This window comes from Bidens hawaiensis, unplaced genomic scaffold, assembly GCF_021521415.1.
Source record: "Bidens hawaiensis isolate Kalapana, Puna unplaced genomic scaffold, B.hawaiensis_p1.1 tig00013987_1, whole genome shotgun sequence".
In the NCBI taxonomy this organism is placed as follows: Eukaryota; Viridiplantae; Streptophyta; class Magnoliopsida; order Asterales; family Asteraceae; genus Bidens; species Bidens hawaiensis.
The window spans coordinates 193,890-265,978 of record NW_027492199.1 but is presented as its reverse complement, the minus strand read 5'-3'; the positions used below and the strand labels follow the sequence as shown (position 1 = coordinate 265,978).

The following is a 72,089-nucleotide window of genomic DNA, read 5'->3' as shown; positions in this document are numbered from 1 at the left end:
ACCAAATGTTCTGGAGCAATGGGACCTTCACATAGGCTGTCATAGAACGGGACAACAACAGGTGGAACAGAAGTTGTGTTGGTGTTATCAGAAGTCTCATTCGGACTTGGTTCAACCTGCACATTTAACGCATCTACCTCCATTGCAGGACCTTGATTGTCTTCTTCTGAGGGAGGTGTGGGAACAGATTCCACCACACTTGGTTCTGTAGGAGGAGGTTCTGCTTGATCGACTTGATCATTTTGATTGTTGTCAGCTGACACATACGAATCAGAATCTGAATCAGTCGTGTCTTCAACAACTGGCATTTTAGTGGTGTCGGCAGAGGGCTGCTCATCACTAACCGGGGCTTGTTGATTAGCCATTGGTTGTACATTAAGTATGGGTGCAGCAGCAGCTATGTCAACATGTCCAAGATCTTTCAAAACAACATGCATCAGGATAGACTGATCATCAGCAGGTTGAACACTTGGAGAAACAACAAGGGAAACCATTGGTGCAGCTGGTGTCATGTACATTCCACAAAACTGCTTGAACAATCCTTCATAATCAAACATCCAGTTCGGACCATTGTGTGCATCACTAGGGTTTAACTCCTGCCAATCAATGTTGAAGGACTCCAAGATCACTCTTGATTTCTTGTTATACACACGATAAGCACTTTTATCAACAGAATAACCAACAAAGTAGCACTCATCTGCTTTTTTAGCAAACTTGGAGGTTGTTCCAGCATTTGTTTGGAGTATGGTACAGGAACATCCAAACGTTCTGAAGAAATTTACCTTTGGCTTCGTTCCATAGAAGACTTCCTACGGAGTCTTGTTCAGTCTTTTGTTCAGAAGCACACGATTCTAGGTAAAGCAAGCAGCGTTGATAGCTTCACCCCAAAAAATCAATGGTAGTTTTGAATATGAAAGCATTGTTCTAGAGGCTTCCACCAAAGTACAGTTTCTTCTCTCAGCCACCCATTTTGTTTGGGAGTGTAAGGTACACTAAGTTGATGAATGATTCCCTTGTTGTGACAGAATTCATTCATCACCTTGTTACAAAACTCTGTGCCGTTGTCGCTTCTGATACACTTCACCTTCTTGTCAGTTTGATTCTCAACCAACACAATAAACCTTAGCAAAACCTGCGACGTCTCGTCCTTGTGCCCAAACAGAAATATCCAAATGAAATGCGAAAAGTCATCAGTAATAACCAGACAATAGGCTTTTCGACCTATTGCCATTGGTTGAATTGGACCGAAGAGATCCATGTGCAACAACTGAAGAGTGGAATTTACTGAATTTACAGTTTTGGGTCTATGTGGGAGTTTGTGCTGTTTGCATTTAGAGCAAGATAAACATTTTTCAGCACGGTGAAAAGATTTTACTGGTAAACCCCTCACATGTTCACCTTTAACCAACTTATTTAAGTTCTTAAAGTTGACATGACCCAAACGTCGATGCCATAAAGATGAATCGTTCTCCGAGGCCTTGGACATCAGACAAGAAGCAGATCGCACGGAATAATTGTTTCGCATGTCCAGAATGTAGGCATCATTGTGCCTCGGAGTACGCATCATAATCCACTCCTCAGGGACTTTAAAACTTGGTTTCAAAATGAGACATTCATTTTCAGTAAATAGTGTTGATAATTTCTTATCACAGATCTGAGAGACGCTGAGCAGGTTGTGATTGAGCTGTTCCACCAGATTGACTTCACCGAATGTCAAAGTACCATTCGAAACCTTCCCTTGTTTGGTTATGTCTTCTCCAATGTCACTGGCAAAAGAAACGTGACCACCGTTGAATGGTTTGATGTCGAACAACAGCGACTCATCTCCTGTCATGTGTCGGGTGCAGCAACTGTCTAAGTACCAAATACTGTTGACAGGCCGTCCAGGCTGACCCTACACACACAAAGAACCAGTTAGTAGAGGGTTTCCCGAGACACTCTTGTCTTGGGAAAGTTAAACACAAAATCACCAAGTTTAATTTTATGATTTCAGAAAAAATAATCCTTTGGTGAATCAGAATAGGAAGAGCAATCCCTCGAGGAACTTGAATTATGATTTCCTCAGTTTTGGAAAGGTTTTCTAGATTACCTTCGCTTAGGTTTGGACTTAACAACAAAGACCTTGGTGTATTTCTTGTTGAAAACATTTGAAGGGCTCTTTGGCTTTTCAGCTTCCAAACCATTTACCAACCTTTTTCTTTCTCGTCGGGTTAGCCAAAATGGTTTTTTTGGTTTCTCACTTCTTTTGGACTTGAAATTCGGCTTACTGGTAGTGGAGTGAGTTTGGTTAGACATTTTCTTAGGTTAACTCTTAGGAAATGTCTGACCAAACCCACCGTTTAGATCCTTTTGTTGTTTGTGCCAGTTCTTGCAATGTCTCGCAAGAAGAGATGGATTTCCACAAACGAAGCAACGTTTTCTTTGGTTGCATTTATAGACCTCTTGCTCACTGAGATATGTGGGATAAGGTGAAGTAGTTGGGTTAACATGTTGGTGACCTCTATCTGATTGATAATTGTAAGCATTTGAATGATGGGTTGCAAAATGATTTGATTGCCTAGGTTTTTGTCGAGAGTAGTAATAGGCACTATCAAATTGATCATAACATTGAGAACTATTGTTATAATTTGTATTTTGAGAAAATGAAGTTTTCTTGGGTGGCGCATATTTACAGGAAGTGCTTGGTTTTTCATTCACAAAACTAATTTTCTCTTTTAATATGTTCTCAGCATTATGGACAATTGACAAGCATCTCTGACTAGTATGTTCATTAACCTTGACTTCAATGGTTTCATCAAAAACGGTTTCACATTCTGAATCAGAAGAGGAACAATCACTTTCATTGCAAACATTTATACAACTGTCATCACTTGATGATTCACAAAATACATCCTTTGATCTAGATATTAAACTTCCTAACATTGATTCACACACTTTATTACATAAAGGATTGGTAATCGTTTTTGTTAGACCCACACAGGATTCAAAACGGGGTTCTAACTCTCCCTTTGGTTTACAACCCTGGTTAACCTTCCCACAATCAACACTTGCATCACCTGCTACACAAGACACGTTGACGTCAGACTTATCAGATGATGAAATTTGAGCTGTTGATGAAGAGGCAGCTGAAACAAATTTCACTGGTTTTGGTAGTTTACCAATACCATAGGCCATCTCTTCATCAGGAAAAGTATTATAGCTAAAATGGGGTAGGCAAGTGTAATTATCATTCATTGGTGGAGGCACCGCTGAATAATCATAACCTAGCCTCGTTTTGACTTTAGTACTTCTCTGAACTCCAATAAGATCATCTAATTGTTCAGATGATGCTTCAAATCTTTCAACTTGTTTTTCTTTTTCTCTTTTATCAGAAAGATCAAGTTTCAACTTTTCAATCTCATCTTTTAATTTATTTATTATGTCCTTGTAATAGATGACATTGTGGTCTCCTTGAAAAATTTAAGTTTAAGATTGGCAACATCATCGTGATGTGTTTTAATCTTTTCAACATATATCTTGTTAGCCTTTACATACTAAGCATTTAGTTGACGAAGTTTTGCATTTTCTTTCAAAACTTCGTCCTGAAGATATCTATAATATGTAACCTTATTTACGCAAGTTTGAGTGCACAGATTTCTTTTTACCTCATCAGATGGTGATGCATCAGAACTTGCAGTTGCAGACGAAGAAGCTTCATTGTTTGTGAAAGCCATGCCAGCCATGTTGAGAGGATTCTGCAGCTCTTGAAATTGATCATCCCAATCCACACCAATTTGGACCTCCGATTGGGAGACAAGAGCCTTTGAGTTTGAGCTTGAGTTGTCCTTGTGTGAATGACCTCCAATTCTTTGAGATGAGCTGCTTGGCTTCTGCACCTCATGCCTTTTTCCTGCAGCCTTGCTGTTCTCTTCCTCTGTCACCTCGGTCACACGAATATCATTGGCAGGTTTTGATGGGTTCGTGCATTCTTGAGAAAAGTGACCCATTTCACCACAGTTGTAACATCGCAGCTTCGACTTGTCAAATCCAATCCTTTTTCTGTCAGAATCATTGAAGCTATCCTTCCCGTACGTCTTCATGAAGTTTGTATCTCTTTGCACCGTCATTGCCATTTGGTACTTGATATCCATCTTTTCAAGATCCTTTTAATTGATATCTCTTAAATCTCCAGCTTCAAACTATGGTGGCAATAGATTTCCTTGCATCAACTCGTCATGGCTTGACAGAAAAGCATGAACTATTGCGATGTTTGAGTCATTTAACATGGGTAGTGCTTCACAAAAACTTGAAGGTTTGCTTGGTTGAGGTTTTAAAGATGAGGAAATCCCTTGAGCTTTTAATGCTTGGGCAACCGCACTGTCGACTACCTTTTGAAACGAACTTGTACTGGAAGAATCTGATTGATTACTGGTTGAGATGAATGTTGTTGGTTGTGAAGGTACACTTGGGGAGTACTTAGGAGTGGTCATAAGATACACATTCTGTTGAGTCTTGCTTATGAAAGCAGTTGGCATTGAGGAAGCAGAACTCACTCCAGCTTGATTTATGGAACTTAGATGATTATTCATTCTCATCTGTTCATCCATCTCAAATGACTTGATTGTGGAGATCAAATCACTGTTTGTCATGTCATTCAGATTTGTAGTTCTTTTGATTGTAATTGTATTGGTGCTCCAGCTGTATGGTAGTGAATTCATCATCTTGTGATTGACCTCAGCATTTGCAATGTTGACACTTGCAGCCCTAATTCTTACCATCAACTTCTCAAATCTCTTGACCAAATCCAAAACAGCTTCACCTTGACGATGATTAAACATATTGAATTTTTCCTTTAATAGGGTCTTCTTGTTTTCCCTAATTTCGGCATTGCCCTCAAATTTCTCAACAAGTGCTTCCACAGACCCTTGGAACTTTTGTGTTCACGAAGAGTTTCAGTGATCTCATTTGAAAGGCAAACAGTCAAAATGAGATAGACTTTCTTGTCTTGTGCTAACAAGTCCCTGTCTTCTTGATCATAGTTTTCTGGAGCCTTAAGTTGTTCCCCAGCATCAGTGCGAGTCACGGGAACATGAGGACCTTGTTCAAAACATCTCATCAAATCAGTCTCAGTCAATGAGATATAGTTCATGAATCTCCATTTGAAGTCTGCAAAGTTATCATCCAAGGTCATATACTTTGGTGGCTTTGTAGGTGTTTCCACTTGGTTTTCCAACAACAAATACCACTTCAACAGTTCAGAATCCGTGTTTGTCATGATTTCAGAAGTCTCAAACACTTAGCAAACTTTAAACAGCTTAAAAATTCAACACAGGTAAGTTTTTCGCTCGAAACCCTTTTTCAGGCGAAGCAAAAAAGTGAAGCCAAGCGAAGCGAAAAAAATTCAGCTAATCGAAGCGAAAAAGTTGCTCCAGGAGAAGCGAAAAACTTCTGATGAACAGTAATGCGAAGCGAAAAAATTTCTATGCAAAGCGAAACATTTTCAAGCGAAGCGAATGGTTTTCAAGCGAAGCGAAAAATTCTTTGATGCGAAAAAGTTCAGTTTTCTATAAGCAATCTTTCTTGGGATCTGCTCCACCTAACATGTCAGTACTAGGTCAAAGGTTGGTACACTGATTTTCATGCCATGAGAAGCGAAAATTTTCACTTGTCAATTTCAACACTTTTCAAACCCGTAAACACTAACTTTAACGCTTTTATAACAAAAACTTTTGGATCTAGAACTTGAACACGAGCTATCTTTACCAAGAACACCTTTTAAGACATTTTTATGAAGATTTTGCCGATTCTTTTTGTATTTTTCTTGTTTTGTGGTGTTTGTGAACTTTTCTTGCAAGAACACTTGTTTTCTTCTTCTCAAAATCAAAACCCAAGGGTGTGATCCAAAAACCCTCAACTAGTGAGCCGAAGCTCTGATACCAATTGTAGGTCCCAACGTGGGTGGATCTAACAATAGTCTTGGATCAACCGAGCTTAGTGCTAGCAGAAATCACACTAAGCCACCTAAGCGGTCTCGGATCTTGAGATGTTATTTTCGATGGTTTGAGAGAAAAGAGAGAGAGCCGAGAGAAAGAGAGAGAGTTATAACAAAAGGTTTTTTTTTTTTTTTTTAAATATCAACAACAACTACTTTACTTCTCATGTCATGCTTCCTATTTATAGGGAAGCATGCATGAGAAGTAAGTCACATCAAATGCCCAATGGGCTTTACAACATTATTTCTCTTGGGCCTAAAATTCGCAAAGTAAACAAAATGGCCCATTACAAAATCATCAATACAAAAGACTAATATAATCAAAAAGGGACCTAACAATGCTCCCCTGATATTTGCTGCAATATAAACAATTTCAGAAATTCCGAAACTGCCCTAACACACTTAAACTGCAATATGTGATCCGCAATCAGACTTGAACTCGTTAACCGACCGAAACCCAACAACTAACAGATGCAAAGTCTTGTAACCCGCTTGAAATGAGGTTGACTTCAACGCGTTATTCTTTTTGACCAAAGAGTCCCTGCAGATTTCAAAAACCTTTAGCAATCTACTGTTTTGTTAGTTAAAACTAGCAGCCCCTGCTCAAGATTAACTCGAAAACTTTTCTGGCCCGTTTGAGTTTTAAGACCAAATTGCCCTAGATATAAAAACAGAAACTTTATTCTAGATTTGCTCCTAACCTATTTTAACGAAAACTGACCCATACGTGACAGCAAAGATCTACCCGACACAAGACTCTCGTTGTCCTTCTAGTACAAACCGAAAGAATAGATTTGACCCACATAAACAACGTTAATTCCTAAAATGCCCCTGAACACAATTGATTTGTTTGCAAACTTTGATGAATTCCTTGCTATGAACTGTTACTACTCGTTCAACCCAACTTTGCTTTCTTTAACCGATGACTTTGGTAAATCACAACAATTTCTGCAACGTGTGATATGATAACTAAACAGCAGCATCAAACTCGTTCGATTCAATCAATCGAATACAGTTTCGAAAGTATTCAAACTGCAGTCGAGGAAAGCTCTTAGTGAAGATATCCGTCACTAGAAGTTTAGTAGAGACAAACTTGGTGTGTAGTCTCCCTGACGAGACAAGCTCGCGAATAAAGTGATAGTCTAGATTAATATGTTTAGCCCGTTTGTGTGAGATGGGATTTTGAGTTGGAAATAAAGCACTGCTGTTGTGGTGATACGGTGGTAAAACATGAAATTCAAGTAAAAGGTGAGTTATCCAAATGATTTCAGCTGTTGTGTTGGCTATAGCTTGATAATATTCACAACTCGACCAAAACTCCGTAGGTTGTTTCTTTAACTATATGAAACAAGATTGCCACTTAGAAATATAGAGTAACCATACGTGGAGCGACGAATCTCAATACAGTCGACATTGGAGTAACCAAGTGAAGTATGTTTAGGTTTACCGAACGTGAGGCCAAATGCCAAGGTGCCTTAATACATCGAACGACATGGAGTTACATATATGTTTCGATGCTAATTATACTATATAGATAAATAGCAAAAGATCGGTGCCACAGCCACATTTAAGGAATAGTATTTAAGAAATAAATTTGATAACACAAATCCCATCACTTGCCGGTTTTCTTTTGAGTTCTTATTTTTTTTTCCATTTTTTTTAATTTGTTTTGTTTCTCTTGAATGGGTTCAGTTTTTGGCCGTTCACAAGAAATTTTTTTGAATACTGCAATGAATTTTGTTCTCTTTTTTTGCTTCTAATATGTAACTTTTTTTTTAGATATGGTACTGTAATGTAACTAAAACCGATTAAATTCGTGATGCCCAGGTTTTACCGGCCGAATAAACTTCGTCTGAAATGTGTGGTAACCGAGACTGACCGAATTCATGTCGAGTCCCCACCGCAACGTCTGGGTTTTACCGACCGTATAAACGTCATTGTAAACATGTTATTTTTGTATTGTAAGCTATATGAGTTTTTTAGTTTCGGTGCCATATATAATAAACATAACCGAAACCGACTGAATTCGTGATGGGTACATAACCAGATCCTAGTTACCCGGCGCAACGCGCCGGGCGAAAAAACTAGTTTTGTTTAACTTGCAATTCCATGACCAAACTTAAATAAAATTCCTTTAATTATTTTCATAAATTTTTACGGTGTTACATATGCGTTTCGATGCTAATTTTCTTTCAAAATTGAGCTTTAGTGATAACGTACAAGTACTTAAAGCGAGGAAGTGCAAGCTATGAAAGCTACATCAAGATTTTGTTTGGTTTTATTGTTTTTTTTATGTAGTTTTTGTTATTTGACAACCTTTAAAATATGATGTTTTCCAAAATCCTGGATTTGATATTTCTAACATGCTTATTTAAATGGAAATAATTTTCTAGGGGTGAATACTAATGTAATGGTCTTCGAAACCGAGTCTTACAAATTTTAACACCCCAGTCGTAGCGCACAGGTTTTGCTCACTAGTTTATAAAGTGAAAACATAATACCAAAGAATAATATTTAAATAATTATATACAACATTTTTTAGATACTACAAAGCAACAAAACAAATAGCGATAGAAACGCATCTTCAAACTTTTAACATGCATTCTTTATAAACCTAATTTAGTTGTATAAAATACCTCATCATCTACCATCTATTGGAAATTAATTAACCGAGTCGGGCCTATTAGGTCCGAGCCTAAGTATCTCATTAAGTTGTATGGGGTTAAGGGGCTTTAGGGTTTAATTAAGATAACTTGTTAGCCAAGTTGGATTAGCACTATAAATACATCAACCAAGTTAGGGTTATGTATTATGAAAGTTATTGTAAACAGGTTTTTTGAGTTATATTTTCCTGGTTATAATAAAAGTCAGATTACTCTATATTGTTCGTTAATTATCGTTTATCAATCTTGAATTGGTTGTTGATGATTTGTTTGTGACAGGTACAAGCTCGAGTATTATTTTCGAGTTCAAGAAGGGTATGTCAACCAAGTTTGAAAAGTCGGATCTCGGGAAGTTAACCTACTATCTTGGAATCGAAGTATTCCAACGAGAGGAGGGGATAGTAATTTCACAAGAAGGATATGCCAAGCGAATTTTGAAGGAGACCGGCATGCAAAACTGTAATCCGGCCCATGTCCCGATGGATCATGGTGTGAAATATTCGAAAGCCGAGAATGAAGTCGAGCTCGATGCAACCGAGTATCGAAAGATGGTGGGTTGCTTACGGTATTTATTGCACACTTTTCCGGATATGGCGTACTCTGTGGCTATTGTTAGTCGATACATGCAAAGTTCACGTGAATCTCATGGTATGGCAATACGACACATTTTGAGATATTTGAAGAAAACGACAAGTTATGGGATCAAGTATGGAAAGAACGGGCCAAGACGACTTGTTGGGTATAGTGATAGTAGTCACAACATAGATGAGGATGATGGTAGAAGCACCACCGGGCACATGTTCTATTATGGGCAATCTCCAATTACATGGTACTCGCAAAAGCAAGCTACGGGTGTACTTTCGTCGTGTGAAGCCAAGTATATGGAGGCTTCGGCAGCCGCGTGTCAAGCTATGTGGTTGATATAAGGCTAAATATATATAAATCCCTTGTATATTTAATATAATATTTTATTAGCTTTCGTTCGGTTTTTATTAGAATTTGTATATTACTAATTTATTTGAATATTTTAGGTTCCGGGTTTCAACCATGTCAAAAAGAGGGCGAAAACAAGCAAAATGGGAGAAGGCCCGTCGCGCGGCACTTTGGGCTCAGTTTTCTAGAATATTCTACAAATATTAAGTTTATGGGCTTAGATTTACAGAATCTTCTACTAATTTTAAGTTTATGGGCCTTAAAGTCTATATAAACACCCATAAACTTAAACCTAATCATAACCTGAAAGCCATAAATAAAATTTGGAGCTCAAGAGGTGATCTTTTGGAGGTTTTGAAGGCTTGGAATCATACGGTGGCGTGCTTATCATCCAAGAACGAAGACCACGGGTTTTATCGCCTTTAATCTTTCGTTTCTTTTGTTTTCCACCATGAATTCCTTTATTATTGTTTTGTTTTATTTTATGATGTTAGGCTAAAAATTATAGACTGCCTAGGCTTATGATGAACCTATTTTGACGTTGTGTTTTGATTTGGGATTTATTTATCGTTATGATTTTTATGATTTAGTAAAAGGTTTAATCATATTAAATTGATGCATATGGATATTTATGATTGTTTGATTAATTGTTATTATTCCATAGTTGCCTAGATTATTGTTTGTCATTATGATAGGTTGCTATTAGGTCATCTACTTTGTGTTTTTGACTATTTTATGATTGATATGCATTAAGATCATAGGAATAATAATTATTAATTAATTAAACCAAAGTGTGCTGCTAACCTAAATCTGTAAGGTGCTAGGTTATTGATAGATCTTTATTATTTGATCTTGCTAGATTTAGTTCTTCGTAAGGAGTCCGTCTAGGTTTGATTATTTAATTATTGTCTATTGAATCAATTCGATATATTAAACTGCCTTTGATTTCTGCGCTGTAAGGTAGGATTTCGTATAAAGGAACTAAATTGTAAACAATTGGTTGACCGTAAGCGAACTTGATTTTTAATACTGGTGTGCGTTAAAACTTGTTAGAAATCCATAGGCTTTCTCTTGAGAAGGGTGAAGGGTCTTATTTGGTTTTTCTTTTAAGTGTCTATTTTACGATCCTAGTCCATAACTAAATATTTTCTCGAGTCAATTCATTACCAAAATTTAGGGGAGTCTAGCCTAGGTAGTTTTCTCATCATCATCTTATTTTCATAACAAACTTTGTTTTCGTTTAATTTATTTGTTTTCTTAATTAGTTTTAATTATAGTATTAATTTAGTATTTTAAATAAAAACCCACTTAAACAAATATAAATAATAAGTTGTGTTTTGTAGTCGAGTCTAATTAGCTAGTAAACGTAATTTAAAGAGTCTCGTGGGTTCGATATCCGGACTTACTTAGTTGTACTAGAGTCGACTGGTTCACTTGATAGTTAGTAGTTTAGTTAAGTTTAAGAGTCTAGAATTTATTACTTAGTGTCTAGATTAGCGTGTTTTTATATAACTACTTTTAGCACATCAAGTTTTTGGCGCCGTTGCCGGGGACTTTTGGCAATTGCGTTATTAGCTTTGATTAGACTTTCTGGCTTTATACGTGCTATTTTCTTTATTTATTGCTTTGAGTCGTAGGAGTCTAATTTTAAGTGTTAGTTATTTTAATCTGTTTTTTTTTCGAGTCTTTTACTAGAGTCTACCAATTTTGTTTTGTTTGTTTTTCAGGTACATGCCACATCTGCGTTCGCAAGGACCGCCGTTCGATTGTTTTGGACCTACTCCGTTGAAGTCCGAGGCAAGTTCGTCTGAAAAGCAACCGATCACCATAGATACTTCATCGAAATCATCACCCGCCAATTCACCACCACCAAGTCCTAGACCTGTTCCAATGGCCGAAAATAACCGCACCGTGTACCAGCAAGCTTTTGAAGGGTTCCATGGAGACCACTCACCTATTGTCACCCTCGACATTAACAACCCTAACTCATGGCAGATCCCATCCTATGTCATGAACAACATCACCAATCACCACCAGTTCCATGGCCGTGAAGATGAAGATGCACCGGCACACATCAACCGTCTGACCCGTGTGTTCAAAACGTTCAACCTGCAAGGTGCTACCCGAGATGCGATCTTCCTTCACCTATTCCCGTTTACACTTTCGGATCGTGCCGCCACTTGGCTCGATTCGCAACCTGCTGGAACGTTCACCACATGGGAGGCGCTTCACGATGCATTTCTCAAGAAGTATTTTCCACCTGCTAAGGCCTCTCGTCTCCGTGATCAAATCCACTCCTTCCACATGGAACCGGATGAGGCGTATTACCAAGCTTGGGAGCGTTTTCAGAATCTGCTTTCCCGTTGTTCACAACATGGGCTCACACCTTGGGCCCTCGTTGAGAAGTTTTACAATGGGCTTACTTATGAGGCTCAAGTGAGGTTTGACACAGCCGCTGGGGGCAATCTGATGGACAGGAAGAACGTAACCGAGTGTAACGAGATGTTTGAAAGTTTCGCGCAATCTGAGTACGCGAAGAAGCCACGAGGCGGGAATTCCAGTCCCGTCACCAGTACACCCTCATCTGCTCGAGGTGTGCGCAGGTTAATCTGGATACTGGTATGGCTGCTGCTTTGGAGAATCTCACCCGAGAGATAAAAGAGTTAAAGACTAAGGTGGATAAGTGTGAGATGTGTAGAGGTGGTCATGGTACACTGGAGTGCCCGTTGATGAACAATCATGATGTTGATTTTGTGGCTGGTCAGAACAGGTTCCCTAATGCGTACAACAACAACAATCAGAACTGGAATAGCTACAAGAATCATAATCAGAATCAAGGGCAAGGTAACTCGAATTGGCGTCCGGCCGGTGGGCCACCAGGTTTTCAAGCCCCCTATAACCGAAATCAAGGTCAGTATAACAGTGGAAGTTCTAATGAGCAAAGTTCGGGTAATGGGAAAGATTTGAGTGGTGGTATGGGAAGATTAGAAGAAATGATGCAGCAAATCCATAATAGAGATCAAGTCACTCAAAAGACCCTTGCCGACCATGATTTGCTTTTGAAGAATCAACAATCAGCTATGCTCGACATGCAACGAACCATTGGCGATATTGCCCGACAGTTGAATGAAAGACCTCCAGGACAGTTTTCAGGTTCTACTCAGCAGAATCCGGCTGCTCAAATTAAGGCGATTACTACTCGTAGTGGTAGGATTTTGGGTCCCGAGGTGCGTCAGAATGAAGTTGAAGTGGAAGATGAAGAGGTAACGGATGAAGAAATCGAGATGGAAGTACCGGGTAAAGTGCAGAACACCGCACCAGTTGCACCGCCAGTAGAGAAGAAGCCAGTTGAAGTCCGGCCATCACTTTTAATTGATCACTCTCGTATCCCGTTTCCCGCTCGCGCGAAACACCAGAAATATACACGGGAGTATGGGCACTTTCTTGATATGTTTCGACAGTTGAAGATCAATCTCCCATTCATTGAAGCCCTCCAACACATGCCGAAGTACGCGAAGTTCTTAAAGGACCTGTTGAAGAGGAAAGATAGATTGGGGGAGGTATCATCGATTCCACTCATGGGAGATTGTTCGGCGGTAGTGTTGAACCGCGTACCCGAGAAGTTGTCGGATCTGGGTGTGTTTACAATTCCAGTTTTGTTTGGTAGTGATGCAATGAGCCAAGCATTGGCGGATTTGGGTGCAAGTATTAATTTGATGCCGTATTCTTTATACGAGAAGTTGGAGTTAGGCGAGCTTACACTGACTCGCATGTCCTTGTCGTTGGCCGATTGTTCGGTTAAGTATCCGCGAGGTATTATCGAAAATTTGCTAGTGAAGGTTGACAAGTTTGTGTTCCCGGTAGATTTTGTGGTGCTCGACATGGAGGCCGACGAAAAGGTTCCCATTATTCTTGGTCGTCCGTTCTTACGTACCGCAAAGGCACTTATCGATGTGTATGATGGGAAGATCACGCTTCGGGTTGGTGATGAGAATGTTACTTATGATGTCGCGAGGTCGATGAAGCACCCGAGTGATCAAGATGATTTCAGTGGTCCTTGCCATTCAGTTTATTTTATTAACTCTTTCATTTCTGGTATGGATAAATGCTTTGATTACATTTGTGGTACGGATCTCGTGGGTGGTAATGGTTTAGTCGATTGCGATGATTTGGTTGAGGTTGAGTTGTGTGAGGACGATTCGATTTGTGATGAGTTGGCTGAAATTTCGGGGTTGCCCGAGATGATTGAGGTAAATGACATTAGTTGTGAGAGTGAGGCGGGTTCTGAGGAGAAACCTGCTCCGTTGGAGTTAAAAGTACTCCCGTCACACTTGGAGTATGCGTATCTTGATGAGGACTCGAACTTGCCTGTTATTGTGTCATCCAAGCTAACGGAAGTACAAAAGACGAAGTTGATAGACGTGTTGAAGCTACATAAGGGGGCGATTGCATGGCGACTTTCCGATATTCAGGGCATTAGCCCTGCTTATTGCACACATCGGATTTTAATGGAGGATGAGTACAAACCGGTGGTGCAACCACAAAGGCGTCTCAATCCGAATATGCAGAGGTGGTGAAGAAGGAGGTATTAAAGTTGATGGATGCCGGGATGATTTACCCGATTTCCGATTCCCCATGGGTGAGCCCGACCCAAATTGTTCCAAAGAAAGGAGGTATGACCGTTGTGATGAATGAGAAGAATGAGCTTATCCCTTCGCGTACGGTTACCGGTTGGCGAGTGTGTATTGACTATCGGCGGTTAAATGATGCCACCCGGAAAGACCACTTCCCGTTGCCGTTTATTGATCAGATGTTGGAGCGTTTGGCAGGTCAGCAATTTTATTGTTTTCTCGACGGTTTTTCAGGTTATTTTCAAATTCCCATTGCACCGGAAGGCCAGGAGAAGACGACTTTTACATGTCCGTATGGCACATTTGCATATCGTCGCATGCCATTTGGACTATGTAACGCTCCGGCTACCTTTCAGCGTTGTATGGTAGCCATCTTTCAGGATATGACAGAGACGTCCATGGAGGTGTTTATGGACGATTTTTCGGTTTACGGTAATTCTTTCGATCAGTGTCTGGCTAATCTTGAGAAGATGTTGAAAAGATGCATTGAAACGAAGTTAATGTTGAATTGGGAAAAGTGTCATTTTATGGTGACGGAAGGGATTGTGCTGGGTCATAAGATCTCGAGAGATGGTATTGAGGCGGATCGGGCAAAGATTGATACTATAAGTAGACTTCCTCCACCGACAAATGTGAAGGCGATTAGGAGTTTCTTGGGCCATGCGGGTTTTTATCGGCGATTTATTAAAGACTTTTCCAAAATTACCCGCCCCATGACCCGACTCCTCGAGAAAGATGTACCGTTTGTGTTTGATGATGAGTGTGTGAAGGCGTTCATGTTTTTTAAGGAGAAGCTCATAAGTGCTCCCATTCTTTGTTCTCCCGATTGGAGTTTGCCGTTCGAGCTCATGTGTGATGCTAGCGATTATGCGGTTGGAGCGATTTTGGGGCAAAGGCTAGATAAACATTTTCACCCCATTTATTATGCTAGAAAGACGTTGAATGATGCTCAAGAGAATTACACCACCACCGAGAAGGAGCTTTTAGCCGTTGTTTTCGCATTTGACAAGTTCCGCTCGTATCTCGTACTTTCAAAGACCACCGTTTTTACCGATCATGCAGCCTTGTGTTTTCTCTTCCAGAAGAAAGACGCAAAGCCTCATCTTATACGATGGATTCTTCTACTTTCCGAGGTTGACATCGAGATTAAAGATAAGAGGGGTGCGGAGAACGTAGCGGCCGATCATTTATCCCGTTTAGAGGATCCGAGAAGAGAAGAGTTGCGTGAGGAGGAGATTGGAGATACATTCCCTCACGAGTCGATCGATTTTGTTGCGGCTGAGAAGCAAGGTATGCCATGGTTCACAGATTTTGCAAATTATTTGGCTAATGGTTTTGTGTTAGAGGGTATGACTACGCAACAAAAGAGGAAGTTCTTTCGGGATGTGAATCGATATGTGTGGGATGACCCGTTCTTGTTCAAGATTGGTGGTGATCAATTTCTGAGGAGATGTGTGACAAAGGAAGAAGGTTGGGATATTCTTAAGCATGTTCATGAAGGGTTGACTGGAGGTCATCATGGTGTGCATGCTACCGCGCAGAAGGTGTTTGATAGTGGGTTCTATTGGCCGACGGTTGTTAAAGATGCTGAAGAGTTTGTGAAGCTTTGTGATGCGTTCCAAAGAACAGGTAATATTTCATCCAAGAATGAGACGCCTCAAAATCCCATTCAAATTCTTGAAATCTTTGATGTTTGGGGCATCGACTTCATGGGACCGTTTCCCACGTCGAATGGTAATAAGTATATTTTGGTGGCGATTGATTATGTGTCGAAGTGGGTGGAAGCCCAAGCGTTGGCCACGAACGATGCACGAGTTGTTGTGAGGTTTCTTAAAAAGTTGTTTACTCGTTTCGGTACCCCGAGAGCTATTATTAGTGATCGGGGCACCCATTTTTGTAATACCGTCATGGAGAAAGCATTGGCTTGTTATGGGGTTACTCATCGTACCTCTACCGCCTATCACCCTCAAACGAATGGTCAAGTCGAGAATGCAAATCGAGGGGTGAAGAGGATTTTGGAGAAGACGGTTGGGGCTAGGCGAAAGGATTGGTCGGAGAAGTTAGATGATGCGTTGTGGGCATTCCGAACCGCATACAAGACTCCGTTGGGTACTACACCATTTATGCTTGTTTATGGTAAGTCTTGTCATCTCCCAGTGGAGTTGGAGCATCGTGCTTATTGGGCGTTGAAGACGGTGAATGTCGATCTTACCGAGGCCGCGAGGAAAAGATACTTTCAGATTCATGAGCTGGAGGAGCTTAGGGATGCAGCATATTCTCGATCGTTGAACATTAAAGAAAAGACGAAAGCGTTACATGATCGACGTTTAAAAGGTGGAAAAGAGTTCAAGAAAGGCGATAAGGTATTGTTATTTAATTCTCGTTTGAAGTTGTTTGCAGGAAAGTTGAGATCGAAGTGGACGGGACCGTACTTGGTGAAAGAAGTTTTCCCGTATGGAGTAGTGGAGTTGGAGAATCCGGATTATGGAACCTCATGGAAAGTGAATGGTCATCGATTAAAGCATTATCTTGGAGGACCGAAAGAGTCTATCGAGATGGAGGAAACTCCTCTCGATCCATCGCACTGAATTGTCACACGAGGTTCTTGAGTGAATACTCAAGTGTAGAGTTTGTACATTCTTTCCTATTTTAATTCTATTTTATTTTTCTTTGAGTCATTAACGTAGTTTTTTGTAGTTTTTCGTTATTTTTTTTTTTAAGTTTTTGTAAGTTTTGAAGGAAGATAGAGAGAAGATCCTCGTGAAGTCTAATGAAAAATTCAAGTATGGGGATGGAGCAGCAGGAGCCGTATACTTTTATAATTATTTATTTGCTGCTTTTATTCATGTTTATTGGTTTGGTTGGTTGGTCTGGTTACATACTTTGAATGATTATATCTATCAAATTGATAAGATTAATTTTTCGATATTGTTTGAATTGTTGCTTCCGTTCGTGTACAAGAGAAAGGAGATACTAGTTGCTGAGTACGCTCGGAGACGGAGGGCATTTATGGATGAGGACTTTAGCTTTATACTTCATACACATACTACCAGCTAAGTCTTTTCCTTTTTACTTCGTTTTTAGTCTTTAATTTTTAGCTTTGTTTTGTTTTTATTTATTTTTGTATTTTTAGGTTTTGTTTTGTTTTTAAATTTTTGAGTCGTGTTTTCGTCTCTGCATTGAGGACAATGCAAATTTTAAGTGTGGGGATAGGAACACATGTTTTTAACTTGTTTTTATTTATAAAAAAAAAAGTTTGAAAAATGTCCCTTGATTTTGTTCTTTTTGCGTATAAATGGGAGATGAGGATACTTATCGGGAATCGGTTTTCAAACTACTAATAATAAGATATAATAAATTACAGGAGCATACTTAATTTGGGATGTGTCGGTAGGCCCAGCTGATAGTGAAAGGCTTTTGAGAATGTAATAAATATACCTATAATTAAATCATTAAGTCTTGTGGGTTCTCAACTTAGGAAAATAGAAAAACTGAAATGTCTAAGGTAATGAATAAGCACCAGTGTAGGTTAAAACCTTGTAAATCTTAAAATTTGATTTCATCTACATAAGTAATGAGCATATAAAAATAAAATTGAAAAGATCCAATAATTTAATGTGTCTCCCTCTGGGATAGTGACTTGGAGATGACACCTATGGATGAGGATCGATGAAAATAAATAATATCCAACAACCTATGTGTTTTCTTTCGAGTTGGCAGCTTGACTGATAGGCCTCTGGGTGAGGATTAAAAGAATGTTCATAAGTATGATCAACAGCTTACATGCTTCTCATTGGGCTAGCAACCGCGGTGAGAACATCCATGGGTGAGGTCTAAATTATGTTGAAATATAAAAATTGTTCAAAATAATTCAAGTATTTATTTATGAAGTTAAAATTTTAATAGTTACAAGTTTTTAGGGTGCACTGGTAGAATATAATCTTTATGGTTTTCTCTTTGTTTTGACATGCCTGAAACAAATTAGGTGGATTTGTGATTCTAAATGTGAGACCTTTAGACTGAGTGTTAACTTAAACTTAATGCTAAACATGATTAGAGGTCTGATCTGTTGGCGGTTGGGTTTAAGTGGACAACAATATCGGCAATCGCGGTTTTTGTGTTCTTTGTAATTAATTAACATAATCTATATGTTTGTTAGACTATATTTCTCCGATTCTGATCCCATTGCAATTAGAGTTTTTCAGGGACGAAAAAAGATAAGTGTGGGGATATTTGATATAAGGCTAAATATATATAAATCCCTTGTATATTTAATATAATATTTTATTAGTTTTCGTTCGGTTTTTATTAGAATTTGTATATTACTAATTTATTTGAATATTTTAGGTTCTGGGTTTCAACCATGTCAAAAAGAGGGCGAAAACAAGCAAAATGGGAAAAGGCCCGTCGCGCGGCACTTTGGGCTCAGTTTTCTAGAATATTCTACAAATATTAAGTTTATGGGCTTAGATTTACGGAATCTTCTACTAATTTTAAGTTTATGGACCTTAAAAGTCTATATAAACACCCATAAACTTAACCCTAATCATAACCTGAAAGCCATAAATAAAATTTGGAGCTCAAGAGGTGATCTTTTGGAGGTTTTGAAGGCTTGGAATCATACGGTGGCGTGCTTATCATCCAAGAACGAAGACCACGGGTTTTATCGCCTTTAATCTTTCGTTTCTTTTGTTTTCCACCATGAATTCCTTTATTATTGTTTTGTTTTATTTTATGATGTTAGGCTAAAAATTATAGACTGCCTAGGCTTATGATGAACCTATTTTGACGTTGTGTTTTGATTTGGGATTTATTTATCGTTATGATTTTTATGATTTAGTAAAAGGTTTAATCATATTAAATTGATGCATATGGATATTTAGGATTGTTTGATTAATTGTTATTATTCCATAGTTGCCTAGATTATTGTTTGTCATTATGATAGGTTGCTATTAAGTCATCTACTTTGTGTTTTTGACTATTTTATGATTGATATGCATTAAGATCATAGGAATAATAATTATTAATTAATTAAACCAAAGTGTGCTGCTAACCTAAATCTGTAAGGTGCTAGGTTATTGATAGATCTTTATTATTTGATCTTGCTAGATTTAGTTCTTCGTAAGGAGTCCGTCTAGGTTTGATTATTTAATTATTGTCTATTGAATTAATTCGATATATTAAACTGCCTTTGATTTCTGCGCTGTAAGGTAGGATTTCGTATAAAGGAACTAAATTGTAAACAATTGGGTGACCGTAAGCGAACTTGATTTTTAATACTGGTGTGCGTTAAAACTTGTTAGAAATCCATAGGCTTTCTCTTGAGAAGGGTCAAGGGTCCTATTTGATTTTTCTTTTAAGTGTCTATTTTACGATCCAGTCCATAACTAAATATTTTCCCGAGTCAATTCATTACCAAAATTTAGGGGAGTCTAGCCTAGGTAGTTTTCTCATCATCATCTTATTTTCATAACAAACTTTGTTTTCGTTTAATTTATTTGTTTTCTTAATTAGTTTTAATTATAGTATTAATTTAGTATTTTAAATAAAAACCCCCTTAAACAAATATAAATAATAAGTTGTGTTTTGTAGTCAAGTCTAATTAGCTAGTAAACGTAATTTAAAGAGTCTCGTAGGTTCGATATCCGGACTTACTTAGCTGTACTAGAGTCGACTGGTTCACTTGCCGGTTAGTAGTTTAGTTAAGTTTAAAAGTCTAGAATTTATTACTTAGTGTCTAGATTAGCGTGTTTTTATATAACTACTTTTAGCACATCAGTGGTTCCGAGAGTTTTTGAGCGAGTTGACTGGAGAAGAATTGCAAAAAGTTGTATTGAAGATCGATAACACGTCCACAATTGCCTTTGTGAAAAATCCGGTTTTTCACAATCGAACAAAGCATATAAAATCCCGGTTTCATTTTATTCGTGATTGCTACAACGATGGCGAGGTTGATGTTGAGCACATTAGTGGGAAAGAGCAACGAGCAGATATCCTCACTAAAGTACTCGCAAAAATCAAGTTCACGGAGATGCGCGAGTTACTTGGAGTTGAAGACCTCCCGAAATCCGACTCGGGAATTAGGGGGGGGGGGGTGAATGTTGGAAATTAATTAACCGAGTCGGGTCTATTGGGTCCGAGCCTAAGTATCTCATTAAGTTGTATGGGGTTAAGGGGCTTTAGAGTTTAATTAAGATAACTTGTTAGCCAAGTTGGGTTAGCATTATAAATACATCAACCAAGTTAGGGTTATGTATTATGAACGTTATTGTAAACAGGTTTTTTGAGCTATATTTTCCTGGTTATAATAAAAGTCAGATTACTCTATATTGTTTGTTAATTATCGTTTATCAATCTTGACCATCTACTTTACTTAATGTTAATAATCCATTAACTGATGCTGATATTAAAGAGAGAATCGAGGTTGATTTAATTTCACTTTCTTGAGTAAAAAAAGCAGGTTTTTTGGGAGAAGGAAGTGGCCCTTCACCACCCAACATCGCCACCACATTTCTGGTGTCATGCCGATCTTCTATGCCATGCTGCACACATAATAGGCCAACATGTACTGAACGTAACACTTCACAAACAGAATAAGATGTGCGTAAAGATTCATCAATCAAATCGAGAGACTTGCCTTCTTTATAAAGGCTCTATGCCTATATGAAACCAAATATTAAAAAAAAAAGTTAAAATCATATCATCATGCCTATATGAAACAAAATATATATAAAAAAAAAGTTAAATCATATCTTCATGCACATATTATTCAATACTGGTTATGGGTTAATATAAATTACAATGGATGTTCGTCACGCTTAATTAACCCTATAATACTCATACTTCACACATATGTACATAAAGGCCCATTGTCACACACGTGTCCATGTTAGGCTGGCTAGTTGAATTGGGAACCGGGAGACAATCCATATTTTAGTCCAAGATTTTAATCATATAGGCTTAACTTGAACATGACCCATTCTTTTAACAGACTAACCATGCCAACCCTAGCAGGTCAAGTCAGAAAGAAATTGTTGGCCTTAACGCGCACGTGTGTGTCAACGTAGAGTCCTACACAAAAAAACATATAACATACACAACAACATGCAACCTACACATCTAATTCAACATATATATATATATATATATATATATATATATATAAAAGTTACATGGAAAACAAATATATCCTACACATATGTACATTAAATATAAATAAAAATATAAACCCTACACAAAAACATTGGATGTTGTGTTTTAAAATACACGTGTATGCTATATGCATTTTCATGTAGCTTATACATACTTGTTGATGCTAAAATTCATATGCTTGTTAGATGTTTTTGTGTACATTATATATTTTTTATGCAAAACCATAAGTGTAAGTTATATGTTTTTATATATAAGTTATATATTTTTGTTAATATTTAATGCTTACATGTAGGATATATTTCTTTTTGTGTTGTTTATAAAAAAAACACCTAATTTTATATATATGTATTTTTTTATTTAATCTTCATTTACATAATGTACACATATGTATATTATCATTTATCTTAATTGTACATATGTGTATAAAGAATAACATGTATAAAATTAAAAAAGTAAGTATTATACATATATGTTTAATTTTGCTAAACCGATAATTTTTTTATTTTCTTTATGAAACCGGGATGAAAGATATGAATTTTTAGTTTTTTTACTTTTTTTATTTTCAGGTTTTTTTTATTTATAAACTTTTTTTTTTCTTAAAAAAATGATTTTTTATGGTTCAAAATGATTTTCAAATTTCTTAATTTCAAAATTGTTCTCACACGATCCCAAATCTCTCTCTCTCTCTCTCTCTCTCTCTCTCTCTCTATATATATATATAAGTTATATGAAAAATACATGTATCCTACACATGTGTATATTAAATATCAATAAAAATATACACACTACATAAAAACCTAAACCTAAACCTAAACTTTTATTTCAGCATCAACAATTATATATAACCTACACGAAACTTAACAAAACCGGGCTACACACGTGTATTTAATATTAATAAAAACATTGGGATGATATATTTTAAAATACACATGTGTAGGTTATATACATTTTTTATGTATCTTATATATACTTGTTGATGCTGAAATTTATATGTATATTAGATATTTATGTGCATATTATATCTTTTTTATGCAAAAACATAAGTGTAGGTTATATGTTTTTACGCAGGTTGTATATTTTGCTAAAATTTAATGTCCACGTGTAGAATTTATGTATTTTTGTGTAGTTAATATAACTGTTGACGTTGAATTTCATATGTAGATTGCATGTTTTTTGCTTATAACCAGTGTAAGTTTTATGATTTATGTAAATCATATATTATTTTTGATATTTAATTGACGCATGCGTATGTATATATTTTTTGTATTATTCCTTGGTTTTTGTAGTTATGTTAATCGAGAAAAGAAAATGTATCGATGACTATTAAAAAAAGTTACGCATCATATTGAGTTGAAAAAAATGTTTTTAGATAGAAAGAAGTTGTACTGTTTCAATAAATTGTATCTGTGTAGAATAAAACATCAAAAGAGAAGATAAATAAATTATAAAATAGACGAATTCTTTAAATTTTTTTAAATATATTAATTTGATTAGTTATGTTAATTGAAGAGAGAAATTAATGGTTATATTACTTGTATTAATAGAAGATAGAAGGTTTTTAATATTGCTATTAAACTTTTTTATTTATTTTTAAACATTTAATAACTATAATAAACTTGTGGTCCATATTGATTTATCGCACTTCTTGCATTAAGATCACTTTTCGCATGAACTTTAGCATATATATATATATATATATATATATATATATATATATATATATATATATATATATATGGGAGGGTTTTAGTAAAAAAAAGTAGTTTTCTAGGAAGACTAAGAATAAATCATAGCCATTGGATCATGTTAATCAATTGTTGAGATTTAAAATTACTAAAAACCGATATAGTTTCCTAGAATTATTCTTTCACCATAGGTTTTAATGCCAAATGTCAAATCTATTAATTCTTACCATTAATAGGAAACTCTTTATTTTTATTTGAACCCTTTTCTATACACACAGATAGAGTTGATTTCATTTGAAAACCATTTTGAGTTTTAAAAACTCGATAGAACTCAACATAACAATTTTTTTTTTGAATTTTTTACATATATGTAGGTTACATTTACGTAGAAAAATTATACAATTTTTTACGAAATGAATCAACTTTTTTCACAGGTGTAACGGATGTTTAAATTAGTGTAATCACTGTACATCTTTATTCTCTCTCCTACTTAATTTTTTAGTTAGATTTAATCTAACCACATAATCTAACCTACTTAATTTAATGAGTGGTTAAAAATGAGGTTCTTAAAGTTCCTAAAACTCAACAAGTTCTCAAATTATCCCTTTCATATGTATATATATATATACATATATACATACATATGTATATATATATATATATATACATATATACATACATATATATATATATATATGTTTATTGGATTTTAATAATCCTAATTAACTAAAAGCTATTGACCAATAATAATCTCAAATGAGTTTATTGCGACTGGTTATCCGAAATTTTTAAAAAAGTTGGCTCTGAATGGCCTCTTGTTAAAAAAAAACTTAACGGCGTTAAATTTTTTTTTCTGAGTTTCAAATTGATTTTTAGGGCCTTTAATTAGAAGGAGGATACGAGTCGATTGATGTAAAACTTAGCTCGAAATGATGCTCCAAACGAGAGACCACTGAGAGTCATTTTTTTAAAATTTGGAACCACCAGTGACGATTATAGACTTAGTTGAAATTATTATTGGCCAATAGCTAAAAAAAAACTTACATGTCCAAAAAGGTTATCATCATGGTCTTCATGAACAAAATCTCTATTTTTCTTCCCGCTCACAATTTCCAACACTAAAACCCCAAAGCTGAAAATATCTGACTTTACCGAGAAGAGACCTTTCATTGCATACTCTGAATCAGTACATATTAGGAATATATAAATGCAAAATTGTAGTGTACGATATGAACCGAGAGTATGGATTCTTACAATGTTCCCACTACTCTCTTTGTATTTGCTTCACTCTAGCCTTCTTTAAACATTCTGGCCAACCCGAAGTCTGATATTTTTGGACGCATCTGATAGTCAAGTAAAACATTCGCTGCTTTTAAGTCCCTGTGTACAATTTTAAGCCGGGAATCTTGATGGAGATAAAGAAGCCCTCGTGCGATTCCATGAATTATGTGGAAGCGTTGTGGCCAATCAAGTAGCAACTTCATTGATTCATCTGCTTAATTTGAAACAACTTGGTTTATATATGTATTCCTTTGCATATATATTAATCTATATAGTTTTAGGATTGTAGAGAGTCGCCCAACCAAATAATAAACTGTCCAGGCTTTTGTTAGGCATGTATTCGTAGATTAACATTTTCTCATCGCGGTGAATGCAGTATCCTAAAAGCTTCACAAGATTCCGATTCTGAAGTTTAGCAATGCATATAACTTCATTCTCGTATTCAACAAGCCCCTGTCCAGAGGACTTTGACAGCTGCTTCACAGCAATCTCTTGTCCGTCTTCTAGAACTCCCTGGTAGATCCAGAATGCCATTATTATTAGTGGACACAGCAATTCGTGAAGGTAAAGAAATCATTTATGATAATTTGTATATGTAGAACTATATACAGGGAGCCAGGAACAATAACTCTAATGGACTGAACTAATGGGCCAAAGCTGCTTTATGTGTACATTCGAATCATATCATTTACCTTGTAAACTGGTCCAAACCCGCCTTCTCACAGCTTGTTGTCGACTGAAAAGTTGTTGGTAGCCTTAGAAATTTTGGATAAGCTATACAATGGAACCTCTACACTTCCGATCCGGCTAGTATTACCAAAGATTGTTTCAGTTGTACCTAGAAAACACAATATTGAGACAAAGATGTTACTTTCAAATATAAATACAATTAGCAATTCAAATCAGTCACTTGCCTTCTCTCTCTGTATCTGATCTCTTCGTCCGTTTTCTTCTAGTGTAGAACGCAAATATGAGACCTGACAAAGTCAACACAGCTGCTATTGACACAGTAACCTCCATAGCTATTCGTTTCTTCGTGTTTATGTTGGAATGGAGATCTAAAAGATTTTATGAGGTGCAGCAAAACAATATATTCTCAAGTTTTTAGAAATTAACGAACAGCATATGAAACACATTAATTGGTTATGATACTGGCTTACCTGAAAATTCTGAGGCCGCAAGTCTAACATAAAGATCTTGCCCGTTTTGTTGGAACACTCGGACATCAATCAAATCCCCAAACCATAGCAAGCATCCAACTCCACCAGGAGAGCTGTTTGGATTTGCATAGGCGGTGCATGAGCAATTTTTCTTGCAAGCTGCCTTGCAATCTAGTGGGCTCATGTTGATATTAAAGACAGCATTCTCTGTGTCTGGCAGTTTCATACCGGGCAACTTTTGAAATCCCTCTCCATGCCCACAATCCAAGGGTATGCTCCGTCTACAAACATTTGTATCATTACCAGGGCTCATTTTGTCTGATTTTTTTGGTTCAAATCCTTTAAAGCACCCGCAACTAGGAGAACTAGCAGTATTACAGATCCCATATGGGCCACATTTTCTATAGTTGTCACAATAATCTGCTGGTAAGGTGGCAATTGGAATCTATTCTGGGCTTGGAAATTTTAGCTGCAAGATCTCAAGTTTGCCATCAGGAGTTAATAATGCTCTAAATGTGGTGGTATTACTATTAGAAATAAAAGTGATATACGCCTCGTTCTCATTCGCAATAATGTATGAAAGGCTAGCCCGATTGGCATCATGAGCATAGTTTTCCCGCCAGAAAAGGTTATGCCGTTATATGGCCCGACCCTTGTTTCAATAGCAGAGCTTCTCCTGATATATACTTGTTGATATTTACCCTTAACTGCTGAAATCCTTAATGTATACTCACCGGGGGAAGGATCGTCTGTACTACTCCATGATGTCTGTAGGTCCCGACGCGGGTGGATCTAACAACGTTCTTGGATCAACCGAGCTTAGTGCTAGCGGAAATCACACTAAGCTACCTAAGAGATCTCGGATCTTGAGATATTATTTCGGTTTAGAGAGAGAGAGAGAGGAGAGAGAGACGAGAGAGTTTAGAAAGGTAATATGTGTGTGTTAGAAGTTTTTGCAAAAGGTTACTTTCTAATGGCATGCTCTCTATTTATAGAGGAGCATGCATGAGAAATCTTTCATTATCAAATGCCCAATGGGCTTGATTACATGGAGTAAAGGGAAGTGCAGATCTGGAGTGTTTGGACGAGAAAGAAAGGCTTTGCAGCAAGCGGAGTTGTACCGAAATGGATTTTCCTGGCATACGAGAAAAGAATCCAGCCGAGCATATTTGTTTGCTAGTTTCTTGATCCCGGAAATCTTGTACTCAGAGTCACAGATAAAGTGGACTACCCAGCGCCTTTGATACTTGGTGGATGACCTTTCTAGTGGCTTTTTCCCGTCCCTTTTGGGACCATTCACCCTTTTCCCAACCAAGCATAGGTAGAAGCCCTCTTTCCCATACACAACGACGGTTCCAGGCAAGATTAATAGTTTATAGTCGACTCAATAGAGGAGCATGCATGAAAAATCTTTCATTATCAAATGCCCAATGGGCTTGATTACATTATTTCCCTTAGTCATTTCCCTTGGGCTCCAAACATACAAAACAAACACTAAAGCCCAAAACATATATATTCAATACAAAAGACTTAATTAAACAAAAGGGTTCTAACAATCTCCCTCTAGTCTTTAGTATTGAAATCCGTCGGTGTCGTAAACAAGACATTCATCCTCGGTCAGTGGAAGTTCAACAAGTCTTCGGACGAACTTGTTGAAGGCTTCAACTATCCGGTCGGTGTTCTGACAACCGATGTCCTCGACGGTTCTCAGCGGCGAGTTGTAGAGCTTCTTCACATCCTCTATATGTAGTCCCATAAGCTCATGCTCGTCAAATACTCGAATCTCGTGCATGTCACGGCAATGGATGACGGCCTCACTGATAGTATTATCAAACTCCCAACCAATGAAGTCTGAAGAGTGCTAGGTAGGAAGGGCTCGCCATGATATATCTCGTGATAGTCTTTTGGCGCCCTATATCTCCACATTGTACGTGGCTCTCCGATAGTTAGGTCAATCTCCCGTGGGTTCTTGAACTGTCGACCCTTATTGACTTCAAAATCCTTATATCCCACCTTAGATTGATTATGAAGATAAGTCTTGACCCAACCTTCCAATGTATCCTCATACTCACCACGGCCTAGAGCTTTTCGAAGATAGTTGATGTCAAGCTCTGGTAACGACTTCAGCTCGTGGTGGTTGAGATAGATCAGATCTCCGCTGTATCTTCGAATAGCCCAACAACTGTTTCTCTTATTGTACTTCGCATAGACAATCAGCGAGTCGTCATGATAAGGATAGTTGAGCATGCGGGCACAAGCACGACTTGACACAATATGATTCTTTCTCTTCTTCTTTGGTGGTTCGTGTGTCAAGCCTTTGGCTGGATCGGAAGCGAGCTCTGTTGCAGGGGCCTCTAAAGCTTGAGCCGGCGGCATGTCAGGATTCGGCGAATAGTTGATGAAGTCGTCAGTTGTGTCTACCGCCTCCTCCGTTCTTGTTATGAAGTCTCCCAAGCTCTTGCTAGCTTCAATAAAGTCATCCATAATCACTGCAACATTACCTGCAAAAATGTCTTTAGGGAGCAGCTCTTTATACATATAAAAAATCTTCGAGTCTACTTCCCTGACTTTGCTGGCAGAGTCGTGTGCAGCAGGGTCTTGTATATGTTCTTGATCATGTGGAGGTGATTGAGTGTTAACTCCACCTCCACCTCCTGTTGCACTGGCTCCTCCGTCTCCGCCATTTCCACCGTTTCCACCATCATTGTCATCATCATCATAAAAACTATCATGAACGTTGTCGTCCACGTCATCATCGTCCTCATCATCATCACTATCTTCATCATCACCTTCTTCTCCTTCTTCACCACTGTAACGCCCGTAAAATTTCATTGAGAAAAGAAAATGACGCTTATGCATTGTATGATTCTAATTTTGTTGCCGGGACTCATCTTGAATCTTCGGGGGGCCTCCTAGACTAGCCCATAAGTGGAATTACTTAAGTTCTATTCAAGTGTCACAATGTTCAACTTGGAAGGACCAGAACGTAACATTTTATATTATAATCAAAAATCAAAACCCTAGCCCTCCTAAGCATATCCGATCGGCAGCAGCTAGTCCCCCAAACCATCCGATTTTTATTTTTGCTGCAGTGGTTAGTCCGTAAAAATCCAATTCAAGGTTAGTCCCATGTCCCCTCTAGTCTTTTACGCCTTAAACCATCCTTATACATCGCGTATTGGTCGTTAAAGTTGAGTCTTGATGATAACAGTTTGCTGACAGATTCGTATACGTTTATTGTAGGGTCTTTAACTCGATGAAAATATATTGTTTTTGATCGATTCTTGTTTCTATGATATTCTACTTTGAGTCTACTTTTCTAGAAAGGTATAATACGTAATTTTTGGACGAGATTTGAATGGTTTTTATGAATTTATAAAATCGAGGGTCAAAGCTGATGCGGGATGACGGATTCTGGTCTGTCTTCCCGACGTCATAACCTTTTTTCTACAGGTCCAAATTGGTTGGTTCCACTTCTGGAAGTTAGTATGTTGAGTTAGGAACCAAACGAAATTGGAATCGTTTAAATTGGTTCAGTAATGAATTTTATAAAAATAAAACCATTTTGTTGCGCACTGAACTAGCTGCACGTACCTTGCTGTGTTGGAGGAATTTTTATAATTTTTGGGTCCAATATAAAAATATAATAAAAATATTTTTATAAACCTAAGACATTTATCAAAGTCTGGTAAAAATTTAATAATTTATTTCAAATGTTATCCTATGTAATTAAAAGCATCTTCGCATGCTAAAATCTACATGTTTTACTCGTTATTGATCGATAAGTTCATTTTAGGTTTAACCGGTGGATTTGGTTAGTTGAAAGATTTTAGGTGCTGAGGTAAGGTTGTTGGGCCTTGGGCCAATTGTTGGGCCTTGGGCCAAAGTATTGGGCCCTGGGCCAAGTGGTTGGGCCTTGGGCCAAGTGTTGGGCCTTGGGCTAAGTTGTTGGGCCTTGGGCCAAAGTATTGGGCCTTACAAGTTGGTATCAGAGCCATGGTTCGAGGGATCCGAGCATTCTTGAATGCTTGGACTCGAACTGTAAAAGAAAGGGCTAGAAATGCCAACCGCGAGTTGCTGCACGCCAAGAGGTACATTTTTATATTTGATTATTCGTTTTATAAGTATTAGAGTACTATTATGTGCATATTTGCTTGAATGTTAGATGGGATTCTAATATGGTTAGGGGCAGGGGGTGCTTAGGATGGACGGGTAAAGTAAGCAATTAATAACACTTGATCAACGTTATTAGCAGTTTACCCTTACCTTCCATGTTTTAAATACCACTTGTACTTGGCCGTGTTAAAATTCTGTCTTTGTAGGGATAAGTCATGGTTAATACTCATACTGCTAAGAGAGGTCGCCCGAATGTTCGCGGCAGTGGGCGTAAGCCGCGTGCCGAGGCCGAGAGTGAGATTCCTACATTCCAGCAGGAGGAAACCCCGGTTCAAGGGGAAGGGGATAACCTCGTCTTAGGTCCTACTATGCGGGCGGCCATCGCAGATGAGGTTTATCAGGTTCTTTAGAGCGTGATTCTCAAGATCTTTGCTGAGGCGGTTAGGGTTGCAAAAGAGTCTATGGTTGGGAAGAGTGCAGATAAATAGGGAAAGGGACAAGAGACTCAGGTTGAAGACGAAGTGGTGGTGCCAAGTGAGAAGGAGAAAGAAGTTCGTGCGTTTAGGATCCCTTCTAGAGGTTGTTCGTATGGGGATTTCAAGAAGTGCGACCCTCCTGCTTTCGACGGTACTAAAGATGCGTTGGCAACTCATCAATGGGTTAGGGAGATGGAAGCCGTATTGAGGGTTAGTAAGTGCAGAGAGGAGGATATGGTAACTTATGCTACTGCCTCGTTTCGTTTCGAGGCGCTGTGTTGGTGGGATAATCTAGCTCAGTCTATGGGTAATCGTTCTATTAGGAGGATGGCCTGGGAAGAGTTGAAGCAATTGGTTATCGATCATTTTTGCCCTCCGCATGAATTAGATAAGATGGAGCAGGAGTTCTTAGTTTTAGAAGCGGGTGATATGTCACATCGAGAGTATACTACAAAATTCAACCAAATGGCTCGCCTCTGTCCCGATTTAGTTACACCTGAAGATAAAAGAATCAAAAAGTACGTAAAAGGTCTACCGGTAGATGTTCGCAGGGGTGTGGTGACCACCGGCATGAGCTCTTTCCATTCGGTGGTTACCCTAGCAGGTACATTGTATGAGCAGAGAGAGATGGTGAGCCCAACTGAATTTGGAAAAGATTGGAAACCGAGCTCTAACTCCAACGACAAACATTATGGGGGCAATGATTCTGTGTCGACTGGGAAGAAAGCGAGGACGGAGACGTTGGACCGTAAGAGTAAGGGGTTCAGCGATGAATGCAGGAAGTGTGGGAAGCCGCATCGGGGGAATGCAGGCCTGGGGCTATGCCCTGTTTTTGTTGTGGGAAGATCGGACACGCCAGCTTTGAGTGCCCTACTTTGATTTGTTTTCGATGTAGGGAGTCGGGACATTTAGCGTCAAATTGCCTTACCAATAGGGCGGGGGAGTCCGAGCAGGGGACTTCCTCGAGGGGGAAAATGGAAGAGAAACCGAAGGTTAAGGCGAGTGCCTTTAGTATCTCGACGAAGGAGTCAAAGGAGGACACGGACACCATTTCAGGTAACTTTGTGATCTTTTTATGTGTTGCATTGCGCTGTCTATTTATCTCCCAATCGAATGCTTTTGGGTGAAGTAGTTTTGCTAGAAAGTAGTACGCTATCTTTCTTTAGGGGGTAAAATAAAATAAATTATATACCAGTCCCATGCGTGATTAGAGGGGTGGGAATTGTCTCAGTCTGCGTGCGTACCGGTATAGCGGAATTCGGGGACGAATCCCATTCTAAGGGGGGTAGACTTGTAACGCCTGTAAAATTTCATTGAGAAAAGAAAATGATGCTTATGCATTGTATGATTCTAATTTTGTTACCGGGACTCGTCTTGAATCTTCGGGGGGCCTCCTAGACGAGCCCATAAGTGGAATTACTTAAGTTCTATTCAAGTGTCACAACGTTCAACTTGGAAGGACCAGAACGTAACATTTTATATTATAATCAAAAATCAAAACCCTAGCCCTCATAAGCATATCCGATCGGCAGCAGCTAGTCCCCCAAACCATCCGATTTTTCTTTTTGCAGCAGTGGTTAGTTCGTAAAAATCCAATTCAAGGTTAGTCCCATGTCCCCTCTAGTCTTTTACGCTTTAAACCATCCTTATACATCGCGTATTGGTCGTTAAGGTTGAGTCTTGATGATAACAGTTTGCTGACAGATTCGTATACGTTTATTGTAGGGTCTGTAACTCGATGAAAATATATTGTTTTTGATCGATTCTTGTTTCTATGATATTCTACTTTGAGTCTACTTTTCCAGAAAGGTATAATACGTAATTTTTGGACGAGATTTGAATGGTTTTTATGAATTTATAAAATCAAGTGTCAAAGCTGATGCGGGATGACGGATTCTGGTCTGTCTTCCCAATGTCATAACCTTTTTTCAACAGGTCCAAATTGGTTGGTTCCACTTCTGGAAGTTAGTATGTTGAGTTAGGAACCAAACCCAATTGGAATCGTTTAAATTGGTTCGGTAATAAATTTTATAAAAATAAAACCATTTTGTTGCGCACTGAACTAGCTGCACGTACCTTGCTGTGTTGGAGGAATTTTTATAATTTTTGGTTCCAATAGAAAAATATAATAAAAATATTTTTAAAACCTAAGACATTTATCAAAGTCTGGTAAAAATTTAATAATTTATTTCAAAGGTTATCCTATGTAATTAAAGGCATCTTCGCATGCTAAAATCTACACGTTTTACTCGTTATTAATCGATAAGTTCGTTTTAGGCTTAACCGGTGGATTTGGTTAGTTGAAAGATTTTAGGGGCTGAGGTAAGGTTGTTGGGCCTTGGGCCAAGTTGTTGGGCCTTGGGCCAAGTGGTTGGGCCTTGGGCCAAGTTGTTGGGCCTTGGGCCAAAGTATTGGACCTTGGGCCAAGTGGTTGGGCCTTGGGCCATGTGTTGGGCCTTGGGCCCAGTTTTTGGGTCTTGGGCCGGAGTGTTGGGCCTGAACGGCCCATTAGGCTAGAGTGTTCTTACAGTCTAGTTTGGTAACACGTTGTGTATAATTTATAGGCCCTTGCTTCTGATTGTGCACTTAGGGATTTCCTAGCTCGTTGCAGGCGTTCGATTGATTCAGGTGAGTTCATGATGCCCTTTTTACTCTTTTACGTTTTGGGCTAGCATACACACCGAAATACAATTTTAAACGATTTTAATCGTTACAATAATTTGAATAGTTTTACATGGTCTCACTCGTGATGGTGCATTTTGAAAGCTATATTTGAATTATTTTATATGCCTTAGGATATTTTAGACTCGTTCATGGTCTTGTGTCCTTAAGGTTACATACATTATTGATGGTCTAGACTCGAGGATGTTAGTTGACTTGGCAGTAATTGAATATGAGTAGACCTATCTACTTAGTTCCCGTATGGGATGATATATATATATGTAGGTATATATATGTATGTATATATGGAGGTATGTATGTACGTATGAGGATGTGTTACCTTATTGCCTACGATTGTGTAATGATATTTAGTTCCTCGTGACTAAGAATGATGTGTGTAGGCTTATTGATGTGTGTGTGCATGGTGATTCATGGCCGGGTCAAATATATTACTCGGGTTGTACCCGTGGTGCAGAGGCCCGTGTGATGTGATCATCATTTTGGTGGGTCAAATATATTACATGGGTTTTAAAATCCCGTGGTGAAGAGGCCCGTTGGATGTTGAGCCGTGATCGGGTCAAATATATTACTTGGGTTGTACCTGTGGTAAAGAGGCCCGTATCACGTGCTTGGATGTATGAGCCGAGATCGGGTCAAATATATTACTCGGGTTGTACCCGTGGTGGAGAGGCCCGTATCTCGTGCTTGGATGTATAAGCTGTGACGAGTCAAATATATTACTCGGGTTTGACTCGTGGTGGAGAGGCTCGTGTCACATGCTTAGGTCTTACCGCGTCCGGGTCAAATATATTACTCGAGTCTTGACTCGTGGTGGAGAGGCCCGTGTACGTGTGTTCGACGATGATTGTATTACTTGGTGAATTATATTATTTATTTTATTTTATCCTCTCTATTGTTTAACTATAATATTGAAAGCAAGTATGAATTATGGTTTATGAAAACTTGAACTCACTCAGCTCAAGCTGACTTTGTGTGTATGTTAGATTGACTTTCAGGTTAAGAAGTGGATGCTACCGCTTGGACGTGTTGGATGCTACTCGAGAGGTTGAAGGCATTTCTGGTCGAGGAATTCAAATAAAACAAACATTTTCTTTACATTTGATTTTGGACACCTGTATCCGTGTTTGGGATTTTTTTTAATACTTACACTTTTTCCGCTGTTATTTACTCTGAACTGGTTTTAAATAAAATGAATTGTTCGGTTTTAAATTTTTGTGAAATTGTGGATGTGATTACCAACTGTAGGATTCCCGGGATTCGGGGCCTTACAACCACCACCAGCTTGGGCCTGTGGTGGTACTTGTTGTTCAGGACCAACGCTGGTACCCACACCGCTTCCGGCTTGGCCAACCTGTTGTACAATACGACCAACAGTTGCCTCCCCCTTCGAACCCACCACCAGAACTCCTCGCAAGGCCACACTTGGACCTGCGGTAGGCTGTGATCCACTAATCTGAAAAGTCTCACTAGACCTTCTCCATCCCCTGAATACAGCATCAAGTCGATCCTCCAGACCATGAAAGTCATTCTCGTGAATACCCATAAGATCTGAGGTGGCCTGATGCTTGCTCACGAACTCCTCATTTGTCTTCAACTGTATCTCGTTTAGACGGTCATGCTCCTTAATCTTTGCGTTGATGGCCTCTATCTCGGTTCTGAACTGAGTATTTTCTGCCATAAGTGTACCGATAGATGCAGTGGAGGCAAGCTGACCTTCAAGCAGAGAGACTCGAGAGTTGGTAGCTTCTTTCTCGATATCCCACTTTGTTACCGTATCATCAATTTTCTTGAACAATCTCTCTTCAAGAATAGTGGCAGTGGGTAGGTTTCTCTCAAGTGTAGCCACTCTGTTTCCAAGCTTCGAGTGGTCTGCTCTCAGATTAGCGTTTTCAGAAGACTCGTTGTTCATCAGCACATGCAGATTCTGTATTTGGGTGTGGAGAGTGTTGATTAGGAGGCGTTGACTTTCAATTTTAGCCTCATTCAACTCCTTCTCCTCTTCCAAAGTCTGAACCATTGCCCTTAACTTTTCTTTCTCCTTCTCGTCCTCAACCCCATTCTTTTTCATGTCTTTAATAAATGAGAGGAGCAACATTTCACGTTCTGCCCTCTTGGCGTTTGATTCCTCCAGTGCGACAATCCTATCGAGGATAGGATCAGCGTATACCGGAGATGTCAGAGATTTCCCTTTGGTAATGGGTTTCGGTGAGAAGATAGTGGTTGGTGGGGTAGTGGACATGATAGGTGGTGAAGTAGTTTGCACAGGTAGGACAATGGATTGGGCTGGTTGAGGTGATGTTATGGATGTGAGTGGTGTTGAGGTGAGTGGTGATTGGGTTAGTATGGGTGAAGTTGTGACGGTGGATGGTTTTTGAGAATATAGAGGTGTATGGTATGGGTTCTAAGTTTAATGCTAATTGAGGTTTTGTAGGTGGGGAGGTGATAACGGTTTGGCTCCAAAGGCTAGTGGTTTGTATAGGTGAGCTAATTATGGATGATATGAATATTGAGGAGGACGTGGGTTCAGTGGAAGGTTGTGTGGGTGGTGTTGTGGTTTGGGATGGTTCGGGCTCGGTTTGAGTTGGTTGTGGTTGAGATTGTGGTGGGGAGGTTTGTGGTTGGTCTTGAGGTGGCGAGGGTGGTATTTGTGGTAGGAAGGTTGAGATAGGTTGGTCTATTGGTGAAGGTTCGGGTGAGGAGTCGGGTGAATCGTGAAGCATGGTTTTGGCTTTCTTTCTTGATTTGGGTTTCCTATAGGCTGGAATTTAGATCTTGCCTACGTCTAGGTCTTTTAGGACTTTGGCCAAGATTTCTTTGGTGACTACGAGTGGTTCAGAGGTGGAAGAGGGCTTACCTTTTGTGGGAAGCTTGACAACGAGCTTGGAGGACTTCTGGGAGTCTCCAAGCTTCCTCAGACGCTTCAAGGGTGGTTGATCTTGTTCTTTCTCCTTGCCCGAAGCACTACCAACAGAAGGCTTGTCTATCCTCAGGTGGCTCATCAGACGATTCAGCATGTTCTGCTTCAACTTCAGGCTCAGTCCCAACCATCTCTCCACTCTCAATGGAAGCCTCATCCCCAACAGGCTCTGTCTCCTCGAACAACCCAAACTTAGGACCCGTTCGTGGTCCCTCATACTGATGCCCTTTCCCTTTGGTGCTCAACAACACACCAAAGATAGACAACTTATCTCATGCACATGATATGGCTCGAGAAACGAATTCTTGTCTTTGGCTTCCTTGTGGGGAGGCCTGGGTACCTCTGCCATCATATCATCGATTAGCATCTGTACAAACCTCGGATACATCAGCCATCTAGAGTCGTTCTTTGCATTTGCAAACATGCACAAGAATATCCTTCTTGAGTAGTTAAACTTTTCCCGTGTCGTCAAGGCATACATAATCCGTACCCAATCTACCCTCATGTTGTCATAACCTCCACGAATGTCAGCAAAACAGTGTGTGACGATGTGGAAGAGAAATCTCCAATATGGTGGGAGATGTTTCTTTTCCAAACTCTTCCACTCAGTGTCATAAGCTATCTGAGTCACAAAATCTTCTAACTTTGCCCTGTCACCCTTTTCATAAGTGTAATCTGGCTCGTCTACAATCTTTAACACCCTTCTAATATCCCCTTCAATAATGGTCAGTTCCTTCCCAGCCACTTTTGTAGTAAATGAAAAAGCATCATCAGTAACCTTTGCAAACGCCCAGAAATCCAACACCCATTTGTAATAAACAACTGCATTGGCAGTGATAACATGTGCAAGAGGTGACAGTTTTAGCCCCTTGACCATTGATGTGAAAACCTTGTCAGCTTTGGCCTCAAGAAGCTCGAGAGCACAAAATTGATTATGTCCCTGAAATTAAACCATAAGAACATGAGAATCATCATTGAATAAGAACTAAGTTGGATAATTCATATACAAGAGTCTTAAATATTCACAAGTACTTATCTTAGATAATTACTAATAGAAAACAAGTAATATACATTTTAGATTAAATAAGTTAAAAGGTTTATTTTAGTCTATAAATAAGTCAATAAGTCCAATAGGTCCAGAATATATAGGTTTATATGTCCATAACAGTCCAAAGTCGAAACGGTCTTAAATTTCTGAAAATTGTGCTAAGTACAAGTTTTTTGCATGAGACTCATTTCGCTTCGCATGGGATGCGAAGCGAAACAAAAAGGCATTTCGCATCGCATGATCAGGCGAAGCGAAACAACGATGCATTTCGCTTCGCATGACTAGGCGAAGCGAAACGGAGAAACATTTTGCTTCGTATAACCAGGCGAAGCGAAACGTAGATGTATTTCGCTTTGCATGCCCAAGCGAAGCGAAACATAGAGTATTTCGCTTCGCATGCCCAAGCGAAGCGAAACACAGAGTATTTCGCTTCGCGTGCCCAAGCGAAGCGAAACGTAGAGTATTTCGCTTTGCATGCCCAAGCGAAGCGAAACTCTTTTCCATGTGAAAAAGTTTCTTAGCCCTAATTTTGATTCCCTTTCCTTCCTTTGGTGTCGTCTGGATTCAAGTTACTGATCTGGAGAGTTTGAACCAAAATCCCTTTGTTTTACATTGTCAATTGAACTCCAGAACCTATGAACTATTCCTAGATCTAAAAACTTTTCCAACAAACCTAAGACTAACAATTAATGATGATACACATGATGTAAACGGCCTAATAACAGTTTCTAATCACGAAAACAACACAAATTTGAAGATCTGATCTCAGATCCAACCGACGGTTCATATGAATCGCCGCCTCGATTCTGTGAACCCAGAAACAAGGACGATGAAAGGATGAACTGATGATTTAAGGTGTGTATGATGTTATAACGAAGGTGCGTGTTCTGGATTCATGATCAAACGTGATATAAAGTGGCCGGATCTTGAAGATTTTGGTAAAGTGTTAGGGTTTGAAAGGTAAAGAATTAGAGAGAAGAGAGAGAGAGAGCGAAAATTGAAAATTGTTGGTGAATAGTGAAAGAGAAGTTTGGTTGCCCTTATATATATGGTCAGCCTATCTCGCGATAAGGTCAAAATATCGCAAGTATTCACCGAAAAAATACACTCTCGGTCCTCGATCTTAAAAATATTTGCATTTTCAAACTCGAAAAACATTTACCCACCGAATCCAAGCACTTTTCTAATTTTCTTTTGTTGGTCCGTAACCGTTAACGATTGCACGATCGATCTCTTTGACCAAACAAAGCAAAATAAAATAAAGTATAATTTGATGAAAATTTTAAAGTAAAGATAAAAATAAAACTAAAATAGGAATAGAATTAAAAGGTAAAAATAAAATTAAAAAAAAATAAAATAAAATCTAAAATATTTAAAATATGAAGACAAGTAATATTTCAAAAAAAAAAACAAAACAAAAATAAAATAAGATAAAATAAAATAAAATAGAATAAAATTTAAAATAAGTATAAGTTTAAAATTAAAATTTGAATTAATTTACATGAAATCGTTAATAACGATCACAACATGGAATCATATTGATTTGTAAAGCCATAGATCGCGTTTCCATTTTGATATTATTGTGACACAAGTTCATCATCGATTGTAGATATGGTCCACTTGTTAAACTTGACAAGTGTTTTGATGTTAACGTGATACAAGTAAGATTCAATTAGGCACGATACTTATATGGTCCCCACTTAATTAGACATGTTACTGATTCCATCATATCTTGGGCCTACTTTGTGTTGACATATCACCTCAACTTGACTTAAACCTTTCTTAGTTGATCACAGTACTCTTATTAACATACTTGACACTTTGTACTTTGTACACTCGACACTTTGTGCTTTGCACACTTGACTCGATCTATAAAAGTTAAAATAAAGCAGAAGATCCAGGGTCTTAACAATCAGATCTTGTATGACTGCAAACAGAGAAAGTCCAAGGCTTGAATCAAAATAAATAAAGAAATAAAGCAGAATTTAAAATCATAAATGACTCTTTTTCCTGATTTTTCATTTTGTTTTTCTGTTTTTCTTTTTCTTTTCTTGACTCTTTTGTTTTTATTTTTCTTGCCTTTCTGTGAAGCTTTTCTTGACTCAAATAAAAAATAAAAATTGACACTTATTTCATAAGTCCACTGTGATCAGTTAAAGAGAGGCTAGGGTATGATATGTGTGATTACATTTCATCCTTCATTGATATGACTTTAGCGGAATCACGCAACCGCTTCATAAATGTATAGCCACTAGCAACGGCAGGAGTTTAGGTTTACATCACCCAACACTTACTTGTTTGTCAAGCCTACCTACACATCGATGAATGACTTTGTAGCCTTTTGATCTACTCTTTTCATGCGCTAGGATCATCACATGCCAATGTAATATCACTTTCCACATGGTCGGATCAAATTCTCAATTGAAAATTTTAAAAATCCGACTCCCTCTACGAAGGAGCTCCCTCTAAACAAGATAAGTCTTTTAGAGTTTTCTTAAAATTTTCTTAAATGGGAGTAAAGATGAAATTCATATTATATATAAAAATAAAATCTTTTTGTTAAGTCAAATGACTTGATTTTAAAATTTTCTTAAATAGGAGTAAAGATGAAATTAATATTATATATAAAAATAAAATCTTTTTGTTAAGTCAAATGACTTGATTTTGGTTTTTCTTAAAGTAAATTGAAAATATTTTTGGTGAGTTAAGGTTAACTCATTTTCTCCCTCTAAAATTGTGACATATTTGAAAAATATTTACAATTTTAAAATAAAGATAAAATTGACTTAAAAAAAATCATGCCCAACGATTCAACGAGAAACAAAAATCGGACACTACTAAAAGCTTTGGTAAAGAGATCTGCAAAGTTAATGTCAGAATGGACCCTTTTTATTTCGAAAAGCTATGATCAAAACAATCATGAATAAAGTGTATTCGGATGTAGATGTGCTTAGTCTTTGAGTGCTGAACCGGGTTTTTAATAATTGCAATGGCCGCCTCATTATCACATTTGATCGTGGTTCCATAGAAATTCAAACCGTAATCCAGCAGCTGATGCTGGATCCATATCACTTGAGAGCAGCAGTTGGATGTGGTATTGTACTCGGCTTCTATTATGGAGGTGGACATAGTGACTTGTTTCTTGAACTGCCATGAGATCAATCGATCTCCCTGGAATTGACATCCGCCAGATGTTGATTTTCTGTCCAAATTTCATCCCCCATAATCAGTGGAGACTCCTTTGGATACCAAAGACCCAAGCGGGGTCTACCCTTTTAGTATCTGAAAATACGCTTGACAGGCGTCATGTGGGATTCTCTCGGGTCAGATTGATATCTGGCACACTGACAAACAGGGAACATGATGTCCGGTCTGCTTGTAGTGAGATACATCAGGGAACCAATCACTGACCTATAAAGGTGTTGATCGACTGGTTTTCTTGATGGATCAGGAGCGAGAACAGGTCGAGTAGCGATTAGTGTCATGAAAGCTGTTGAGTCCTTGAATCCAAATTTATGAACAATGTCATGAACGTACTTTTCTTGATGAATCAAAGTCCCGTCCATCTTTTGCTCAACTTGTAAGCTCAGGAAGAAAGTCATCTCCCATAAGGAACTCATTTCAAATCGCTTCTGCGTAATCTCAGAAAACTCCTTGCACAGATTCTCATTCGTGGACCCGAAGATAATGTTATCAACATACACTTGAACAAGAATCAAATCACCCTTAACCTTCTTGACAAATAGAGTTTGATCAACAATGCCTCTCTTGTATCCGTTCTTTACTAAATGATCAGCCAATGTGGCATATCATGCACGAGTTGCTTGGTGAAGACCATAAAGTGCTTTGTCAAGTCGGTAAACGTGATCAGGATGACTTGGATCTTCAAAACCTGGAGGTTGACTGACGTAGATTTCTTCTTTTACTTTGTCGTACAAGAAAGCAGTCTTCACATCCATTTGATATGCTTTGAAGTTCATGTACGAGGCGTATGCCAGAAAGATACGAATTGCTTCTAATCTGGCCACCGGTGCATAGACTTCATCGTAACCTAGACCTTAACGTTGCCAAAAGCCTTGCACAACAAGCCGGGCTTTATTTCTAATGATCACCCCTTGTCATCTTTCTTATTTCGGAACACCAATTTCGTTCCGATTGGCTTCTTATGTTCTGGCTTCTTTACTAGCCTCTAAATATTCAACTTCTTGAACTATAACAACTCTTCTTGCATTGTTTCAACCCAGGAGTTCTCTTTCAATGCAACTTTGTAGTCCTTGGGCTCCACCTATGAAATAAAACAAACAAAAAGACATCTGTTAATAGTACCAGAGGTGCTGCGTGTTTGAATGCCAGCGGATGGATCTCCAATGATGTTCTCGGTCGGATGTCGACGATGGATCGTTAACTATGGAGTTTGCTCGACATGCTTGACTGGCGTTGCCACTAGCTGAATGGTCAAGCTCTCTATGGGATGAAAGACTGTGGTTGTAGGGACATGAGCACTTGGTTGAGGATCAATTGCACCTTCTTCTTGATCAACCAAGTGTTCTAGAGCAATGGGACCTTCCCATAGGTTGTCATAGAATGGGACAACAGCGGCTGGAACAGAGGTTGAATCGGTGTTACCAGAAGCTTCATTCGGACTTGGATCAACATGCACATTTGATGCATCAACCTCCACTGCAGGACCTTGATTATCTTCTTCTGAGGGAGGTGTGGGAATGGATTCCACCACACTAGGTTCTGCTGGAGGTGGCTCTGCATGTTCGACTTGAACATTTTCTTCATTGTCAGCTGACACATATGAGTCAGTATCTGAATCAGTGATCTCTTCAACAACAGGCATCTCGGTGGTGTCTGCAGAGGGCTGCACGTTATTGACCGGGGCTGGTTGATTAGCCACAAGCGGTACATTAAGTACGGGTGCAGGAGCAGCTACATTAACATCTTCAAGATCTCTCAATACAGCTTGCATCAAGATAGATTGATCATCAGGTTGAACTGGTACAGAAACAACAGGGGAAACCGTTGGTATTACTGGTGTCACATACATCCCACAAAACTGCTTGAACAGACTTTCATAATCAAACATCCAGTCAGGACCATTGTGTGCATCGGTAGGGTTCAATTCTTACCAATCAATGTTGAAAGACTCCAAGATCACTCTAGTTTTCTTGTTGTACACCCGATAAGCACTTTTGTCAGCAGAATAACCAACAAAATAACACTCATCCGCCTTTTTAGCAAACTTGGAAGTTGTTCTAGCATTGGTTTGGAGTGTGGTACAGGGACATCCAAATGTTCTGAAGAAATTCACCCTTGGCTTCGTTCCATAGAAGACTTCATGCGGAGTCTTGTTCAGTCTTTTGTTCAGAAGAACATGATTGTAGGTAAAGCAAGCTGCGTTGATGGCTTCACCCCAGAAAATCAATGGTAGTTTGGAGTATGACAACATTGTTCAAGTGGCTTCAACAAACGTACGGTTTCGTCGTTCAGCCACCCCATTTTGTTCGGGAGTGTAAGGTGCGCTGAATTGAAGATGGATTCCCTTGTTGTGGCAGAATTCATTCACGACTTTGTTGCAGAATTCTGTTCCGTTGTCACTCCTGATACACTTCACTCTTTTGTCTGTTTGATTTTCAACCAACACGATAAATTTGAGCAGAAATTGTGATGTCTCATCCTTGTGCCCTAACAGAAATGTCCAACTGAAACGGGAAAAATCGTCAGTAATAACCAGACAATAGGCTTTTCGACCCATTACAAATGGTTGAATTGGACCAAAGAGGTCCATGTGCAACAGTTGGAACAAGATAAACATTTAGAACAAGATAAACATTTTTGGAGTTGATAGACTTGGGCCTGTGAGGGAGTTTGTGCTATTTACATTTAGAACAAGATAAACATTTTTAGCACAATGAAAAGATTTTACAGGTAAACCCCTCACGTGGTCACCTTTAATTAACTTATTCAAGTTTTTAAAGTTGACTTGGCCCAATCGTCGATGCCATAAGGATGAATCGTTCTCCGAGGCCTTGGACATCAAACAAGAAGCAGAACGCATGGAATAACTGGTTCTCATGTCCAGAATGTAGGCATCGTTGTGCCTCGGAGTACGCAACATGATCCACTCTTCAGGGACTTTAAAACCTGGTTTCAATATAAGACGTTCATTTTCTGTGAACAGGGTTGAGAATTTCTTATCACAAATTTGGGATACGCTGAGCAGGTTGTGGTTGAGTTGTTCCAATAGATTGACATCATCAAAGGTCAAAGTACCATTGGAGACCTTTCCTTGTTTTGTTATTTCTCCTCCAACATCACCGGCAAAAGAGAAATGCCCATCGTCGAATGGTTTGATGTCAAACAACAGAGACTCATATCCTGTCATATGTTGAGTGCAGCCACTGTCCAAGTACCAAATACTATTGACAGGCCTTCCAGGATGACCCTACACACATGAACAGCTAGTTAGTGGAGGGTTTCCCGAGACGTATTTGTCTCGGGAAAATTAAACAGAAAATCACTCATTTTAATTTTATGATGCCTGAAAAATATAATTTTTTGGAGAATCGGAATCAGAGGAGCAATCCCCCGAGGAACTTGAATTATGATTTCCTCGATTTTGAAATGGTTTTCTGGATTGCCTTCTCTTGAGTTTGGGCTTAACAACAAAATCCTCGGTGTATTTCTTGTTGAATACATTTGAAGGGCCCTTTGGCTTTTTAGCTTCTGAACCCTTTGCTAACCTTTTTCTTTCTCTTTGAGTTAGCCAAAATGGTTTCTTTATTTTCTTACCACCTTTGGGTTTGAAATTCGTTTCACTGGCAGTGGAGTGAGTTTGATTAGACATTTTCTTAGCTTTGACATTAACTTTAGGAAATGTCTGACCAAACGCACTGTTGATTTCTCTTTGTTGCTTGTGCCAGTTCTTGCAATGCCTCGCAAGATGAGACGGATTTCCACAAATGAAACAGTACTTTTGTTGGTTACACTTATAGACATCATAATCACTGAAATATGTGGGATTGGGTGAGGTGGACTGGTTAACATGTTGGTAACCTCTATCTAACTTATAATTGTAAACATTTGAACGATGAGTTGCAAAATAATTTGATTGCCTAGGTTTCTGTTGAGAGTGGTAATAGGCACTATCAAATTGATCATAAAATTGAGAACTATCTTTACAATTTGTATTTTGAGAAAATGAGATTTTCCTTAGTGGCACATATTTACAGGAAGTGCTTGGTTTTTCTTTTTCAAAATTTGATTCTTGTTTTCTCAAGTTCTCAATATCATGATCAATTGATAAGCAACTAGGACTAGTCTGTTCATCAACCTTGGCTTTAATGGTTTCGTCAAAAACAGTTTCACATTCTGAATCAGAAGAAGAACATTCACTTTCATTACAAACATTTGTACAACTTTCATCACTAGAAGTTTCACAAAATACAGCTTTTGATCCTGACATCAGACTTCCCAACCTAGATTCACAAACTTTATTACAAACAGGATTGTTAATTGATTTTGTTAGACCCACACAGGACTTAAAACAGGGTTCTAACTCTCCATTTTTCTTACAACCCTGGTTAACCTTCCCACAATCACCATTGATTATATCACCTGCTCCACAAGACACGTTGACGTTAGACTTATCAAATGATTGAATTGGAGGGGCAGTTTTTGATGCTACATGAGCAAATTTCACTGGTTTTGGTACTTTACCAATACCATATGCCATTTCTTCATCAAGAGAAGTATTATAAACTGGTGTAGTTATCATTAAGAGGTGGTGGTATGGCACTGTAATCGTACCCTAGCCCCGCTTTAACTTTAGTACTTCTCTAGGCTCCAATAAGATCATCTAATTTCTCAGATGATGCATCAAATCTTTCAACTTGTTTTTCTTTTTTCCTTTTATCAGAAGCATCAATTTTTAACTTTTCAATTTCATCTTTTAATTCATTAATTATGTTTTTATAATATATAACGTCATGCTCTTTTTGAAAAATTTTAAGTTTAAGATTTGCCACGTCATCACGATGAGTTTGAACCTTGTCAGCCTTTACATATTCAGCATTTAATTAACGAAGTTTTGCATTTTCTTTCAAAACTTCGTCCTGAAGATATCTATAATTTGTAACCTTATTTACGCAAGCTTGAGAGCAAAGATTGTGATTTACCTCATTGATGTGTGATGCATCAGAACTTGCAGCAGAAGATGAAGAAGCTTCATGATTGGAAGAAAAAGCCATGCCAGCCATGTTGAGAGGATTGTTTAGCTCCTCAAATTGATCATCCCAATCCACAATTTGGACCTCCTTTTGAGAGACAAGAGCCCTTGAGTTTGATCCTAGATTGTCCTTGTGTGGATGACCTCCAATTCTTGGATTTGAGCTGCTTGGCTTGTGTACCTCAAGCTTCTTTCCAGCTGCCTTGCTGTTTTCCTCATCGGTCACCTCAGTCACGCGAATGTCGTTTGCTGGTTTATGAGGGTTTTTGCATTCCCTCACAAAGTGACCCATCTCACCACAGTTGTAGCACCGAAGCTTGTCTTTATCAAAACCAATTCTCTTTCGATCAGAATCCTTGAAGCTATCTTTTCCGTATGTCTTCATGAAGTTGGTGGCCCTGTGAACCGCCATATCCATCTGGTACTTGATATCCATCTTCTCGAGATCCTTTTGGTTAATGTCTTTCAAATCTCCAGCTTCAAATTTAGGGGGCAACAACTTTCCTTGCATCAATTCTTCGTGACTTGACATAAATGCATGAACTAGAATTATGTTTGTATCGTTCAGCATTGGAAGGGCTTAACAGTAACTTGAGCTTTTGCTTGGCTGATTCTTTGATGAGGATGAAATTCCTTGGGCCTTCAACACTTGCTCAACTGCTTTTTGAAAAGAGCTAGGCTCAGATGACCCAGATTGACTTCCAGTAGAGATAAAACCAGTAGTCTGTGATGGAATATTTGATTAGTACTTTGGGGTGGTCACAAGGTATACATTTTGCTGGGGTTTTGCTTTGAAAAGCAGTTGGAATTGTTGATGCAGTATTCATCCCAGCTTGATTAAGAGAACTCAGATGATTGTTCATTCCCATCTGCTCATCCATTTCAAATGACTTGATTGTAGAAATCAAGTCAGTGTTTGTCATTGCATTCAAATTTGTGGTTCTCTTGATCGTGATTGTGTTAGTACTCCAACTATAAGGCAAAGAATTCATCAACTTGTGGTTGAATTCTGAGTTGGTGATGTTGACACTGGCAGCTCTCATTCTAACCATCATCTTTTCAAACCTCTTAACCAAGTCCAACACAGCTTCACCTTGACGATGGTTGAACATATTGAATTCTTCTTTCAATAGGGCTTTCTTGTTTTCCCTAATTTCAGCATTGCCCTCAACCTTCTCAACAAGTGCTTCCCACAAACCCTTGGCACTTCTATGTTCACGTAGAGTCTCAGTAATCTCATTTGAAAGACAAACAGTTAATATGAGAAATGCTTTCTTGTCTTGTTCTAACAAGTCCCTATCATTTTGATCATAATTTTCAGGAGTCTTTAGTTGTTCCCAGCTTGAGTAAGGGAATATGAGGACCTTGTTCAAAACTTCTCATCAAGTCAGATTCAGTCAACGAGATATAGTTCATGAACCTCCGTTTTAAATCGGCAAAGTCATCTAAGGTCATGTACTTTGGAGGCTTGTAGGTGTTCTCACTTGGTTTTCTAACAGCAAATACCCCTTCAACAACTCAGAATCAGTGCTAGCCATGGTCTCAGCAGTATCAAACACTTAAGGTCCTTAAATAGTTTAAATTCTCAACAATAGGTTTTTGGTGCGAAACAGTCTCCATTCGAAGCGAAAAAGTTATGCCACGCGAAGAGAAAACTTTCACCAAGCGAAGCGAAAAAATTTAGGCCACGCGAAGCGAAAATGTTTCATGCGAAGAGAAACAATTTAATGTGAAGCGAAACGCCAAGCGAAGCGAAATGCCAGGCGATGCGAAAAGCTTATGTGAAGCGAAAAAGTCTTAAGCGAAGTGAAAAACTTTCTTATGCGAAAAAGTTCAGTTTCTAGAAGCAATCTTTCTTGGGACCTGTCCACCAAATCTTGTCTGTTCTGGCAAAGGTTGGTACACTGATTTTCATGCCATGTGAAGTGAAATTTTTAACTTATCAATTTTAACAATTTTAAAAACCCGTAACACCAATTTTAACACTTTTAAACCCAAAACTTTTAGATCTGGAACAAGTACACTTGCTGCTTTTCAGCAACAACACATTCTAAGACATTTTATGAACTTTGAAGCCGAATCTTTTTGTATTTTTCTTGTTTTTGTGAATTTTCTTAGTAAGAACACTTCTTTTCTTTTCCCAAGATGAAAACCTAAGGTTGTGATCCAAAAACCGTCAACTAGTGAGCCGAAGCTTTGATACCAATTGTAGGTCCCGACGCGGGTGGATCTAACAACGTTCTTGGATCAACCGAGCTTAGTGCTAGCGAAAATCACACTAAGCCACCTGAGAGGTCTCGGATCTTGAGATATTATTTCGGTTTAGAGAGAGAGAGGAGAGAGAGAGACGAGAGAGTTTAGAGAGGTAATATGTGTGTGTTAGAAGTTTTTGCAAAAGGTTACTTTCTCATGGCATGCTCCCTATTTATAGAGGAGCATGCATGAGAAATCTTTCATTATCAAATGCCCAATTGGCTTGATTACATTATTTCCCTTGGGCCATTTCCCTTGGGCTTCAAACATACAAAAGAAACACTAAAGCCCAAAACATATATATTCAATACAAAAGACTTAATTAAACAAAAAGGGTTCTAACAATATCTGATATGTTTCTCTTCCAGTTATGAAGTTCTTGCCCAATTAACTTCTTTCCCGATAAGCAGGTATCTCCAAGGTAATCAAAACTTTGCCAAATAAAATCTTCATTGGTGGTTTTATTTCTAGCGTTAATTACCAGATTGCCATTGTTAAGGATTTGTGCTACAAGATTGATATTTATACCAGATGCAGAGGAATTAGATGACCAAAAGACTTATCCGCTGCCATTAACAAGAGTCAAGTTCCGTTGGTTATCCAGTTTGACCACACCCGAGGTGTCAATAAGCGGAGTTTCCCTGTTTGCAACCCATGCAACCGTTTGCGGTGAGGTGTTCTTAAACCATATCCCCATGTACTGATTTTTGGAATGGCCCGGGCTAAAGAAACCTAGCTCAAATTTTCCATTCCCTGAAACAATGGTCTCACCATCTGAGATGTTTTGATGCACAACTATTGTGTCTAATGATCTAGAAGTTGTTAGGAATATAAAGAAGAAGGTGATAGAAGGGAGTAACATTTTGGTTTGATTGTTATCTATACACAGATTCTTCAAATTCTGCCTTCTTTACAGCTCGATGGCAGTTTTATGGATTAAGATGAAGCAAAAATTCATAGAAGGTTAGATTTATTTTCAGTTATTCTTCCAACAACGTAATTTCTTAGTCAATATATTAAAAGGCAAGTATATTGGTAGGTTGCTGTCAACAGGGACTTCTAACACCAGCTAAGCATTTAAATTGCCAAATAAGTTAAGGATAGTTGGGACATTTGACATCGCGATAAGTAGAGCCCACAGATCTAACCTATTACGCATTGACAACATAACCAAATTCATTTTGACTTTTAATTAATTCACATTATACGTATTTTGTGGTTTGAAACATTGAATCTTGCCACACGACGTGTTTTTTCTTTGAATGAGTCACTAAAGTTTCTTCTTCTGAAGAATATTCCTGACTAAGGACAAACCAAAATATAGGGAGTAGTGTTTTCACTGTGGGTTAGACTTTCCTAAAAGGTGTTTCATGCAAGGTGATCAAATACGAGAATGCTTGTATAGACAAACAACACATTTTTATTCTTTTTGGATTTAATTCTTTTGGTTTTGTTATGCACCGTGAGGCCGTGGAGCTAATTAGCCTAATCCAATGGGCTATGCATAATAACATTATGACTGTAGGTCCTCTAGATGGATCTCACAACTTGACTCAGATCAATCCGTATTGTTGGTTAGCGGAAATCACCAATGACACTTAGATCTCGGATCTTAGTTTTGTTTATGTAAAAGAGAGAAAAGATGAAGTGTGGAGAGATTAGCCTGATCAAGTTCTTTGCTTCGTCTTTATTTCTTGAAACTTAGTACTTGTCTTGATCCAGTAGCTTGAACGAGATTGGATCTTGAACAGTTCTTTATTTTCCAATCTTGTAGACTTGAACTTCAATCTTATTTTCTGGGAAGGATCGACAATAGCAAATTATAGAAACATCAGATGCGAACTTCTATCTCTGGGAAGGATCGGCAACAGCAAATTAAAGTTTACAAAATATTGTTATTAAATATTACAAGGAGTTGTATATCAAAAACTGAGCCATCAAGTATGCGAACTTCTATCTCCGGGATGACTCTAATCCTTGTATCTAGTAATCATCAAACTTAGTTACCTGCAGGTGGGATTAAAATACACCAGCTATGTGCTAGTGAATCGTTTTGACTCTAAAAGCATATATAAATAACAATCATAATACAAATATAGTTTTCTTGACAAGCTCAGCGGATATATTACTATACCCGGTATATGTAACACTGCCCTACACACACACAAGTCTCCGAGCCACGTAGCCCATACTTGGAGAAACTATATATGACCATTAGCCCGCGGCCACGTAGCCTTTGACTATTTAGGCTTAATGGTTATGTTTGGATCCAGACACATGTGTATTCGGTCTGAGTTGGTTTATTCTCTAATTTGTATTACAATGTTTTAGAGATCACGTAATCTCATGCAAATATTTGACCGACTCAATAAGACAAACAACCTGTCTATCTTAAAGAGTATAAATATGTTTGACTGTTTACAAAGGTTTAACCTATTCACGTTATAAAAAGGTTGAACGTATTCACCTGTATCGATGATGTGATTGTTTGAAAACCTTTCTTGATTGCGAATGATTGTTAAACTATAAACAAATAGGTTTGAATGATCACCTTGATGGTGTTTCCTGATTAGACTGCATACTTTAAGTCTGGTTTTAACCTTGATTATGTTTGTGAATGTTTTGAAATCGTGATTGTATTTGTGGGACGTTTGATATAGCATGCTTTGGCCTAATAGGGTTTATCACGTTGGCAAACTTCTCCAAGTAAGTAAACGGGTCCCGTGGTTGATTGGGATGTGTACGAATTACTTACCTTAGGCAAAAAGAGTCTACTAATGATATCCCCCTTCAGTTACTACATACCCGTAAAAATATAGTTTTGTATAACATTATAATTATAAAAATAATGTTTGATTGAAATCTGTTCGTGAATGCTTTTGAAAATACTTTCAAAGTTAAAGGCCATAGCCTTGACTAAGTCTAAGCTTAATATAATATAATTAACAATAACTTAGAATTAGATTCTACCTTAGTGGATGCTCGGTATTCTTATGCTAAGGTAGAATGATTGCTTAGTGGGCAGAACTTCGTTCCTAACTCGCTTAACTGCTCTACGGCTCGTTAACCATTCAACACTTGCAGAAACTTCACGAAAACGGACCTCAGGACTCCTCAGCAAAGCTAGCGCGCTTCCCAATACTAAGTGTGTGAGAATGAGTGTGAAAATTGGATGAAATGGGCTGAGCCCGTAGCTGCCTATTTATAGCCTTGGATCATGCGCGAAGATGCAAGCTATGACGGTTCGCGATACGCGAACTTGCAAAGTCGGCGCCGAAATTTTGCATGTCAACCCCATGCTGCCACGTGTCGCCACGTCATTGGATAAGCTTTGAAATGTGTGCCAGCAACTTTGCGATACGTGAAGATGTTCTGCTTTGCATCTTCACGATACTCGAAGATGCATAAATTTCAGAAATTCCATTTTCAGTCCTTCTATTTCCAGATTTGGCATTTTTAGTCCTTTAACTTTCAGAATTTGTATTTTTAGCCCAAAATTAATCAGGGTATTCCCGAGATGTTACAATCTACCTATCCATGTATAACTGCACAAAACTTAGAACGAATAAGATTCGTTCACAGACCCTCTTGAGGGTCAAAGAAGAATTCGTTTACAGACCCTCCCAATTTCTGTACCTCAACTTGTAAGTGATTTGTTTACGTCCTAGGTTTCCAACAAACATTGCATGAACGACCTTGACAACAAAACTCATGATTTTGAATAAAACAAGGTTTAATAAACTATGTACGAACATAATAAAAACTTTAAATCTTTTTGTCATTTTCATATATTTTAAAATAACCAAAATATATACATAATATTTTGAAGTTGAAACATAAAATAAAACAAAAGTAAGATAGGAGTAAAGATGAAATTAATATTATATACCAGAAATATTTATTTAAAGTTTACTAAATTATTTTTATGAAATAGATCACGACATGAAATCACATTATCTGTTAACGTTCTAGATCACACTTCTATTAGGGCATTATTATGCCAAGAACCCAAAGTTGATTGTAGATATACTTTGTCCACTTTAAACTTAACAAGTATTTGGATGTCAACATGATATGTTAAGGTATGTATTAGGCACAATGCTTATGTGGTCCCCATTTAATCTGACATGTTACAGACTCCATCATACCTCATGTATGTTAATAAACATAAACTAATTATGTTAATGTTTCATTCAAAAATGAACATAAATGAGCTTAAACAAACATAAATGAAATATATCAAAATTAGTCCAAGTATATAAATTCTGAATAATAAATTAAATTAAAATAATTAATTATAAAAATATGTAATTGCAAAATAATTTAAAACAAAAACCTATATAAACCGTCCATTAAACTCAATTTCCCTACACCATATGCCCAAACAAACCTAACAAGACCAGACAAACGTATAAAAAAAAAAACCAATTAAACTTAAACTTCAACTACTATCATAACCTTTGATTACAAGAAAATTATATACTCACAATTATATAAAAAAAAAATCTAAAATAACCCGCGTGACACGAGGGCTAAAAACTAGTAGATATATAGTCTTGGTGCAGTTTGGCATTATATTACTTGCTAAAGTTGCTTGGTATGTGACCCGAATCATACCCCTGTAACGTTGTTGTATTGAGATACAATAAAAAAATTAACATACATTTGATGTAATCAAACATATGATTGAAGAACATTAGTCTAAGAGAAATCATGTTCAAAATCCCCAGATAATTCTTTTAAGGTTTCACAAAAAGCACACCTAAATCTGTTAAATGCATTCCGTGCACAGAAAAATGCTAATGAGATACGCCGTTTAAGTACACTTGACAAACTCAAATGCTAGAATATTCGATAAAAACAAAGGAAATTAGCATACAAGCATACATTTGTGTAAGCAGTATGGATTGATTGTTCATATTGATCCAAATAATAATACATTTTTATATAATTAATATCACCATATACAAATGATCTGAAACATGATCAAAACATTTCTTCTCATTATCTACCATATACTTGACTTAATGTTACGCCATTAACTGATAATGATGGTAAAGGAAGTATTGAAGTGGAGTTGATTTCACTTTCCTGAATGAAGAAAGCAGGTTTTTTTGGAGCAGGAAGTGAGCCTTCACCACCCAACATCGCCACCACAGTTGGTGTGTCAGGCCGATCTTCTGCACGCTGTTGCACACACAAGAGGCCAACATGTACTGATCGTGACACTTCACAAGCAGAATAGGATGTGTGCAAACATTCATCAATTAGATTGAGGGACTTTCCTTCTTTGTAAAGTCTCCAAGCCTATTATATGAATGCAAGTAAATAACCAAAAGTTAGATCATCTCAGAAGGTACCCATAGGTGTTTTGTAGCTTCACTATCCATATATTGTATTCATACCTCATCACATATTTGCACATATAGACTCTTTGCTGACACACATACATGGAGGGTGGTTCAAATAAGAACAGTTAATAATTAGAAACCACTTTTCAACCTTGGATGATAATCTGATATTTCAATGGATAATTTTGGTATCCATATATTATGTCTGTTCCACTCCATATCACAACCTCCGTCCCTTTTGTTCCCTCCATGATTAAAGGCACATGAAGGTTTATTTGGCTCCCATTAATAATGGTTCTTATATGAAGTCACACCCACATGCATTCTAGATGCATCATGGGTGTAAGTTGGGCTTAATTCCTGACTCAAACAAGATGGTTTGGGTCGACTTCACCAACAAATCGTTCAGTGATTAAGAGATTACGCAAGTTCCCAAGTTTATAACAATTTGAATTTAGTTAGGATTTATCTTGTTGTCAAGCTGGGGTTAAGCTATATATACACATGTACCGAGTTGTGGTTATGTGTGAGTTTTAATCAAATTTTGAGAGAGCCTCTTGGTTATAATAAAATCGGGAGTCATCCAAATATTGGCGATTGTTGTTTTGCTATATCGATTATGCAATTCAATGGATGATTGTATTCAACACACTTACATGTCCAAGAAGGTTATCATAATGTCTTCATGAATAAAACCTCTATTTTTCTTCCCGCTCACAATTTCCAGCACTAAAACACCAAAGCTGAAAATATCTGACTTTACCGAGAAGTGGCCATTCACTGCATACTTTGGAGATAAGTAGCCCCTAAGTCGAGTTAGGAGTAAGCAAATCAAAACATACAGACAAGAATTACAAATTGTTGAAGGCATTAATCGAATTCAGAGATTCTTACAAAGTTCCCACAACTCTCTTCGTATTTGCTTCATTCTCATCTTCTTTAAACATTCTGGCCAAACCAAAGTCTGATATCTTCGGACGCATCTGATGATCAAGTAAAATGTTTCCTGCTTTTAAGTCTCTATGGACAACTTTAAGCCGGGAATCTTGATGAAGATAAAGAAGACCTCGAGCTATCCCATGAATTATCCAGAAGCGGTGTTCCCAATCAAGTAATGACCTTTTGGATTCATCTGCTCAACAGACAACTGGGTTTATATATCTTGCATATTCCTTTGCATTTTTAATAGATCTTTGTATTTTTTTTTTTGGATTTTATGAGAGCCTAACCAAACAAAAAACTGTCGAGTCTTTTGTTAGGCATGTATTCATAAATTAGCATCTTCTCTTGGCCTTGAATACAATATCCTAAGAGCTTCACAAGATTTCGATGCTGAAGTTTAGCAATGCATATAACTTCATTCTTGAATTCAACAAGCCCCTGTCCAGAGGACTTTGATAGCCTCTTCACAGCAATCTCTTGTCCTTCTTCTAGCACACCCTGTGGATCAAGATTAATATTACAAAAAGAACATAGAAGTAAATACAAAGTTGTTCAATATGTACTTTTCATATATGAACATCTGATGCACATCATTGACTTACCTTGTACACCGATCCAAACCCACCTTCCCCCAGCTTGTTGTCGACCGAAAAGTCATTGGTGGCTTTACAAATTTCAGATAAGCTAAATAAAGGAACATCTGCACTTCCGATTTGGCTGCTCTCTGCATCAGAAATACTCCTCCCTTTTCTTCTAATGTACAGTGCTAAGACGAGGCCCAACAAAGTCAACACAGCTGATATTGACAAAGTAACTTCCATAACTACTCCTTTCTTTCTGTGGAATCTGGAATGGAGGAAACAAGCATATGTCTTGCTTACAAACTGCCTTATTTTAGTATGTAGATCATCTTTATCCAACATAAACAAAAATTGATTGAACAATAAGCTGTAAAAACAAGGAATGTAGTAATTTGGTGATGCTATTGGCATACCTAAATTCTGAGGCTGCAAGTCTAACATAAAGATCTTGCCCATTTTGTGGGTACGCTCGGGCATCAACCAAATCCCCAAACCATAACAAGCACCCAACTCCACCTGGAGTTATGTTTGGATTTGCATAGGCGGTGCACGAGCAATTGTTCTGGCAAACAACCTCACAATTTTGTAGGCTCATGTTACCACTAAAGACAGCATTTTCCGTGTCCGGCAATTTCATACTTGAAAACTTTTGAAATCCCTCTCCAGGCCCACAATCCAAGGCGATGCTCCGCCCACAAACTTTTGTATTATCACCAGGAATAGTTTCAGCTGAGGTTTTTCGCTCAAATCCTTTCAAGCACCCACAATAAGGAGAAGTGGTAGTATCACAGCTCCCATATGGGTCGCATACTCCATAGTCATCACAATAATCATCTGTTAAGGTAATAATCTGCATCCATTCTGGGTTGGGAAATTTTAGCTGCGAGATCTCAAGTTTACCACCAGGAGTTACCATCAATCTTGACAGGACTGTTGATATATCGTTTCTAGATATAACAGTAAAAAACATCTCGTTCTGATTCAGGACCACATAACTAACATGTGCTGGATCAGTACTGAGTGGCAAACCAGAAAATGATATTCCGGAATACGGCCCGATCCTAGTTTCGATGGCAGCGTTTTTTCTAATATATAGTTGCGGATATTTACCCTTAACCATTAAAAACCTTAATGTATACTCACCTGGGGAAGGATCATCTGCACTCCTCCATGATTGCAGATATGTTTCCTTCCCAGTTATGAAGTTCTTGCCCAACTTCATTCCTGCTAAGTAGGTATCTCCAGGGTAATCAAAGCTTTGCCAAATAGAAATTTCATTCTGGGTTTCATTATAATTTTTAATTACCAGATTGCCTGTATCCAAGAGTTGTGCTACAAGACTGATAATTGTACCAGATGCCAAGGAGTTGGACGACCAGATGACACTGCCGCTACCATTAACTAGAGTCAAATTCCCTTTGTTGTCCAGTTTGACCACACCCGAGGTGTCTATAAGCGGATTTTCCTGGTTTTCAACCCATGCAACCGTTTGATGTGATGTGTTCTTAAACCATATCCCCAGGTACCGATTTCTTGAACTGCCCGGGCTAAAGAAGCCTAGCTCAAATTTTGCGTTCACTGAAACAATTGTCTGACCATCTGAGATATTTTGATGCACAGCTATGGTGTCTGATGATCTTGAAGTTCTTAGCATTAGAAAAAAGAAGGTGGTCATACAAGGGAATAACATTTTGGTTTGATTGATTCTTTGAATTTGACCTTCCTCACAACTTGATGGCACTTTTGTGGATTAAGATGAAGTGAAAGTTCATAGATGGTGCGATTTCTTTTCAGTCATTTATCATTATTCCAAACATGAAATTTCCTTAGTCAATGAAACGTAAGTAAAACGATAGTTTGTTGTTTACAGAGACTACTAACACCAAAGTTCATAAATGATGTTAAGTTGCAAACCTACAGTAAATGGCAAATCTTGCACGGTACCAACATATGATTTGACAATTCAACATATTTTTTTTGTGCTTTGAAACTTTTATCTTAATTGCCAACCTGTTTTTTCTTTGAATTGGTCAAGCATATAGGGTATGTTTGGTTAGTGGGAATGAAATGAAAAAATGATTAAATGAAAAGGGAATGGAATAGACATGGAAATAAATTACTCATTATTGTTCTACTGTCATATTTAGTTAACCTATAGAAATAGAATGAACTATTATTTTATTTTGTTTGGAAAAAAAAAATAAAAAAAATGTATAAATGAAATATAAATAATAAAAATACTCATATCTTAAAAGTAAAAAAATAAAAAAAATTACAATGACGAAGTTGGTGGTGGTGGTGGTATGGCAGTGGTGGCGGCGTCGGAGGTGGTCAGGTGCTGGTGGTGGTTTGGCGGTGACGGTGATGGTGGTGGTGGCGGCGGCGGCGATGGTGGTGGTGGTATGGCGGTGACGGTGGCGGCAGCGGCGATGGTGGTCAGGTGGTCGCGATGGTGGTGGTGGCGGCTGCGGCGGTGGTGGTGGTCAGGTGGTGTTATCTAAAGAGTAAGGTAGAAGAGGAATGGAATGGAAAAAAAAAGGGTGAAAATGAATGGATTTGATGGAATGAGATTCCTTTTGTAATCGTTGATATCATTCCATTGACCAACCAAACACTCATTTCTTCATTCTCTTGCAACAACTCATTCCATTCACCTTCTCATTGTTGTCTACCAAACGCTACCTTAGGATGTGAGAGTTGTGCCTAAGCACATTTAAATATGGAGTTCTCCTCTCATCAACTAGTATTAAGGCCAAACCGCCTTTGTTTATTTAGGAAACATGACATTCCTTGTAAGCCAAGAAACTTTGTTGTTCATGGTTGATGTGGGATTCACCTAAAGTGTTATAATGTTATATAATTTGCATCTTTTTATTGTTTGAATATCCTATCAAAATACAACACAATAACTGCTCTTCTTGCATTCTTAAAGATGGATTTAAAACTGTTGGAAACAAAACAAAAATCCAAACACACATAGATGATCAAGAGAATGCTTAAAACCAAGCATCAAGACAATCGAAGACTTTCCAATAATTAAGAAAAAAAAGGTACGAGTCTTGATAATCAAATGTGTAAAATACTAAAATGCATTTAGCCCACATATTCACAGGGATACATCTAAAACATAAGACCTAGGAACATTTAGAAGGTATCTATGTTTTCCATTAAGTACGTTGTTTTGTTCTGGAATGTAAACACATCACATATGATGAATAGGGGTATGTTATTTTAAAAATTGGGATAAAAATAGAATGATGAGAAGAATTTATAGCAAAAAAAAAAAAACACTTTAAAAATAATTTTAAAAAATAATAAAAAAATCATAACTTAAAATTTAATAAAAAAAGAAAAAAGTATAAACACAAAAATGTTTTCATCGTCTTCCTCATTAAAAAATGTTGAGAGAAAAAGATCATTGTGTCTTTTTGTTATCACTGTGTTTTGTGTTTATTTTCGTAATTGATTGTGTTTTTTTTCTTGACATAATGTCTTTTGTTATTTTTTATTGTATTATAAACTAAACATTGTGTTAGATTTTGTTCGGCACTGTGTTATATTTTACGATCTATTGTGTCTTATTCTAGTTATAATTGTGTATTTTCGTCATCGTGTCTTTTCGTCGTTTTTTTTTTCTTTTCTTTTTTTTTTTTTGAACGAGAATGACGGAGGAAACATTTGAGTTTTTAGTTTTTTTTGTTTTTTATTTATATTTTGAATTATGATTTTTTATAATTTTTTTCAATTCTTTACTGAATGGTTTTTATGTGATCACAAATCATTTTCACGCTTTTTATTTTTATCCTTCTTTGTATTTTAACCTTACCCATGATTCATGAATAATGCTATGCTTCTAGTAAATTGTTCCTTCTATTTAGTTATTCGTTTATTTATATGCTTGGTTCCAGCTGGCTATGAAAATTTTTACTTGAGTGCCAAACAGAGATTTTAACATACTAACAAAACTCTACATTTTTAAATACCTCGACATTTTTATTAAAAAAATAAATAAATAAACAACAATTACCATGGCTTTTGAGCATTCATTGCCATCACCGTCACCACGTCCCTCTCTTTATTGGTACTGACTCTCACTTAGTCCTCCAACTACTGCATTATCATCTGTATCAACTTTTGCTTTTCCATTTATTTCTTTTGCTTTGTCTAGCCGCCCGTTGGAGGATGCCTACCCGATTTCAATTGTAACTCCTTTTGGTTGGTAGATTAGCCACCGACCTACAATGTGTTGTTAACTTCTTTCCCGATTTTTGTTGCATGGAGTCTTTACATTCAAAGAAGATTATTGAAGTGGGTAGACGCATGAATGGTCTTTATTGTATGGACATGATGGTTAGAGAAAGAAAAGTTATAATGTCAAAAACGGATGTAGAAATTTGGCACAAAAGAATATATGTCTCATATGAAAAAATATGTCGAATAGGTATTTTTAATATTAATTATTTGATTTTTATAAATGACTCTTGTGATACTTGTAATAAAGCAAAATTTACCCGATTAACCTTCTAGAAAAGCAGGGCCAGCCATAACATGTGGCGAGGTGGTTGACGGCCACAGCCCCAAAACTACGCTAGGCCTGAATTTTTTTTTTAAATTATATGTATTTTTATTAAAACAATCTGTATATTTAGTGTTTAAACTTAAATACATAACCACTAGCTTGGTTTAGTGGCAAAGAAGTATTACTTCAAGTTCCAACTAAAAGGTTATGGGTTCTAGTTTCATTTGAGACATGTTCAATCCTATTTTTATACAAAAGTTTTTTACACAACCTAAATTATAACCAAGTAAGCTAATATCAAAATTAAATTGTTTAAACCCAACAAAATACTCCTTTTACTTAAGGTCAAAAAAAAAAATTTCACCTTCGGCCCAAAATTTTTTTTGCTTTCTCGGAGCCGGCCATGCAGAAAAGCCATATCAAAAGTAATGCTTGCTTCGATTTAATCCATTGTGACACTTGGGGAAAATACCGTAAACCTTCTACTTCACATGCAAGCTTCTTTTTAACTGTTGTGGATTATTTTAGTAGGGCAGTATGGACATACCTTATCAAACACAAAAGTGATGCAAGCGAGTGTTTAATGAACTTTCAAAAATTCGTGCTAACACAATTTGGAAAACGAATTAAGAAAATACGTTGTGATAATGGTGGCAAAAATACCTCAAACCAGATGATTGATTTCTATTCCCAAAAGGGAATTATATTAGAGACTACATGCCCGCACACTCCACAACAAAACGGAGTAGTCAAGCGGAAACATCGGCATCTCCTTGAAATAGCCCGTTCACTTATGTTCCAAGGAAGTTTACCAATAAAATTTTAGGGAGAATGCATACAAGCCGCCACATACATCATAAATCGATTACCAATGAAATTCACCAAGAACAAAACACCGTATGAGATGGTCTTTAGGAAACAAGCTAATCACATAAACATGTAAGTCTTATGGTGCTTGGTCTACTACGGAAGCACGGAGACGGGATGAGATAAATTCCAAAATAGGGGGAGGCCCAGTGTTTTCTTAGGGTATCCTCAAGGCATAAAGGGATACAAAATTTATGATATTGAACATGGGAAATTTGTCAAGTCTCGTGATGTTCGTTTTGTGGAAGAACAATTCCCCCTTTGAGGTAATAAAATCAAATGTAACAGATCCACAAATGTTCGAGCCATCCCCATTGATGAAGAATATTGGTGTTCTCTTGTAAATTAGCATACTAAAGAAACAGAGGATGAAACGAATAATAATAACGAGCTTGATTCCGAAGGGGGTTTGGATGGAAGCCCACCAACCAATCCTATTGACCAAGGCCCACAAACCTCTCATGATAAGCACCACCCAAAACAAGAAAACAATTTTCATGGCTCATAACAAGAGACCGATGATCTAGGCCCCGAACAACAATTGAAAACTTTTGGTCTAGAACAGCAGCTGGTTGAGCGCGAATCTAATATAGCTGACATCGAGACCATTAGTCACACCAGAGAGAAACGGAATATTTATCATCCAAAATGGTTTGAAGGTTTTGATACAAAGTTACCACAGTCTATTGACCATTCACGTCCCACGGACAATCGGTCTTCTTCTACGGTACATCCTCTTTCTAATTATTTGTCCTATGATAAATTTTCTTATCCTCGAAAAGCTTTCTTAGCGGCCATCACATGTAATGATGAGCCAAAGTTTTTTCATCAAGAAATAAAGGATAAAAATTAGGTTGAAGCTATGAAAAGATAAATTAAAGCTCTTAAGGCGAATAAAACTTGGACTTTAGAGGCGTTATTAGAAGGGAAGCATGCTATTGATTCAAAGTGGGTTTATAAGATCAAGTATAAACCTAATGGAGAAATTGAAAGATACAAAGCACGATTGGTGACGAAATGCTTTACCTAAATGGAAGGTGTTGATTTCCATGAAACATTTGCTCCTGTTGCAAAACTAGTGACAGTAAGAATTCTCCTTGTTGTGGCTGTTAAAAGGGACTGGATAATACATCAACCCGATGTGAATAATGCATTTCTTCATTAAGACTTAGAGGAAGAAGTGTATATTCTCAAGGGTTTTTTAAGAAAGAATAAACCAGAGTATGTTGGTTACGAAATGGATTATAACAGGCTTTCAGAAATTGGTATCATAAATTCACCACGGCTCTGGTTGAATTTGCTTACGTGCAGTCTAAAGCTGATCATTCGTTATTTACAATAGCCTCTGAAGGCTCTTTTGTTACTGTCTTGATTTATGTGGATGATGTTATTATTATAGGCAATGATGTTAAGAAAATTGAAATGACCAAAACTCATTTAAATGATCAATTTAGTATCAAAGATTTGGGTCATTTCAAGTATTTTTTTTTGGCATTAAGGTGGTCTGATCGTCTGATGGAATGGTTTTAAGTCAACGAAAATGCACGTTAGACATTCTTGAAAACACCGGCCAACTAGGATGTCGCCCTATCTCGTTTCCGATGGAGAAAAGTTTAAAACTCGATCAATGTGATGAGAGCAACAAAACTGATGCTTCTAAGTACCATCGATTGTAGGAAGATTTTTGTATTTATAGGCAACAAGACCAGACATAGCATACTCAGTTAATATTCTGAGTCAACTTGTCTCAGACCCACAGGAAGAACATATGGAAGCACTTAATCAAGTTCTTCGACACATAAAGACCACACCTGGACAAGTTATATTTTTGCCGAAACAAGGAGATTTGGACCTTTTGTAGATCCCGAAACCGGATTCGACAATGAACGGTTTTGTTCTTGATAATCGTGCAAGATGGGTGCGGTAAATCAAACGACCAAACAAGTAATATAAAGAAAATTAATAATGAACGGCTCCGTAATCAGTTAAAAGGATTAATAGATTAACCAAACCGACCCCACCCAAGGTGAGCTCCACTTGCGTGGGTGATTTACACCTTACAAACACACACATAAATAAAACAACAAGGTCCTATTTGTAGCAAAGACATAAATATTCTAGAAGCCTTATCCCATTGAAGCTAAACGCGTATGCCGAAGCCCTCGTTTCGTGTCCATTTTACTCGCCGACATAAATTATTAACTTGACCATAAATATATAATGGGTTTCATAATTTGATATCACAAGTCACAACCTTTTGGCCTTACAATCACCCCCTTGACTTATGATTTGTCGAATCCGTGTCTCGCATTTTCGCAAATCAACCCGGCAAACCGGAGCTTCTTCAATCACCCCCTCCAGATATGATCCACCTAATTTATTCATGAAGGAGTTCTCACTTCTTTATCCATCTCTAATCTTTAAGCAGTATATGTTAAGACGAGCTCGACGAAATACCGGTGACAACAATCAAATGACGAAGCTTATTATTTCCCCATTTAGGCTCCTTGAAAATAATATTGAAAAATACGCTTTGAACACGGTTCAACAATAACGAAAACCCGATCAATTTTGACTTTCTTCAGATTTGGTCAACCCAATCAATAATTAACTTGTAGCCCAAAAAAAATTGTTCAATATAACAAGCCCAAACAGAATTAAAATTCCCAAATGAACAGCCCACAAATAGCCCACTTGATTTTTAATTAAACCCCACAATAGACCAGGCCCGTACTTCTAAAAATCTGGTCCATTAAAACAACAGCCCACATTAGTTTGTAAGCCCAAGGTAAATTAATCTTTACCAGCAAACGCATACCCTTGCAGCATCCCATGTCAGCTGCCACATGCTTAACATCAAGCACATCTGTGCTTTGCCGGAAAACACCTACTACCGGCTTCATTCTCCGGAAAAACGAATTCCAACACCTGCTACCTCAGATTAATTACTGATGACCCATCTTCACCATACCGTGACACGGCTTCCTCTATAGCCACCATAGTTACCGCCATTGCAATCACCGCCGTTGCCGCTGTTAGTCTTCACGGCCGAAAAACGGGTCGCCTAAAATACGAATAGCCGGAAAAATGCAGCCGCCACCACTACTGCCAACAGTTACCGGTAAACCCCTCGGTCACATCTTTATCCAACAGTTGCTACGATCAGAAATAACCGAAGAAACTTCAAGCACGCTTATTTCCCACTTTATTTCCAACTTTATTTTCAAGACCTTCAAACTTTATTTTCAAACTTCAACGGGTAAGGTCTCGGATCGGGTAATCGGGGAAATAGAACCCGAATATCAAGAACAAAGTTGAATCAGTTGATTCAAACCCGCTCTGATACCAATTGTAGGTCCCGAAACCGAATCCAACAACGAACGACTTTGTTCTTGATAATCGCGCGAGACAGGTGCGGTAAATCAAACGGTCGAACAAGTAATATAAAGAAAATATAATAATGAACGGCTCCATAATCGGTTAATTTAATAGATTAACTGAACCGACCCCACCCAAGGTGAGCTCCACTTGCGTGGGTGATTTACACCTTAGAAACACACACATAAATAAAACAACGAAGTCCTATTTATAGCAAAAACATAAATATTCTAGAAGTCTTATCCCATTGAAGCTAAACGCACATGCCAAAGCCCTCGTTTCGTGTCCATTTTTCTCGCCGACATAAATTATTAACTTGACCATAAATATATAATGGGTTTCGTAATTTGATATCGCAAGTCACAACCTTTTGGCCTTACAATCACCCCCTTGACTTATGATTTGTCGAATCCGTGTCTTGCATTTTCGCAAATCAACCCGACAAACCGGAGCTTCTTCACCTTGTTGCTTATTGTGATGCTGAATACTCGTCGATTACGAACATGTTATCTATTATTGTTAGGAGGAGCTCTGGTGTCATGGAAAACTAAGAAGCAGTCTGTTGTTTCTTGTTCTTCGGCTAAAGCCAAGTACCGAGCCATGGGTACCACGGTAAGTGAATTTTTATGGGTTAGTTGGCTACTAAAGGATTTTCAAGTCTAATACACAAATGCAATCCCTTTGTACTGTGATAATCTAGCAGTTAAGCACATTGCTAATAATCCAGTCTTTCATGAACGTACAAAACATGTTGAGATGTATTGCTATTTTGTAAGAGAAAGAGTGGAGTCAAAAGATATTTTACTGATTCATATTGGTACAAAACAACAAATTGCTTATCTATTTACCAAGTCACTTGGTGCACAACAGTTATGGCTTTTGCTTGACAAGCTGGGTGCTTGTGATCTACACTCTAGCTTGAGGGAAAGTATTGAGTCTTGAATTTAAATTGATGATGCATTTATAATTATTAGTTATCCGTTGTTTTAGAGATAGGTCCAGCCCCTTAATTTAAGTTTTCGAATAGGACTAGGATACTGATTATCGGTTCCTATATATATATATGTCCATGATTGTAATCAAGATGCATTATTATTGAAAATAAAAAAAAATAACCTTCTCTGATATTATATTTTTACTCTTTATGATTTAAGTAATACATGATAATGGTCCACTACATCTTTATCTTTACAAGCAAGTCCAGTGCATCTCTAATTCAGAGTGGCAAAACATAATTCGAAATAATAGCTTTTAAACATTCTAAAAGCAATCATAAAACATTTTTTTATTATACAGCTTGACAAAAGACACAAATATACCGACGCATATACATATTCTTCTAACTGATAAAGATGCCTTATACATTCACAAACCATTTCTTCTCGTCATCTGCCATCTACTTGACTTACTGTTACGCCATTAACTGATAATGATAGTGAAGGAAGAATTGAGGTAGAGTTGATTTCACCTTCTTGAAAAAAGAAAGCAGGTTCTTTGGGAGAAGGAAGTGACCCTTCACCACCCAACATTAATACAACAGTCGTTGTGTCAGGCCGATCTTCTGCTCGGTGTTGCGCACACAATAGGCCAACATGTATAGATCGCAACACTTCACTAGCAGAATAGGATGTGCGTAAACATTCATCAATTAAATCGAGAGACTTTCCTGCTTTGTAAAGTCTCCATGCCTAATGAAACCAAAAAAAGACAAAAGTTAGATCATGTGAATAGGCACCCCTACATTATTCAATACAGGTTAGTCCAAGTTACACATGGGTGTATGTAGAGCTTGACTAATAGTACTTATACTTCGCATATGCACATAGAGGCTCAATGTCAAACAAATAGATGGAGTTAGGTTTATATAGAAACTGAAAAATGATAGTAATAAAGAGAACAATTTTTAGCCTTTGAAAATGGAGCACCAGAGGTAATATCGTGATTCAAATTAATTTCTTCCTAAAATATTATGTCCGAGAATTCCCCACCTATGCCGAGTACTCCCTACCTAGCGATTCTGCAACCATGTACACACAAACACACGCTCGTGTATGTGTGCGCGCACACACATACATATAGGGGAAAGTTGTGCACGTGTCTAAATCATGTGTTGGTATATTTCCTAAATATAATGAATTCATTGGTAGTATTCATGGTTTTCTCATAACTTTCTATTTTTTTTACTTAACCATCATATATATATATATATGCACACACACATATATGATTGTATCCAACTTTCTTACATGTCCAATAAGGTTATGATCATGGTCCTCATGAACAAAATCTCTATTCTTCTTCCCGCTCACAATTTCCAAGACCAAAACCCCAAAGCTAAAAATATCTGACTTTACTGAGAAGAGACCTTACGTTGCATATTCTGGAGATATGTAGCCCCTGAGTCAATACACATAAGATATACATAAATATGCATGTGTATTGTACAATATGAACCGAATTCGTGGATTCTTACAATGTTCCCACGACTCTCTTTGTATTTGCTTCACTCACACCTTCTTTAAACATTCTGGCCAAGCCAAAGTCTGATATCTTTGGATGCATCTGATGATCAAGTAAAATGTTTCCTGCTTTTAAGTCCCTATGTACAACTTTAAGCCGGGAATCTTGATGAAGATGAAGAAGGCCTCTAGCAATCCCATGAATTATCCAGAAGCGTTGCGGCCAATCAAGTAATGACTTTTTTGATTCATCTGTTCAATAGACAGCAAGATGGTTTATATGTATTGTATCCCTTTGCATTTTTAATGAATCTGTATTTTAGGATTGTAAGAGAGCCCAACCAAATAAAAAACTGTCGAGACTTTTATTAGGCATATATTCATATATTAACATTTTCTCATGGCCTTGAATGCAATATCCCAAGAGCTTCACAAGATTCCGATGCTGAAGTTTTGCAATGCATATAACTTCATTCTCAAATTCAACAAGCCCTTGCCCAGAGGACTTTGACAGCCGCTTCACAGCAACCTCTTTTCCTTCTTCTAGCACTCCCTGGTAAATCGAGATCGCGACTATTAATATTGCATACATTATATTCTAATAGAATGCAAAACCAATTTGTTTGATCAGTACACACATATATGACCATCTAATTCCTATCATTTACCTTGTAAACTGGTCCAAACCCGCCTTCTCCTAGCTTGTTGTCTACTGAAAAGTCATTGGTTGCCCTAGAAATTTTAGATAAGCTAAACAAGGGAACCTGTGGAATTCCCATCTGGCTGCTATAACTAGAGGTCTTTTCAGGTCTAACGAGAAAATGTGCCATTGAGAAAAGATGTTATTTTCAAACATAATTCATCATAGTGTGTTAACTTGTATTTAAAGCACCAGATTCATATCACTTGCCTTCTCTCCCTGAATCTGATCTATTCTTCCATTTTCTCCTAGTGTACAATGCCAAGAATATGAGGCCCAACAAAGTCAACACGGCAGCTATTGATGAAGTAACTTCCATAACTACTCGTTTCTTTTTGTGGAAGTTGGAATGGAGATCTAAAATATTTGAAGGGTCCAAGGAAACAATTTATTGTCAAGTTTACAGCAATAAGCGTAAACACATACACATATGTCTTCGCGATGAATTTCCTCACAAATTACTGCAGTTATTATAGTTAGTATATTACTAGATCATATGATGTATCCATCATAAACATGTAGTGACCTAACATTAAGATGTTAAAACAAGGTAAACAAGAAACGCATTCATTTGGTAACATTATTAATTGCTTACCTGGTAACTCTGAGGCGCAAGTCTAACATACAAATCTTGCCCTTTTTGTGGGAACACTCGGACATCAATCAATTCTCCAAACCATAGCAAGCACCCAACTCCACCTGTAGTGATGTTTGGATTTGCGTAGGCCGTGCATGAGCAATTTTTCTTGCAAGCTGCCTCACAATCTAGTAGGCTCATGTTGCTACTGTAGACAGCATTCTCCGTGTCTGGTAACTTCATGCTTGAAAACGGCATAAATCCCTCTCCAGGCCCACAATCCAAGGCTATTTTCCGCCCACAAACACTTGTATCATTATCAGGATTCTTTTCAAATCCTTTCAAGCACCCACAATTAGGAGAAGTGGCAGTCGTACAGATCCCATACGGGCCACACACTTTATAGTTGTCACAATAATCTACTGGCGAGGTAGAAATCAGAATCCATTTTGGGTTCAGAAATTTTAGCTGCCAGATTTCCAGTTGACCACCAGGAGTTACTATTGTCCTTAATGTAGTACTTTTAGAATCAAAAGTGATATACATCTCGCTCTGATTCATAATCAGGTAAGAAACGCTCGCCGGATTAGCATCAGGAGCAAAGTTTGCCTGGCCAGAAAGTGATATGCCGTTATATGGCCCGATCCTTGTTACAGTATCAGAGCTTCTTCTAATATATACTTGCGGATATTTACCCTTAACCATTGAAGCCATTAATGTGTATTCGCCCGGAGAAGGATCATCTGCACCTCTCCATGATGTTAGATATGTTTCTCTTCCAGTAATGAAGTTCTTGCCCAACTTTATTTGTGCTAAGCAAGCATCTCCAGGGTAATCAAAACTTTGCCAGATAACAACTTCATTTTGAATCACCAGATTGCCTGTATCCAACAGTTGTGCTTCATATTAATATTTGCACCAGATGCTGAGGAGTTAGATGACCAAATGACTTTGCCACTACCATCAACAAGAGTCAGGCTCCCTTGATTGTCCAGTCTGGCCACACCCAGTTTATCTGTAAGTGGAGTTTCACGGTTTGCAACCCATGCAACTGTTTGCGGCGATGTGTTCTTAAACAATATCCCCAGGTACCGATTTTTGGAATTGCCCGGGCTAAAGAAACATAGCTCAAATTTTGCATTCGCTGAAACTATGGTCTGACCATCTGAGATGTTTTGATGCACTGCTATGGTGTCTGATGATCTAGAAGTTGTTAGCACTAGAAAGAAGAAGGTGATATAAGGGAGTAACATTTGGGTTTGATTGTTATCTATACACAGATTCTTTGAATTTTGTCTTCCTCACAACTTCATGGGACATTTTTGGATTAAGATGAAGGTAAAAGTTTCTTAGTCAATGAAAGGTAAGTAAATTGATAGTTTATTATTAACAGGGACTTCTATCACCTACTAATCATTTGATTTGTCAAATTTAGGACATTTGTGATCTCTGGGTTGAGCCCACAGATCTAACCTATAATTCATTGACAACTTAAACCAAATATAAGTTGACCTTTAGCCAATTCAACTCCTATATATAATTTTTGTGGTTTGAAACATTGAATCTTGCCAACGCAATCTTTCTTTGAATGGGTCATACACTGAAGTTTTTCCAGGAATTCTAACTAAGGACAAACCACAATAATATACCTGAGGATACAATACCAATATGCCATCCATGCATATCAGAGCATGTCCATACATATATAAACATAAAACATAGTCATACAAATAAAGATAGAAGAATAACAAATATACCATGTGAAAACTAGTGTTGCAGATTGGCATGTTGATGCGATGTTGGGAACTCAAACAAATATTGTTTTGGACTTTTCAAACCAATCTGGAACGACACTAAGGGACTATTTTGAAGTCACTTAATGATTCCATGAAGAGACTACTTTGAATCGGTCAGAAGTAGAGTGTGTTTGGTTCACTATAAAAGCACCTCTTAATGGTTTATGAAGCCTCTTAACGGTTAAGTTTCAGAGAAATGTTAAATAATTCAGAGGTTATCTCTTAATCAATCAAACTTCTTAATGATTCTGCACAAGATTGTCAAACAGCCCCTAAGTGCATGATTAGAAAAAGCATGTGGAATGACACCAATTGCAAAAATTATTAGCCTTGTCCGTGTAGGACATGCGTCACATTTATTAAAATAATTTTAACGATACTCTCATTGTACATTGGAAAAACCGTAGTAAAATAGCGTATACTTACAAAACCAATGAGAAACATCAATTACAGTTGAAATGAAGTATAAATATATGATTCAAGCTAATATATTTGATGAAAACTTCAACAGAAATTTCTTGACTTCGTCTTTAATTTCGTTGTCATCCACCTGTTTAATGTCTTCACCTTCGTCTTTAATTTCGTTGTTGTCACTATAGGTTCTTGTTCTTGGCCCAACTCTCTTCACTGCAACAAAGGACGAACAAAAACAAAATATTGAGCGTTGGTTGAGGAGCGTATACAATTGCTTCCTTTAATACGGATTTCAGATATATACTAAAGAGTCCATCTATCTGTCTGTCTCTCAGGGTACAACAACTTGAAATATATGTACTGCCGGAAGTGACTCTCGCACGCGAAATTGCACAAGGTATATTTGTGTTTTTGAAAAGGAGTATGGAAGAATAAGATGGTGATGGAATCAAGTAAAGATACTCCACTCTATAGGTTCTCAACATACGGGTCTTCAAGTGTTCTCACTTTTCCAATAACTTTTGTTATATGTTTCTACCTGTATTTTTTCTAGTCACTTTCAATTTATGCACAAAGCCTACTATATAAATAAGAGTTAAGGTTGAGAGAGGAGTCTCATTTAATTAGAGACTTGATACTTTAATAAAAACTCATCAAATGTCATAAAAAAAACACTCTACTAAAGAGTTTCAGCATATGAAGAGTTTGTATAACATAATAAATCAATTTTCATTCACCACATTTATAATTTTTCCAATAGCCAACAAGGGCGGTGGACCCATGTAGAGTCAACGGATTCATGTGAACCATTTAGGCTATTCACTATGGTAGAGAGCTTTAACCCCTCCACAATATCATTTAATCGTCAAATGGGCACTGGTGGCTTTAAAGCCTAAAATATAATGCCGCTCTATGATCTAATCCCCCTAAGGGCTTTAAAACTTTTATTTATTTATTTATTATGTTTTTAACAAACACATAGAATAAAAATAAATTAATAATATAACAATACTAAATTAAAATTTAAATAAAAATAAAAAACATACAAATAAAAAACTAAAAAAAACAATGAAAACATAACTTAAATTAACCAACAATGAAAATAGTATCGCTCATGCCGCTTTTTCTCTCGTTGTTTGCAACGCGGCTGTAAATGATGGAGAAGTTGGTTGTTTTCTTACGCATTGTCTTCCATTTATTGTAGACGGAATCCTCCCCTCGGTAGAAACGTCGACCCATTGTAGCAAAGAACTTACCACGTATTTCATCCCAAAACTCAAGGGCATGCTTACCATCACCTTCGATACAAATAAAAACTTAGTATTAGTAAAGAAAAAACATGAAATATATATAAATATTTTAATAATTTACCTTGAACTAAGTCTTCGGATGAGTTAATCCACCCACATGTCAACGCCATCTCCTCATCCGTTTTTCATTTTAAACTTTCGCCCTTTTCCCTAGTTGTTTGACTGTCAGGTTTCTTTTTATGACTTCGTTTATGACGAACTTGCGGTTTTCGGATACTTGGGTTTGGGGTATTTGGGTTTCAGGTATTTGGGTTTCGGGTACCTGCGAAGACATATACGGCATTGGCGGTCAAAATAGCATATCGGTAAACGGTTCATGTGTGGAGGCATTACGGGTTGATGACCTTGTTTGTTGGTTGGTAAAGAATGGGTTATTAGGGTCATTGTTGTTTGCAAGAAAACTAGCCAACCACAATTGAGTCGGATCCCATGGGTTCGTGTTTGGGATGGGGTTTGGGTTCGGGTTTGAGCTCGAGCTAGGGTTCAGGCTTGGGTTTGAGCTCGGATTCATGGTTATACAAAGTTGAGATATTTGTTTGAGTACAATGATGGTGTAGAAAGATTTTTTTGAGTAAAATGATGGTTTTGTTTGAGAATTTATAAAAAGTTGTAAAATAGATTAATTTTTTTTAAAAACGGTTACCGTTGGATAGGAGGAGGGCCCGCACAAATCACATATAGCGCCAGCCTTCATGAAACAACCCCCCTCCCTAACGCCCGTTCTAAGGCGCCCTTCGGTGGTGTTCAAACCCAACCCCGTCCCAAAAAACGCCCATAGCGAACCGCCTTAGAAGTGATATACAAAAAAGTTGAGTGGACCCAAGAGAATTATAGCTATGCAACTGATGTGTGGGTGAAAAAATTTGTGTTAAGTAAGTTATATCGTGTATTTTATATGTTTATATGTCTTGGACAAGATTACTTTGAGTGGTTTTGTGTTTACAGGTGAGCAGAGCTTAAAGGAGCTAAATTGGAGCATATGAGGATGGAGTGGAAATGGAGATTTTATTGCATGGAATGATAGAGAATTTTAAGACGAAGACATTGCCGAAAACGGTGCGTAAAACGGAGCTATAACGAAGAAGTTATGGGCAAAACAGTGCGGGGGAGTTATATCAACGTAAAGCAGACAGGGATGACCGTAGGTTACGGTCACCACCGTAGCTTACGGTGGGGAGAACGTGGGCTACAGTCTTCTGGGTGGAAAAACGCGATTTTTAGGTTTTATCTTCCATATTCAAGCCCGGTTCAACCCTAGGCCGCCGAGGCTTCATACCCTAACATATTTGGGCGATTTTGGGGCCATTCTCCTCGATCTTAACACCTCCCAATCACCATAATCATCCATGGTTTCATCCTTCCAATCTATAATCAAGCTATTCAGGATGAAGAGGCAAGGCTAAACCACTCGTGACCACTTCAGGTGTAGGGTTTGCATATGAATTGATTATTTTTATGAACATTACATGTATTGGGAGATTTAGTTTTGATTAATCTTTTGGTTGATTGAATCTACATGTTTATTGGAACTGATTAAATAGTTGTGTTTCTGGGACTTTTGTTTATCATCAATTATTTGGTTTGTGTTCATCAACATTTATGATTAAGTTCTTATCGTCATTGAACCGTTTACCATTAATCATTGATAGAAGCTAAGTTTTATATTAATGAACTGGTGATTAGATAGACTGTGTTCAGTTGTGTCAATTCTTCGGATTAAGTTCTGTGAAGCATCATAACCAAACTATTGTGTCTAGTAATCATTTATCTATTCTAATGACAAATCATGTCTATGTGATTTCCCAATCGGTATAAATTATCGTCAATCAGATTATTGCATATCCCAAACCTGAAGTGTAGTCACTGCTTTCTTAAATTGTTTTACAACCAAATTACTTTTCAAAACGCTTGACATCGTTTGTCCATCTAGTTTAATTAATTAGTGAACAATGAACTATAGTAGCACTTTCCACTGATTCCCTGTGGATTCGACA

General features: G+C 37.7%; 1 protein-coding gene and 3 pseudogenes across 4 annotated transcripts; 1 reads left to right on the top strand and 3 right to left on the bottom strand.

The window, feature by feature from the left end:
• The first annotated feature begins 14,911 nt into the window (after nt 1-14,911).
• LOC143545620 (uncharacterized) lies at nt 14,912-16,786 on the top strand. Its single transcript, XM_077037470.1, has 3 exons — nt 14,912-15,070; nt 15,281-15,827; nt 16,356-16,786. The coding sequence occupies exons 1-3, from the start codon at nt 14,912-14,914 to the stop codon at nt 16,784-16,786; spliced, it is 1,137 nt and encodes a 378-aa protein (XP_076893585.1).
• A 3,762-nt stretch (nt 16,787-20,548) lies between these two features.
• On the bottom strand, nt 20,549-48,082 carry LOC143545619 (G-type lectin S-receptor-like serine/threonine-protein kinase At4g27290; annotated as a pseudogene). Its single transcript, XR_013137465.1, has 8 exons — nt 47,548-48,082; nt 25,477-26,242; nt 25,231-25,374; nt 25,009-25,154; nt 24,619-24,829; nt 24,271-24,530; nt 24,080-24,211; nt 20,549-20,857 (listed from the first exon to the last, which is right to left on the bottom strand). The product of XR_013137465.1 is annotated as a G-type lectin S-receptor-like serine/threonine-protein kinase At4g27290 (transcript).
• A 4,038-nt stretch (nt 48,083-52,120) lies between these two features.
• On the bottom strand, nt 52,121-55,802 carry LOC143545612 (G-type lectin S-receptor-like serine/threonine-protein kinase At4g27290; annotated as a pseudogene). Its single transcript, XR_013137464.1, has 6 exons — nt 54,489-55,802; nt 54,097-54,340; nt 53,782-53,992; nt 53,447-53,684; nt 53,209-53,358; nt 52,121-52,508 (listed from the first exon to the last, which is right to left on the bottom strand). The product of XR_013137464.1 is annotated as a G-type lectin S-receptor-like serine/threonine-protein kinase At4g27290 (transcript).
• Nucleotides 55,803-64,224: 8,422 nt separating this feature from the next.
• Nucleotides 64,225-67,927, bottom strand: LOC143545607 (G-type lectin S-receptor-like serine/threonine-protein kinase At4g27290; annotated as a pseudogene). The gene is made up of 7 exons (XR_013137463.1): nt 66,599-67,927; nt 66,206-66,361; nt 65,967-66,118; nt 65,641-65,851; nt 65,313-65,550; nt 65,086-65,236; nt 64,225-64,527 (listed from the first exon to the last, which is right to left on the bottom strand). The product of XR_013137463.1 is annotated as a G-type lectin S-receptor-like serine/threonine-protein kinase At4g27290 (transcript).
• Nucleotides 67,928-72,089: the final 4,162 nt, after the last annotated feature.

What these genes read in the sequence shown, in the direction of transcription:
- LOC143545620 (XM_077037470.1), top strand. Translation starts at nt 14,912, where the DNA reads ATGACCCGACTCCTCGAGAAAGATGTACCGTTTGTGTTTGATGATGAG. An exon ending in GTGATGCTAGCGATTATGCG is followed by an intron (nt 15,071 to 15,280) that starts GTTGGAGCGATT and finishes TTTCTCTTCCAG; the next exon opens with AAGAAAGACGCAAAGCCTCA. An exon ending in TGATGCGTTCCAAAGAACAG is followed by an intron (nt 15,828 to 16,355) that starts GTAATATTTCAT and finishes GTCATCTCCCAG; the next exon opens with TGGAGTTGGAGCATCGTGCT.